General features: G+C 35.6%; 1 long non-coding RNA gene across 1 annotated transcript; it reads left to right on the top strand.

Annotated features, from left to right (window-relative positions):
* Window positions 1-31,688: 31,688 nt before the first annotated feature.
* LOC143693713 (uncharacterized) lies at window positions 31,689-38,109 on the top strand. Its single transcript, XR_013181651.1, has 4 exons — window positions 31,689-31,971; window positions 32,611-32,753; window positions 34,963-35,071; window positions 37,721-38,109. It is a non-coding gene; the product is annotated as an uncharacterized LOC143693713 (long non-coding RNA).
* The last annotated feature ends 33,980 nt before the right edge of the window (window positions 38,110-72,089 follow it).

Raw genomic sequence — 72,089 nt, 5'->3', positions numbered from 1 at the left:
AAATTGAATGTGGATTTTTAAAAAACCCAGACTGTCTCAGCTCTTTCCTTTATCCTAAAAAGGCAATCAAGATAGATGGAGAAAGTGAAGATGCCCTCAGCTTCTTTGCTTTCCCAATAGTATTTCCTTCGTTGTACCTTATTTGGTTCCAAAAGTTTGAATATGGATATTTTTTTTCTGGTGTCCTGTGCTATAGTTTTGATTCATTCTGCCCTGCTACTTATATTGTTATTATTATTATTTCTATTTTTTTTCCTTCCTCTTACCTTTTTTACTCCAAAAATATTTATTGACTTTGCTGAACATGAGAGCTATTTGGTTGCTAGCTGCTGTTTTCAATAGTGGTACCAGATAATTTTGTGAGAATGTCTCTCTGGCAGCGTAGCATTACAGATGAGAGGTATTACCTGAGGCATTACTGGTCCTCAGACTCTATTGCTGTGAAACATGCTAAGAAAACATGGCCTGAATCCTGAGACAATCATTTGGCATTTTGGGTGGAGAGGCCACTGGGAAGACTACATAGCTCCACTCTATTGCTTCTAAGCTAGGAACAAAATACTTAGTTCCTGTCAGATCTCCCCGAGGTGCTCATTACCACGCAAAGGAAAGGATGAAAATGATGTGCAGTTATTCTAGGAAAATAAAATATTATGCTCTTGATTGTAAAATATTAGACCTAGTTTGAAAAAGACCCCAAGCTAATCTTAAAATAAACCCCACAATCTTGGATAGCATTCCTGTGGGTGAATGTCTTATATAAGCTGTGTCCCCTCATCTTTTTCAAGTGTAGGTAACCCTTAGTGGGTTAATTTAAATTCTATTTCTTTGTCAATAATTAATATATTTTTCCCTATCTCTTATGCCTTCTGTTCTCCACATATGTACAACTGAAGCATCATTTTACCTGGGGAGTCTTCTAACAGTTCATCTGCTTTTATTAAAGCTGCACCCTCTTGGGGTTTTCTTTCTTCTGGACCAAGGTGCAAATGGAATATCTCCTGGTTTCCCTCATGTTTCTCATCACACCTTTTATTGCCATCTGTCTCTCCCTCTCCCCCTCTTATTTTAGAAACTTCATTTTAGTTTTTTGTCCAAGACTGATTGTCATAATTCTTCCTTTCTCCCTTCTCTTCAAGTAGCTGGATTACAGGAAGGAAGGAAGGAAATAAATCAAATTTATCTCTGGACTTTACAGTCCTGTGACAGTTTTTACTTATCACATTTTTTACTAGATCCATATTGCTTAATACCACAATATTTTCAAGACTCTTTAAGAAGAAATCAATACCCTATTCTTTAGGAGTATTCATTTTACAGGTATGTTTCCATATTGTGGAAATTCTGCATTTCTGTATACTTCTCAAGGCTAACTCTAAAACTGTAGAACTTGGAAATGTCCTTCAAAAATTTGACAAGACTTAGAAATCAATTTTTGTGATCTGGGTTCAGAGGCCAGATACATCTTGATTATATATAAGAATGCTAGGCCAGGTTATATAACACCTTGACAATTTTTTTTTTCTACTCCCCATGTAATTTCTTCTGCAGCCCAGGTTTATTCAACATACAGAGAATTACAGCATCCTCAGCTGGGGGTTGCTGAGAATGTTAGGGCATAACCAGATAAACCACATTCAATTTATTCATAACAAAGATGACACTGTTACTGCTCTGTGTGCTTTTTCTAGAATTCCTAACTTTATTTGCACTTTTGGAGATCTATGTAAAATGGTTGTTTTAGTCCAGTGTTTCTCTCCCATTCCCACTAGCCTTTCCCCTTCTCTTTTATGGTCTCTAAAATAACCTGCTTTAAAATCACTGCACTGGTTTGTAGGACATGACTTGTCAGCTGCCAACCAGGAATAACACTATTTTTGAGTATGTTGCTATTGCAGTATTGTTTATTTTGGATTTATGGCTATTTCTTCCCTGAAAACTTCAAAAGGTCAGCTTTGTCTTGGTGACAAACAGGGAAATTTTTGAAATCTCAGTCTGGAAAAGGTTTTCTGGCCCATTTCTATTTTTACATAATATTTCTTCCACTCTTAAGGTTTTGGAGTCAACTGATTTGAGATCAAAAGCTGAAATAACCCACTGACACAGCTACCTCTTCTGCTAAACTTACCAGATGTGAATCTGAAATGAGTACACAAAGACCCAAATTAAGCTCTGGACCCTAAATATCAGAGAGCAAAAAATCCTGTTGACAAATCTATATTATCCACTTGTCACCTTGTCTTTGTCAGAGGTCAGGTGATTAATCATGTAAAATCCAGGAGCCCACCAAAACATAAGGAAAAGCCCCAAATTGTCATAATAGTGGCTGAAAAAATTTTACTTGAACAGCTAAAACAAGAAAAGTGAGGACAAAACTGCATACATGTCAATGCATTTGGTATGAAAATATATGTGTAACAAAATCATTATGTTTGTATGTCAATTACAAAGGTACAGAAAGAAATAAATGACCTCTATTTTCTGTAGAATGTATATACGTAACAGTGAGAGTAAAATTCAAAGAAGCACTTAACAAGGACATTTCTCTTTAGGTTGGGAACTTTACCTATTTTACAGAAGTTCAGCTGTGAAGTTTAAAAAAATTTAGACATCTTTATGTGGGAACTCGTGCTTCAGCTTAACCCATGTATGATTATGATTCTAACATTTTGTCATCATCTGAATATCTGAATAAGGGGAAAGCATATTGCCTACTTGAAGCATTTGCTCTAATCTTTTGCCCTTGAAAGTCCCTGACTCCTCTAATTTCTGCTTAAGCTAACTAAAGCTAATATATCAAAGATGCTTATGATAGTGACTCATAGAGCAAGCTGCTGCTCATATTCATTACTTATCCTATCTCTAATAGCTATTTTCTGTTATAGTGAGTACTGTACCTGGGCATATGGGGACTGCTGACCAAGAAAAACAAATATAGTCATCCTTACAAAATGCGTATCTGGACTGCTGAGGTATGAATTCACTGCAGAATTAATTTTCCCATAATTTCAGAAAAGAAAATCAGTCCTTTCACCTGATTGTGAGAAATGGAGGGTCATATGGAAATTAGCAGTAGAAAAGTGGAACCTGTCTAGGTTCTGCATAAGTTCTTCACATTTGTACTAAAAGAACATGGAGAAGAGTGAATACCTTCACTCACTGTTCTTTACAAGTAAAACTTGCCTTCAACAGTTTCAGCCCATTGAGACCGGTGGAGAATCCTGTTGCAAGGAAGATTTACCCTCAGTGAAGGAAGATCATGTCAGGAAACACTTAAACAAACTGAGCACATGAGTCCACAGGACCTAATAGAATGCACTCATGAGACCTGAGGGAGCTGGCCACTGTCATTGCAAGATTATATCAACTATCAACTATCTTTGAAAGTTCAGAATAGCTGCACACTGGTCAGCATCAGCTGAGACTAGCTCAGCTGGTCAGAGTGTGATGCTGATAACATCAAGGCTGTGGATTCAATCCTTATGTGAGCCAGTCATTTTGGAGCTGAACTTGGTCCTTGTGGATCCCTTCCAACTCAAGACTATTTTCTCTGTGATCTTAGTCCTTGGGAAGGTTAGAGTGGAAATCTTCCTGGAAGCCATTTCCAAACTTATAAAAAGGAGATTGGGATTAGTCAGCATGAATTTACACAGTTACATGCTTAACCAGTCCAACAGCTTTCTATTATATAGTGATTATATAGTGACTATTATATAGTTCTATTATATACTGAATTATAAATTATATAGCTCTGTAGGCAAGGGCTGACACGAAGCTGACATTGTTTGTCTTGACTTTATCAAGGCTTTCATCATTGTCTCCCATAACATTCTTAAAAACAAAATGATGAAGTACAGACTAGAAAAATGGACAGAGATGGACTGAATCAGACAGGAAAAACAAAGCCAGATACCAAAGTATGTAAGACAGCAATCCAGGCCTTGAAACAAAGAAACTATTACTAAACTGTCAGGCTCAAAGGTTTTCAATCAACAGAACAAATTGCAGCTGGATAACACTCACTAGAGGTATAGCCCAGGGGTTTGTAGTGCAGAAATTCTGTCTGAATGGACACTAAGCTGACCAAGAGACACCAGTGTACCCTTGCATCAAAATTCAACAGCCTCTGGCTTCATTAAGAGAAATCTTTCCAGCAGGATGAAGGAAAAGATCATTCTCTCCACTTAGCCCTGGTGAGACATATCTGGAGAACTAGGCCAAATTTTGAGTTTCCCAGGAAAGGAAAGACATGGTATGAGTCCAGCAAAGGGTCACAAAAATTTAGATAATGGACCTTCTGTCACAAAACAAAACAGAGGGCTGGCTCTGTTCAGCATGAAGTTGAAAAGACTCGGGGGGGATTATGACAATGTGTAAAAATACCTGACCAGAGGAGGTAAAGAAGACAGAGCCAGATGATTAGTGATGCCCAGTGCCAAGAAAAGAGGCAATAGGCACTAATGGAAATAAAGTTACTTCTCCTTAACATTAGAAAAAATGTATTCTGTAAATCAAATTAGCATATGTTTACTGAAAACAAGGTCATATTCAGGTTTCCCTGAGAGGTTTCAAAGTCTGCATCCTTAGAGGTATTAAAACCTCAACTAAACATGGTCCTGGTGAACGTTTGAGAAGGGGATTGGCCTAGATAATCTTCAGAGCTTCCTTCCTATCACAGCTGTTTAGTGATACAACAACATCAATCTTAATACACAGGACCCTGACTCTTGTTAGTTCTTGTATGGGCACATACAGACACACACGTGAGCTTTGATCCCAGCTAGAAAAAACAGTTAAAATCTAAATTTTATTCAGTCTTAATTTTAAAAAGGATATTTTCTCAGGAGATATTTAGAATGCAGCACAAATAGTTTACAGTTTCTGGGATTAGATGAGCAAAATTGTGCAGGAATTCCATAGAAAAAATGCAGCAGATAGTGGTCTGTGGTGTTCTTTCTTCTTCCTAATTTGGTGTTAGACACTGCCTTAGAACTTTATCACATGTTAAGAGAGCTTTATCTTCTGTCTTCTTTAAGCCAACAGTACCAGCTTTCAGAGCTGCTGGAGCCAAAGACTATCTTCTTTTCCTACAGTGTCCTTCACCACTTCCCAGTGTTTAGAAACCTTTACATAACAAACTTCCAACTGCATAGAAAGGCTTTTACCACTCATTTATGTGCCATTCATATTTCTCCCTGCTTTTTTTTTTTTAATTTCCCTGAATGTTTATATACCCTATATATATAAAACATAATATATAATCAGTCTGTCTCCCCTTTCCTTTCCTTCACATACTCACACAAAGTCTTCCTTCCTTTTTGTGTGTTGGAAAGCCAAAAGTAATGTATTCCTCTGAACAGCTGGGGAACTTTCATGCTATATGCAAATCAGTTTAAAAAGTAACAAACCTCGGGAAAATGGGACAAAAACCTACAATAGCTCAAATTGTAGTTCCGATACAAATCTCTCACTGTTCAGAAAATTGTGTTCATTGTCTTTTATTTTTAGAAAATTCATTACAAGAACTTAAAAAGGAGATGTATTCTTCTGCATTGTAGCATATTCAGAAATTCCATTTTTATCTAGTAACTCTATTCATTTGGGAACATGCAGTGAACCAGCAGGACAAGGCTCATTTCAGAAACATGGCAAAGTAGGACAGTGTCCTACCAATGACAAAGAAAAAAATAAAAATAAATAAATTTAAAGAGGCATACTTCCAGTTTTCTATTGACTTGCGTTCTTGTTTTTATAATACTGTAAAAGATATCATTTTTAAATGAGCCCTGGCTAGCAAAATGAAACTGAACGTACAAATATTGCATATTAATGCACAAAGTTTTTTTCTCTTGTGGAAATACACATGGAGTATGGACTTTCTCCGTGCTGGAAAACAAACAAGAGGAAATAAATATTACATGTACAGCATGTTGGAATTATGAATTTAAATCCGTTCTCGTTATAGCATTGGAAATGTTGCAATTTCTCTGAGTTAATGCCAGTGTAATTTGAGTATGGATTACAATCATGACAGGTCAAAAAACTGAAGCCAATCTGCCAGAGAGTCATTGCTATTAAGTAAAGATTTTACTGGGCCCAATTAATTACTCTCAAAAATATTTGCATTTTCCAAAATATCCAGACACTAGGGAATGCTAAGATTTTCTTTTTTTTTTTTTTTTTTTTTTTTTTTGAAGAAAGACATGTTTGCCTCCTTCTCTTTTTTTCAGAAAGTCAGAAAGTAGCATAAGAATTCTGGAAGGGAAATCAAGATAATCTGTTCCAAGTGTTCACAGTCCAAACATATACCCAGGAGTGCAAATTACTTGGTGAGCTTTTTCTAATCATTAACATTTGCAAATATGACACTGCTCATAAGTGTAGCTCTGTTCTTCTAGACAGATTTTAAAAAATCAGCACCTATTTTGGTCACTGCCATAGCAGCCAGTTAAAAGTGGTGGCAAGAATTAAGAATTGAACATCAAACTTTTGAAATACAGTTAGTACTTGTTTAAAGAAATGTGTGTTTTAATGTTTGATAAAGAAACATATATATCCATGTCATTAGGTTTCTGCAGGGGGAGATTCTTCAGGTGTATAGGAATGAAGCAACCAGGTTCTTCCATCTAATTTAACTTGTAATGTGATCAGCTGTAGCTTGTTCAGGACTATAACCTTCCAAAAATCCAAAACCTTACCTGGTGATCCAGCCAAAATAATGGGGCAGAGAAGAACTGGGACACTGGTAGAAACTTATTTATTAAAATTGAAATAACTATTCGAAAATGTTAATCATTAGCACTTTTAATGAGTGCTGTGTTTTATACTGTACCAATAGTGTAATAAATATTCACTGGGCAGACTTAATCTGTGAGCTTTGCATAAAAATGATAGAGCATTTGGTTACAAAATTTAGGAACTGGACTTTTTTTTTTGTCAGAAGTCACAGAAGCTTCTGATTTCCATTATCTTTCTGCAAAGAGTTTTTACTCAGGTTTGTTTTTATTAATAGGTTAAATTTAATGATATTTAGTTTTAGTAGATGAGTTAAATGTATTTTCAAGAATTATATCTGCAGTGGTAACTTTTTATTGCTTTATGGTTTTACAATCACATTTCCTGTAACCTCTCTGTGTCTGAAATTCTTTTTAATACATAGTACCACTCATTTCTCTGTAAGACTGGCAATCTGACTTTCACAGATGCCAAATAGAGGTACAGGCCCTAACTTCATCAGTCTTATTCTCAAGCAGATAGACTTGACATTGACCTCATCAGCAAAGATATCAACACCTCACACCTGCAGGGTCACACATCTCATGCATTTAGGAAGTTGTCCTGGCTTAACACTGCTGATCTCCCACCTAAGATTTTTTCTTAGAGGTCAAGTCCTAAACTGAGACTTGTCATAGATTCACATCCTCTGTGGAGCAGACAGAGTACTATAACACGAGCACAAATTCAGGCAAGCACAAATGGCAGTGGGCTTTTTTTAAACAAAATTCAAGGCAGTGGCAGAATTTTCATGGTTTGCTCTGCAGTTTAGGGATAGCCTAGATTATGAAAGGCCTGGTTTATAGAAATCCTATTTAACCACCTTACTATCTTATATATTTTGGTAGCTGTGTTTGTTTTTCTGGTGATTTCTGAGGTGGACACTCAGCTGGACTCACTCCTTTCATGTTCAGCATTACACAAAAACAAATTAAGGACCTACCCACCCACAGCTTTGGGGTGTGTAGCAGATCTCAAGCATCAGACCTTGTTGATTAAGCAGCAAGAGAGGTGGTCCTTTAAAAATAAGCTGCTGGTGAGTGACAAACTACATGCTTATACCTTATATAATAGCAACTGTAATTAGTTAGAAGTAGAAACATTATACAATTCAGCAAAACATTTTGGGTTGGAATATAATAATATTTTGGCAAGAATCCATTTAAAATCAATGTAATTAAGTCCACTGTAATTATTGCAGTGGTGTTGCCCAAGCTCATGCCTAAGGACTTTTATAGTAGTAGTGCATGCTCAGTCACAGGGGAATTCATCTCATTTTGTTGAAAAATAAGTACTCAAGGTTCAAGATATTTACCCTTTGTGGAGAGAGGTTTAGAGAGGACAAGGCAAATCACCATTCATATATATATTTGCATAAGACCAATTGTCCTTTGAGAAATTCAAGTTTCTCCCCAAGAAAGGAAAAATTTGCCAAAAAGATCCTCAAACAGCTAGTTTAGTTGCAGACTACCAACTTGATGTCTATAAAAAGTAAAATGCATTTGGCAATAGCTGTTTGTACCCTAAGAGCTTATAACCTTTAAAAGGAACTTAAAAGCATTTAGAAGTAAGATTTAGGCTCCTGATTGCCACAAGTTTATAGTTTCTATTCATCATTGTACTTTGTGCATACCTTCAGTGGTCATGAAATGAATCACATTGGTCATGTGTTGAATGATCTTTCCCAGATCCAAAATTTTTGTTTTTAAATATTATTAAAATGTCACTTTTTGCATTGGTGTAGTCAATCTGAGAAGTAATGATGTTAATCATTAATTCGATTTTTTACTTCATTAAAATTTGATACATTAATATTGGTGGTTTTTTTTCACATGAGAATAAGAGGGCATAGTGTAGACAGAAATTAAATTATGGGGTACAACTGATAATGTATTAATCACTTTCTGAAGTTATATACTCACAGTACAGGTCTTAGACTGTTTATATTTTTACCAATGAGTTGCATAAGAAATGAAGACAATCAGAGAATCATAGAATGGTTCAGGTTGGAGGGTACCTTAAAGATCATCTATTTCCAAACCCTCTGACATGAGCAGGGACACTGTCCATTAGACCACGTTGCTCATCCAACCTGGTCTTGAGCTATTCCAAGGATCAGGCATCCAGAACTTTTCTGGCAACCTGTTCCAGTGACTTACTACCCTCACAGTAATCTTGTGGAAAAAATACCAGAAGGATTGGGGTTTTTTTATATTTTGTTCTTTTTATTTTAATTTGTTTCCCTTCAAACCACCATGACAAAAATTCAAAAGAATACATTAGGTTTATATTTCATGTTTCTGTACTTGCACTTCAAAGATATATTTTACAGAATAGATATTTAATTCATTTATTAAAACTAACTCTGCCACCTGCCCTTCACTGTGAAGCAGATCCTAGCTAATTTACTGTTGAGGTGGATTTTGTTTGCATGTATTTTTAAGTGGTTGTCATATTTCTGTATATCTAAATCATTCACAATTCATCCTAGTGAGAAGAGTGGAGGAACAGTGTAGCCAAGTTCCTGCTGAAAACTGCTGAGGAGGAGATGTATTGGATTGGGATGGCAGGGTTTTGCCAGCAAGGGACTACACTAGAGGCTTCTGTGAGAAGCTTTCCCTGTGTCCAATGAAACCACTGACAGCAGGCTTCCACACACTGGCCAAGGATGAGCCCACCAGTGGTGTGGCACTTTCTCTTTTAAGAAGGAAAAAAAGCTGCTGCAGAACAGCAAAGAGAGGACTGAGAATATGTGAGAGGAACAGCCTTGCAGACACCAAGGTCAGTGGAGGAGGTGAAGAAGGTGCCTGCAGCCTGTGGTGCAGCACGTGGTAAGACTGGCTGTCTCCTTGCAGCTCATGAAGGTCCATGGTGGCTAAGAGATCCACCTGCAGCCAGTGAGGCTGGAGGTGGATGCCCAAATGTGGCTGTGGCTCTGCTGGAAGCCTTTGCTGGAGCAGGCTCCTGGCAGGATATGTGGCTCCACGGAGAGAGGAACACACTGGAGCTGGTTTGCTGGCAGGACTTGTGACCCTGCAGGGGACCTGCACTGGAGCTGTCTGTTCCCGAGGGACTGCATTCCATGGGGCAAAGAACTGCAGCCTCTGTGAAGGACTCATGTTGGAAACTCATGGAAGACTGTGTCCTGTGGAAGGGAGCTCACACTGGAGCAGGGGAAGAATGTGAGGAGTCCTCTCATTGAAGGGGAAGAAGTAACAAGACAACATGTGATGAACTGACCCCAACACCCATTCTCCATCTCCCTGTGCCACTGGGGTGTGATGAGGGAGGGAAAATCAGAAGTAAAGGTAAGCCTGGGAAGAAGGGAGGGGCCAATGGAAGGTGCTTTGAGGTTTGATTTTATTTCTCTTTATCCTACTCTGACTTGCTTGGTCAAAAATTAAGCTAATTTCTGTGAGTCAAGTCTGTTCTACCCATAATTAGTGAGCAATCTCTTCCTGTCCTTATCATGATCCACAAGCCTTTCATTATATTTTCTCTTCTCTGACCAGCTGAGGAGGGGAGTGGTAGAGTGGCTTTGGTGGGCACCTGGTGTACAGCTGAGTGACCCTATTGCTGAAGAACAGAATACTATTGCTTGAGATGAGGTTTGAGGGTCTGTATGATGGGAAGAGTCTGGAGGCCATGATAAGAGAGTAAAGTCCTCTTTACGATGAATAAAACATTCAGACTGCCATTTACTTGGGGTAAAAATCACTCCTTGGGAATCAACAAAGTCTTCTGGCTCAACTATTTTGTTTTTACTGCATTTTGTTATTAAATGATTTTTTAAAATCAGATTCATTGTGTCTTGAGACCTTTCTGACCAATTCTTAGTTTTGTTTCCCATTTTGAACATAAAATACACAAGGTGCATGCAACAATCCGCTTTATAACAACAAAATCAGCAGAAAGCCTCCTGGATTTTCTGTTTCCAGATTAATCTTGGGATTTGGAAACAAATAATAATAAAAAAGGTGTTTTTATTTCCAGCAAAATGAATACCCATAAAAGATAGGTAAAAAAATCAAACTGCCCCTAAACAATGGGATGTTGACCATGTATCAGAAGTTCCACTAAAAGCTGAAAATGAAGTGGCTTGTCAATAAATACTAGCAATATACTGGTGGGAGCAATAATGAATTAATGTAGTAATTAATATGGAATTTGAGTTAACAGATGGAGGCACATATAGATAAATGTGCAACATAAGTAAAAGTGATAAATTGATTTTAATCAATATTCAGGAGTTTCATAAAGATTCAAGAAAGTGATAGAGCTTTTGGCTATCTGCTCAGTTCTGGCATGTTAATAAACAAACAAGATCTTTCTGTTTTAAATATGAAGAGGAGAAATTCATATGAATACTGGCATTGAATCCTGCTGATTCTTTTGATACTACAGCATTTAGAGTTAAGCCATCCTCCCTGCTGCTTTGCAATGCAAACTGAATGGGAAAATTAAGGGTAAATTACCACCAGCATGCATGATATTGTGGACAGTCTCAAAATCTGCTCCTGGATGCAAGATCAAAGCATTTTGCTTTCAGCAGATGTAATAGGAGGCCATTATAAACACTTGCCTAATGAACCATGTCCAGCTCCATGAACCATATCCAATTGTGCAAGTTTTGAAAATACTGTGCAGAACAGTCTGCCACAAATATATGCTGAAGATGGGATTTTTCTCCCAGTAATATTACTTTTTATATCTGGATTCCTCACCAGTCCAAAACTTGAGTTACTCCAGCAAACTTTGTAAAGACTGCTAGCTCTGAGTCTGGGGATACACCATGACATATGCACTGCTATGCTTGTGGAGGTCACTCTCTGAAATGCTGCTTTCTGGCTTCCCACACCTCCCCAAAGAATGGCACCTTCAGTTTATCAAAACAACAGTGAGGATGTGGGAGCCACTGTCTCATCCCTTGGTTGCTTTTTGCTGAACATTCTTCTTGCAATGCTATGAAATTACCTCCTTGCAGTACTCTGTCTCTACAGTAGGCACTTGTTTGAACTCCCCTTTTCTACACAGCAGATAAAATATGTTTGAAACATGCAGCTGTGCTTTCACTAGAAGCCTTTACACAGGTAACATGTGCAAGACTGTAAGGCATGGACTGTGCTGCTCTCTGAGTCTGTTTTAGACTTTTTTGGGTTTTTACCTCAGTGGGGGAGGCGGGAGGAGGGCACAGCAGAAGAGGTGCTGTTAATCAGTTTTTCTTCCCTAAGAAATATGATCAAAGTTCAGAGTTAATTTCTGCAAGCAGTTGAATGGGCAAGAGCAGTTGTTCTAAAAGGGGCCCACGTTTGCTCTCCTTGTACCAATTTCAGGTTCACTGCACAGTGACAGGTTCAAATCTGCATGAGAATGCGGCCTTGGCAGCTTGCTCCGGCCCATCAGGGCTACCGCCCCTGGCATCATCTCAGCTCTGCAACCAGGACATTCTTCTGGACTGGAAAATCTCTCCCTCCTGTTGAGTAGCAACTTCACAACAGCCCATGAATATAATTTCACCAGTCAATCTCCCCTGCAAATGTCATCCTGTGCTTCTGAGCTCCAAAGGTTTGCAATCCCTGAGAGGTGCGTCCGTCTGCCCGTAGCAACTGTGTGAGAGTTGCCAGTTTGGATAGAAGTCACCCTGCGAAGGGGACTCTGTTATACAACCTCACATTTTGCCACTGCTGAGCCACAGATAGCCAGAAGATGCTGACTGTGGACCTGTGCAATGCATCATCTTCTCCTCTTTGGGTTTAGTCAAGTAATTGTTCATTCCTGCAGTGAAGTTGGAGGCCCTATAAGTGCAGCCTCTTCAATTCCTGACATACTTGAGCATAAAGAATCAGATAAGTTCACCACAGTTTGATTTCAAGATAAGGCTGCCATTTTGTAGATATTTGTCATGTCATAGTTTTAATTTGAATAAAATTGAGCATTATTTCTCTATTTCATTACAGTTCAATGGTAGTTTCACACTAAGCCTCTGATTTGCAGTTTAGACATGCACAATTACTTAGCCCTGAAAAACAAAAACAGAAAAACACAAGGCCTATACATCCTACAGGAATGCAGAAGCAAAAAGTCTTTATGAGTTTTAAAGACAGATAAATGTTTCTGGTGGGGAGAGTTTTTTTATTGTCTGTTTGCCTCCTTAACTGTTAAGTTACTGAAGTTTTGAGAAATTGTGGTAAATTATTCAGAATAAGCATATTTTAAAAATACTCTGGTGGAGTGCAAAGGATTAGAAAGATAACAAGGTGCAATTATTCAGCCATCATTAGGGGGTGAAAATAAGAGGAAAGGGGGAAACTGATGGAGCTGTTTAAAGTTCTGGATTCTATAGTTCTTTCCTTGATGGTTTTCCTGATGAATTAAACTGTTTTTTCCTTTAAAACCTTGGTAAGAGGCATTTGATTTTATTTTAAATCTCATTTAATTCAATCTTAAAAGTATGACAAATGCCCAGATATTAAATGACCTCAAATAAAACCATGCAGGAAACTTATTATTGATCAAGAATCACTTGCAGAAATAATAGGCATTAATTTTTTAAAGTAATAAAATGCATCCCTCTTAGAAGATGAAGACTGAGCAGAACATAAAGGGTGAAATTGTCATGAAAATTCTTTTGTCGAGTCTGATCTTTCTGTAGAAAAAAAATTATATGATTCCTTTGTATTAAGTCCTTTCTTTTCCATACTTGCATTCAGAATTGGGAACATAGAATAGAATTTTGCTAATTCTCAGGACACGTGGGTTTTTTTTTAAATGAAATGCCTAATTATTTGCATGGGAAATATGGTTTGAGAGAATGTACAAAGTGATGAATACTTAGCAAATCATAGCTTTATAATGTCTTGGCTGCCATCCAGATATTTTTTAATGTTAACATCTTAAATTAAACAGTACTCTATTAAATTTAAGATAAGTCCGTGCCAGAACTTTTGACTTGAATGTCCTTCACATTTGGAGCTCCAGGAGGCTGAGTTTAATTTTCATACCCAAATGTGATATGACACAGTGAATTTGTGTGCACAGAACTCCTTACTTCTGTTTGGTACTGGAGATGCTCCATGAGTTTCTATGTTAAGACTGTAAAATGCATTTTGTATCTGGGTCGTGTCATCTTTTTACCTCCTTTTTTTGGAATATTTTCCATGCTGCAGTTTCAAAGGAGGGTGATCCAAGATAACATCAGAGGGTTGTTAAATAATGATGATCCTCTTTTCAGGTGGGAGCCCCTTTGGACAAAATGTTGACTTCTGTTCAGGACAAAGCAGTTTGTCAAGTCATACCTCCAGGGAGTCAGTAACTAAGCAACGGATCAACTGTTGGAAAACTTTGATCTCCTAATGATGCTCATTTGGGAACCTTCTGACAGGGAATTCTCGGAGGGCTGGTAAGTTATAATGAAGAATCTAGCATCAGAAATCTTAAAATAAATTCTGGCAGGAGAGACAAGGGGGAGGAAGGCTTTTTGAGGGTGTTTGGGTTTGGTTTTTTATTCCCTCCTTTTGGCTGTGTGCATTTTTATTTGTTTGACTGATGTTTTTGTTTGGTTGATTTTGGGTTTATTTTATATTAAAGGTGACATTTTCAATTGTAAGACTAGATAAGAAAGAAAAAAATCTAGTTGGACACACTGTAGATAGACTCCATTTATCATAAGAAATCCATGAGTAGGATCATGAATCCCTTGGGGCCTTGGGGAACCTGACTTGTACTTGGCCTAATATAATGCTTGAAGACTTGGTATGGAATTATAGGTTAAATATATATATATATATATATATTCTATAATTTGAGACATCAACTTAAATCCTTGTATATTTTTTTTTCCATCATGAATGTCCAAACGAAATCATTATTACCTATTTGGTTTTGATTTATTATATGTTTAGTAGACATTATTTTACTATATGTTTAACAGACATTATTAGATATTCGTTTTTGTTCTTAAATATAACTCATGCTCTTCATTGCTTGACAGCAAGCATTTAACAAAGCCTTTGTGGAAGACTTAAAATTTTCTCAGACTTTTATAGCATTTTTTTCTGGGGATGCTACATTTCTAAAAAAAGAATGAGAAATAAAACTGTTAAAACCACAAAAGACTTGAAAGAGGAAAATATAGTAGATGGGAATGGATTGACCTAGCAAAATGGTATTCTCAAGACACAGCTTTAAATGAATCTGAAATATTTCAAGTTTCCATATAGAACAAAGAGATGAAAATTGTGAGTGTTGAAAATTCCAAGTGATAATATTTGTCCTCAAATTTTTTTGTTATTTTTTGTAAATGTCAGTGACCTAATGGATATATTTACTCTGGAAGAACTCCTTCTTACCTGGATCATTAGAACTCCATAGCTGTAACAGCTCCACTATATTAGTCATGCAAATTGAAGATCTGTTGATCATTTCAATACGTTATGAAGAATATGGAAGCTAGAGAGAGAAATTTTGGAAATACAGGACTAAAAGAGACATTATGGCTGCAAAAATACTTCCTTTTTATTACCTAAATAGCCTTGAATCAAGAGAGTTCCTAGTCATGTTCACTGAAGGCTTTAGCAAACATGTTTAAAAATACATGAGAGGGACGCATAATAAGTAACGTTAGAGATATGAGTCTATGGAAGGTAATTCAAAAAGCTGATCTTTAAAACAGTAAGGCATATAGCATGACCTCTAGCTTACATAGGAAAGATTGTGTTAGCACATATGAAATAGCTTATGGGATTGCTTGTATATTTCTAAATATAGACTAATCTTGCTAAATTCAATGAATAATTTGCTATGTGGATTTCATCAGAAGCTGATGTTTATAGATACATCAGGTCTGAAAGGTCCATTAAAGAAATGAATCTCATCTTTTGTACAATATGAGTTGGAGAACTTTACCTAATACATTTTTCATTTGAGAATGGAATATTTTTACCAAGTTGTGCAGTCTTGATTTTAAATGATAGAGACTTCATCATGTCTTCTGATAGGTTATGCCAGTATTTAATTATCTTCCAGGTGGAAAAATAGAGATCTTTCCACTCAGTCTGATTGTGTGCAGTACAAAAATCTGGTCTTATTGTGCTCTTTTACTTCAAGAATATTTCAAGAATATTTTGAAAAATCTCTTTTACCTTAATGTTTCTTTTGAGGTAAACCTTTTTTGGGGGAAGTAAATAGAATATATTGATTTTTAAAATTTTTACACTTTAAGTCATGTTTTATTTGAGTTCTATATTTTTGTCAAGTTTTGTTGATTTTTATGTAATATTTGCTCTGAATATATTAATAATTTCTGCTTTTTGTTCTAGTTTTTCTCTTCTGAAATGAATTTTCAAGCCAAAAATAATGACTTGAATGTTTCTAATAATAGTCTCACTAATTTCATTTACAGAAGTAAATGAAAGAATTTTTACTATCTAACTGTGGAAGGTTTCATTTGCTTTGTAGCAAAACCTTTGGTTTGAAAGTATCTTGCCTATGGGCAATGAATCCTTTAAAGCAGTGTTTCCTTTTCTGCTTCAGATATATAACCATGGCTGCAAAAGAGTCTATTGTTCACAAAGCCTAAGGAATTCAGTTTGGCCTATCAAAATGGTCCAAATTCTTCATTACTTATCACTCTTTTCTCCTGTCATATATGTTGAGTAACAATACAGCCTATTATTCATCACTGGAGAGTAATGTGCAATTTGACAAGAGAAGGATAGCTGAAAAGTCACTTTCAGGAAGAGGCTTTTCGAGAACCTTTGCACTGATCTCTTAGAATTAAATATCTTTGGCAGATGATCAGATGAGCAGGTAATCAGAAAGCGTAGATTAAATAGAGAAAGATGGATTGTATTTCTTCTTAAATGTGTACAATGCAAGAAGGTCATATGGGATTGTTCTCTTTGCTCCTGAAGGAACAGAAGAATCATGTAGGAAGCAAAGAACACAGTGAGCCTAGGCTCTCTTGCATTATGTATTATTAAATGTCTCTGGGAAAAACAGAATAATTGTCAGTGAACAAAGGCTGCTCGTCCCTGTATGATGAGCTGCTTTAGGAAATGTTTCTGTGTCTCAGCTCAGCCTCAGACAGCTCTAGCTGGTGCAGTGAAACCTTGCTAATTTATTAGCTTTTCTGTTCAGAATTGAATAAACTGTAATATATAGTAAAACATTCTAATCTCAGCTGTGGCATTCTGCTCTTATATTGATGAAATAGTGCATGTTGAAAAACAGGAGATCATCCTGTTCCAATAAATACAAGGCCATGAGAAAGAAGAGGAGATGAGAAGTATCCAAGATATGCTATTCTACAATCTCGAGACCTCAGTCAGGAAATCCTTCCTGAATCTGTTGTGACACTTAAATTCTGCAATGTGGAAGACAAGTGTTCATGGAAAATAAGGGCCAAAAACATGGTCTTCTACAATGGAAATAATTGCAAAAGATTCCTTTCCCTGTGGCTTTTAAAGATGGAATCTATGTGCATATAAATTCCAAACAGATATGTTAATTCTCTTCGTTGATGTTATTGTGTGAGATGTTTGCTTCTGAATTTCCCCCAGTAATCAGGGGAGGTCACCAGGAGGAGACAGATTTAGGTGGCAGAATAGAAATAAAGCCATATCTGAACCCCAAATTGCTGCAGACAGCTTCTTCTCCATATCTCTGATGTATCAATACCATCGGTGTCGTCTCAATGGCACATTCAACACCAGGCCACTCCTGGGATCAGAAAAGGCAGAAGACCCAGGACAAAAAGTAGTTCTGAAAAGGCACATTAATCCTCCCAGGAAGGCAGCCCAATCCATCCATAGCTTTCCAGCTGTGACACAAGAGGAATGTCCAAGTGTCTGTTCTACAGCTGTTTCACTGTTTCATTGTGAGTAACATAACAAAAATTTATATGGATGTCTAGCAAAATGCCCTGTGGGATTTTTAATGGTTTGTTTCCCAATAGTTCTTCAGCTGTGACAGTGACTAACTGAATCTTGCAGAGGTATAGAATATGCTTGAAATACCTTTTACCTTAGAAAATATACTAAATTTCTTTATGAATTCAGAGTTCCACAACTGAACCACATTCTCTTCTAAATTTTGGTTACAGAAGATGCCCTTGCTTTCCTGTTGAATTTGGACTAGATACTGCTTACATCTTCAGTGGCACCCTGCTTTTTCATTGTTTTCTTTGTTGCGTTTACTCTTAGATTTGCTTGTTTTGCTGAAGAACTCCTCTGCATTTTTGTTTTATGCTGTAATTCTTCCTTACTTTATTGCTAACCCCAGCAGTACATGTAAAGGACTACTGCACAATGAATAATTAATATGACAAATTTAGCCTCTTCAAAAAGATTTCCATTAATGCCTTTGTTTCATAGAAGTATTTTTGGAACGTGGCTGAATTTTGCTCTATATTAATCATGCACCTATATGACAATTTGCTATTTGTAATTAGGACATGTGGGTTACTTGTGAGAGCCTGGCTAAGTTACATGTTATTGCCTCTGTTCTGCATTTTGCTGTACACACAAAACCTGGCATACAACTGCTTGTATGTATGTGTGTAGAGCCAAATTTCTGTGCTGGCAAAGTTCCATGGTTGCACCACCAGAGAATTAGGCCCTCTAAATTCAGTTTCTGTGACTCTTTGAAAAGAGTTTAACATTTACTCTCCAGTAATGTTTATTCCAGATCAGCAGGAGTGGAAAGAGACACAAGCAGAGCCAAAAACATTTGTCTAAAAATTTGGTTAAGTAGTCATGGACAATTGCTTGAAGTAATAACCCTGAGTACCATTTGTCATCACTGATCATTAGTAGTTTTATTAATAGAATTGTTACTGTTTCTTGTGTCCAGGATTTATTATGCAGTGAGGACTCTGAACTTTTATTGAAATACAATTTTACACATTACACAGTAATGTGTAAAATTGTATTTGAACCTGTATTTTTTGCTTTTCCTGGCATTCTCTTAAAGATAATGACTGGCTGTGGATATGTACTTGTGTTCAACAATAACTACTAAATCTTTCAGCTGTAACTAATTTTCTTTTAATAATAACACGTACCATTTTACATTGTCTTTTTTCATATTCAGCAGTCCTTTCATATACTAATTATTCCATTAAAAAAAATCTTACCAGATGGATCAATCATTGTCCCTACCTTTCAGGCAGGAATAAAAAGGAATCTTCAGACTAAGCTTTTAATTTTGGCTGCCCCACATTGCAGATTGTTTCATGAAATCTGGGTGACATTATGGGGTGCAAACCATTTATTTATCCCCAAATGGAATCTCTCCATACATACAATGTCCTCTGTGTTCTGTGACACTGAAGTGATGAGTGTGAGTCAGTTCAAAAAGGATTATTTGAGGCACTTGCCCTAAGGATCAGTAAAAGACAACAAAATTTAGATGTTTATAATTTCCCCTTCTGGGCTGAGTTTTTGGCTTTAATATACCTGCCCCATAAGGCTATCTGTCTATTTTATGTATTGATTGTTCTGTTGCATATACAAAAAATTACATAATGCATGTATGTATCAAAGAAATTTCAAGCATTGTACTGTATGGCATTTGCAAATAACACACGACATAGCAGGAGGCTACTCCGCTGGTCCGTTATATTGCTCTGCTTAAAGCACACAGCTGCTTCTAAATTCAGTGAATATTTATACTCAAATATTTTGATAGCAGCGATAACATATGCGCTAAAATGTACAGAACAGAATAAAAGATTGGCTAAGATTTCAAGTGACTAGTGGTTTCACACATGTCATCGGAGGATCTTGGTTCTCACTATGTGAAAGCTTAACATTTCCTAAAGAACTCCAGACCGAAGATACTTTAATAGAATCCACAGAATAAATCCACTTCTCTTAACCATGACTGCTAGTAATTTTAGAAATACATAGCCTTGAGCTACACTATTTATTTATTTATTCTGCCTATCTACCTGACTGGGATCCACAGATCCCATCCCGTCCACTGTAGTTTTTCTGGCTACTTTGATGCAGCCAGAGTAAGACATTTCAGCATCATTATTTGTTTATTGCTTCATACAAACAATTTTTATTAATTATATTTATTATTATAAAGAATATTTTTTTTCACTGTGGTAACAATAATCTCAGAATCAGTATTACCTCAGGCAATGTAACAGAATATAAAGTTATATTAGGTTATATAAAGTTATATAAATGCAAGAGTAAGGAAATTGGTTAGGACAATAAATGTTTACCTCAAGAGAAGTCCATGGACAGCTGATTGTCACCAACACTGGACCTGGAAGCAGCAGGAGCACATTAATGTGATATATGCACTCATTAGACTTATGTGCCAAAAAGTCAGGACTATCCTGTCTTGTGGACAAAGTATCCTGTCATGGCTGCCCCATGCCATGTGCACTCTTCCTGATTCTGGCCCAAATCTGTGGAAGGGAAAGGTACAACTCTTCCCTTGCAGTACAATGCCTGGACAATTTTCCATTTCACTGTGCTGACATACCCCCAAAAATGATATCTCCATGATCATAACCTTTGCTTGCTTACTATCAAAAGCTTCCAGAGGAATTCTGTCTGAAGTTCTCTCAGAAAAATTATGATCAGGACAACTATCACTAAGGAAGCCAACAAACAAGCACAAAATATGAAAAATACAGGAGAACTATCTCATAAGCATTGAAAGGGAAGACGAATGACCAGAACCAGCTGACTTGGAATGGCAGATAAATAGGGGTTACCCACACCTTTTGAACTGAGAGGGTGCTTTCTTCTTTGATGACCTTGAATTGAGAAATCAGCAAAAAAATCCTGACCATTACTCTGCTGGTAAAAGTGTATCAATATTTTATATCTTACTCTCCTCTGTTTTCTCTGTTCTTATATCTAACATATCTTCCTAATGCTTAAATGGGAATTGAACCATGCTCAAAGATGTGCAACAGATAAAAAGCAGTATTTTCAGCAGTAAGTGCTTATTCACATGTGAAGCCTCTCAATCTTTTGCTAACACTCTCAACTCAGTTATCTACACAATTCAACTTCTAGGTATATTCAAAACCTAGCAAGTTTTTCTGCTTTTAAAACATTCCATCCCTCCTTCTTTCCTAAACACATTCTAGCAATTTTTTTGTTTTATTTACCTTATATAATTGGAAAATTTGCACTATAAATAAAAAAAATAAATATTTCCCCTAACTGAATACAGTCTTTCTTTGGTTGATTGATTAGATAGTTGCTAGTTTGTTATGTTGGGGGTTTTCATAGTTACAGTAAAAACTATTCATGTCTCTAGTTCTGAATGCTATTTGGTAACATCATTATATATTTATGCTAAGTGATGTCTTGTCCCTTTGGTCAGTTTTTCCCCTCAAACCCTGAGTTCAGTATAAATGACAGAAATAATCTCCAGTTCCTATAAGTGTTGTCTATAAGTGGCTAGTTACTTGTTTTGAGATACTTTATATGTTTGGAGACAAGATATCATTTGTTGTCTCACAGCTAACAGGCTCTTTTAGTGGGACAGCAATACCTAGAACAAAAATTTGACCGAAATTGTCCTCAAGGCACTCACTAATCTTGTATGAACAGATAAATCATGGCCACTCTAACAATAAATACTGTGGTTGCATCCTGCTGTATCTGAGGTGCAATCTCCATCTGAAGTTTCTGAGCAGTTGGGATTTCCATAGCTTTTCTTTCCTTTGTGAAGTCTGAGAGCCTGTGCTTTCCCCTCTCTGCTGGTGCATTAATGGTGTCTTTATCTTCCTTGGCAGCCTAGCAACAGAATAACTTTGAGAAGAACCCTACATGGCTGTTAGATTTTTTTTTCTCCTGAGTGAAGTTCTTGAAGACCTTCACATGCATAAACACATGTATTTATGTGGATAGAATCCTCATATCCTTAGGATATCAAGCTACAAAGCACCTGTCCCTAGGAATTTAGCCCAAAGTTTTTACTTGTTTGGACAATTAAGGACATTAAGAAACTCTCTACTGAAATGAAATTCTTCAAAACATAATCATCAAAGAAAATCATCAGTGCTTTTTTTCATACTCCACACAGGTGACACTGTTTCTGAGGGTTTTACTCTGAACTAAGATGAACTACAGAATATTTGTATATACCTTCCTGTTTTGTATATATATTCCTTCTCTGCTGTTGGCAGAAGACACAGATACTAAGTCAAGTAATACCAGTAATCACAGTAATTGAACAGTTCAGTGGTCTGATAGACCAGTCTGTAGGTGGCTTGAGATGCTGCTAAGATTTTAAAGCATGTGAATAGTTTCATGAAATTATTTAAACACTACAGCTTTGCGCTTTTGCAGATTAATATTAATTCCTTGTGGAGGATGATACTGACAAGAGTTAGAAGTTCCAAAGAGGCAAAAAGCACACAACATTTTTTCCTCCAACTCCCGATCTGCATGTTTTAAAGGTCCAAATAGCTGGGAGTATATACTCAGTTGTTGAATTAAAATTATGTATTTATTGGTATAAAACATTGAAATTGTTAGTTGGACTAATTTAAAGGCACACAAAAAAATGCCTGAGGCTTCTTACCGAAGAGGTCCTATTATCTATAGGAATGTGCAATGCTGCACACATTGCTAAAAACTCAGCTCTGGAGCTTCAGAAAAGGTAATTGCAGATTGGCACTGGTTTGGTTTCCTAATTAGCAGAAGAAGGTCAGAAAAATGGTTTTTTGGTTTTTAGTTACTTTTTTAATAAGTAACTAAATATTGCAACAGAATGCAATATTTAGTTACTTATTACTTTAGGTTCTTCACAGTAACAAAAAATGTTATTCCTGCAAATTAGCCTATTCATTTTCATTTTTAGGGTTGCTATGCTGGAATTGGTCTGTGAATTCTGTGGTATTTATTCAAATATGAAATTATAGATGCCTGCTGAAAATCCATATATAAGATGCATATGAAAAAGCATGGCATCATCAGCTTTTATTTGCTCTTTGTTTGGGATGCTCTTTTGACAGACATTCATGCACTCCATGACTTCCAAAAATGGAAGGACAGAATCAAATATTTTCTTCATCCTGCATGTGTGCTTATTATTTTTGCTGCATGTAAGAAGGGGCAGAGTTACACTGCAGCCTACTTTCCCCCCTCATTTAAATTCTGTGGTTTCTATGGAAACAGTGAGTTCTATTGTTGTGGTTGTAACTTGGGGGATGGTAGTGCTACAGCATTTCATAAGAAGCAGTAGCACAAGTTCTCTGTGACTAGTTAGAAAAGTTGACTTGATCCATGATGCTTCTACTTGGGAATGTATTCTGTACCAATATCAGAAGTCATCTACTGACTTGATATTTAGCACCAAGATACACATTTTCTTAAAATGTTTTTTTTTTTCTACTTGGAATTACCTGAAAACTTCAAATATGTATTTCCACTATATAGACATTATATACAATATGTATTTGCTGTATATGCCTGCATTTAATGACCCAAACATTCATATCCATGATTCATTTAATCCATTGATCTATATTTGCCAGTTGCATTAATTCCTGCAGTATATCGTTGATTCGTGGAAGTGTAATTGGCATTTCTCAAGGATTTTTTGATTTTTTGGCCTGGACTTCCAGATATCTGCAAAAGCTGGAGGCTAATATTAAAAGTTGTATGTTGGTAAATCAGCACTAAATTGATAGCTATGACTGAATGCATGCAAAATAACATATCAGCTTACTCATTATGCTGTAAGTTAGAATTATTTCAATGTTTTAATGATTTCTCTATATTATTTCTCTCTGTAAAAAAAAAAACCAAAAAACAAAACAACACAAAAACAAAAAGAAAGATAATTCTAATGGGGAATACCTCTGTTTTCCAGTTGTCAAAGATTTTGTTCAGAATTTCTGGAAATAATTTCTGAACTATTTTTTAAAATCTCTTTTAGAAATCTTAAAAAAAAAATAAATGAAGAAGTCATAGGACCCTAAATTGTACGTAATGTAATATTTCCATTTTTGCAACAACCCTATCATCTTCATTTAAAATATAAAAATATAAAATTTATTTCTATTTACTGGACAAATAGTGCAAAGATACCATTGTTGTTGAACTGAAAGTTAGATTGGCTGCCACATTTCTAGAAGGACTTTGGTGTAAAAATCAAAGGACACTTTGAGAAGCTAGTACATTCTAGTGTCTTTCTAGATACAATTTTGGTTTTATCTTCCTTATATTTTAATGTTTCTTTTTTCAATACAGCATGAATCACTAATTAAAAATTAACATTTAAAAAATTGGCATTAGTGAGAAAATTTATTAAAAATAATGTATAATTATAAGCAGAGAGCTATAATGAAGTGGTAGATGAACCTGCGCTCCAACTTTTATTTAGAGAAGGTAGGAAAAGGATGTTGAATTAATGTCAATGCAGGTGCAACCAATAGAATCATGGGAGCAGTTGTCAATAGTTGTGCTCTAGGTCAATTTGTTACTCTGTAAACTACAAATTTTATTAATGTCTAAGAGATTATATTTGTAAAAAAAGATGTAATACATGCTTCTTCAAGAAAAAGAACTTTATTCTGGGAAATGATATCTGAAAATGTGATGGTATTGTAATGCAGCCAAAAAGATGAATATAATCCTGATGCATATAAAGATGACAGTAGGACAAGAGTGACTATATTCCTTCTGACCTTGATAACGGCACAAATGCTCCTGGATTTCTGTGTTTCTGCCTTATATTTATAAGGGAAATATATTGAAATATTGCATAATATTTAGAAAAGCACCATGATATATATTTATGCAGAAGGCCAGAAAATCTTTTGGTGAAAAAAAAGTATTTATTTTATGAAGAAAAATTGCCAAAGAATAATTTTAGCAAAATAAAAAATAATGATAGTAGTTTAGATATACCTATAAGGAAAAACAATGGTATAACAAGATCCCGGGTACTGGAAGCAGAAGCTAGGTGCATTCAGTACCAAGAAGCAAGGAAAATATTTTCTGAAGTAAAAATAATTAACCACTAAAAAAAGTTTTAATGGCCTGAGACAGATCATCAGATTATTCCCATCACTGAAAATATTTCTATGAAAGCAGAGAAGAATATTACCTTTTAAAAAAAAATATATAGGCTGTAGTTCAATTTAAAAGAGAAATTAATTCAGGAAATATCTTTATGAGGAAGAAATTATAAAGTTGTAATATATAACTTCAACAGTCTTTTTTCGGCTCTTAAAGGAATCTTGATTGTCTTCAAAGTCATTGCTTTATGCTTTTTCCTCTTCCATTTGCAATATTATTAGTGAGTATGTGTATGGTAGCTAGTGCAACCTGTCATGTGGGGCTCCATAAAGCTGCTTTCAACTTCTGGTAGGCAATTCAGTCTTTTAAATATTTGCAAATGTATTAAATTTTTCAGTGTTCTGTAGTCTGCCTTCAGAATATTTTATTGAGGGTACCACCATGTTCACCATTTCATGGAAATCCTTTGCAAATAATCTATAGGGTTCCTGTTTCTGTCATGTTTCTGTATTACCTCAAAAGATAATCTTGCTGTTTCAATACTAACCCTTCTCCTTCCGTCCTTTTCATCTTAAGGTTTTTAAATAGTGAAATCAAAACTTCATGGTGTGTAACTACTCAGAAATAGGCTCCATTAGATGAAATTTAAAGTTCTCATTTTCCAAGCTGGTGCTTTTATCTCTCCAATAGCTGGCGTTTACCAACAGTCCAAACCCATTCATATAACACTGTGGTCAGAAATCATCTTTAAGCTTTTGACAGATGAGCTGAACTCAAGATATACTCTTCTGATTTCCTTCTGCAGGCAATTTATATGTCATGGTTATCAGAAAGCTTGTGTATTACAGGAACCTTGGCTATGATGGAAGGCTTACTTGAAATTTTAGCAGAGTCATTAAAAGTGGCATTTGTGGAGTGGTTACAAGATTTCTTTAAAGGAGGACAGCTAAAAAAATATTTGGTATTTGAACAGCAGTCTGAAAAGTTTGAGCATCAAGACTGTCCAGGCACCTTTCCTAGGATTTCACGTTTTTTAGAAGAGAACTGTTTTATTAGATAGGCAATTGAATGAGCTATCATTTACCCACTCATAAGAAATATTCATGCAAGATACTTTCTAATATCTTTATAAACATTAAGGCTAATAACATTGTGAGAGGGAAAGAAAGCATTTCACTTTAATATAAACAAAATGTAAATCCAGTGTGAACAATGACAGCTGAGGAAAGTAAAAACATACAAGAACACCAACAGCATCTATCCCGTGTTATGTATTTAATGTCAGCATTCTATCATTTAACATAATCTGAGTGCAGCATATTCAGCTGGACTCCTTAGTTCCTACTAAAATCCCTTTTCAGCTCAGCCCTAGCATTCCATAGCGTGGATAAGCTTTTTAAATAAATATTTAAGTGCAGTTATATTATTCCTCTAATTTACTTTCTATGTGTGTGGTGTTATGAACTTTACTGTTAGAATTCCATTTGATGCAGGTAAGAATGTACTGAAACAAGATGAAAATATGCATCAGAACTCCAAATCACATATTAATAATGACAGTTCTTCTTTTCCTTACAGTGCAGACTATTCAAGGCAAAGGATGCTACTGCGAATCCTGCATTAAGAATTCTCTTCAGTAACTCAATGTTGCTATGCTGGTGTATCCTTTCCTTGGGAAGAACAAAGACAGAAGAGACTTCTGAAATTACTACTTGGTTAGAGCATAAGCCCAGTACTCAATTCTCCTATTAAGTCAGAGCTGTTCATAACAGTTTTCTTTCTCAGACTTCTGTTGAACTTAGTCCTATAAAAGCAATTCTTTAGGAAAATAACACATAAATGCAATTTTTTGCCTTGTAAGCTTCTTTCTTTCAGCACAGTTCATATACCTCATGCTCTCCTCTTATTAGTTTTAGAAACTGATATGTAATTTTGCTTCTTTGATGTGTATTTTCAGCCAGGTTGGAGATGATATGTTCTGTTGTGCTGTGTCCATATGAACAAATATGAACTATGCTGAGCTCTACAAACTTCATCAGCCTCATGGAAGCTCAAAGCAAAAAGTCAAATACAAGCATAGCTGGGTTTAGCAGTAAATGTTTGTCAGTTATGTTAAATTCATCATTTCACCCTTCAACTGTTCTTCCTTATTTAAAGCTTTGGTAGTTTAAAATCACATGTTCTATATTTATATATATTAACCAAAGATCCAGATGACCCACTTGTCATCTCCTCATTAACTGAATGTCTTCAAAATAGCCTTTACTTTGTACTAATCTGATATAATTAAGTTTACTTTCTGTGATAATCCATACATGCTCTATTGTTTCAAGAACTAGAAAGACAATCTCTCAGATAATACAAGTCATCACTGGAAAAGTTGCTTGAATGGAATCTACAAGAAAAGGGGTTGTGTAGGATAGTTGTGCACAAAGAATAGGTTTTGAAACACCATTTGAAGGCAGACGACATTTCTTAGTCTCAGTCTGGAACCAAGTGGAACCAACTGTGTTTGACACTTTCTGAAATGACATTCTGTGATGTTGTTACCTAGTGAAAAATGCATTCCATATAAGTGACAAATTCACCACTTCCAAATCCTCATAAATGACAAGATTTCTCAATGGAAAAAATCCTTAAGGCTTGTTTGATCTCCAGTTCCTTAGAATTTAGGGTCAAGCTAAGGTGCAAACATATTTGTTGATTTCCAACCTAAGAGAAATACAGGAACTTCTCAGGATGACTACTTCCTCTTGATTTGCAAATAGCCTGAGTTGAAAATAACAGACAATTAAAAACTATCCAAACAAATATCTAGCTAGAGAAATGTTGCTCTGTTCCAGAATATATTTTATTTGTGCATTAAGTGTTCATACTTCAGCGAAAAATGAAAATAATCCTGGAAGAATATATTTTAATTTACTGCAATCTCGCATTACATTCTTAAAAAAAAGGGGACTGGGTTTTAGAGCAAAATTATTCAAAATCACATATTTCTTTATGACCTAATGTGAGGAAAAATACAGCTTTTGCAGATGCATTCTGCAGCTCAAAAAAATTAAAACTCAACTTCAAAAAAATCAGATAAATATTCAGAAGAATTATACACCTGTACTTGCCATTTCATAGTCTTCTCCTTTATAGCCCATTGCTTTATAGCCCACAGCACTATCCTGTTTCATTCACACAGAGTCCAAGCCTCTAGTTCTGCAAAGATTAATGGATGTGTACACTCATTGTACTCTCCAAGGTGGTTCATTGATGCCAATGGAGCTGGTTGCAGCACAGAAAGTTAAGGCAGGCATTAGTCTTTTCAGGATCAGCCTCTAAGCCTATTATATCAGAGCACAAAATTAGGTTAGATTTCACTCTTAGTCAGGTTAGTGAAGCCCTGTTGCCTAAACCATTGTGATACAGCTGAAAATATAGTGGAATTCAGCACAAAGGATAAAGTACTTTAAAGGGAAAAGTGCACTGAGGCTTACAATGTTATTATGTAGCTTAGACAATTAAATCATCTAACTTTTGGTGAAAGTCATTACTCTTTTGAATGATCATGTGCCAGAACTAAATTTTAATGCCTTATGCTGTTGTATTGAAATGGTCTGAGTTGTTTCAGCCAAGAACATTCAGTTTATTTTCTTAGTTCTAACATTATCTGATACTGAAAAAATGACCTTTAAGTGGTCCCCAGTGCACTCATACACTTTGTTCTAGGAATACAGGGAATCTTGAGTATTGTCAGCTGAAACAGTTTTTTATATACTTTATTTTTAGCAACAGCTAAAGTTCATGCTGCTCTGACAGAGACTATTGAGATTATAGGAAGATCAAAAGCTGAGGCAGAGAAGACTTCAGGAGCAAATCAAAATTTGAAATCTGGCTTCATATATAAATTAAGCTGCCATTCAAGCTGCATTTATTTATACTACGGTTTGTAGAAGTAATTACTGCAAAAAGAATTTGCAAAATTCTTTGTAGTGCATCTTATCTCTGTGAAGTCTGAAGATGAAGAGAGGGGATAAGTTAACTTTAAATTTTTTTTAAAATAAAACTCTCAGGTTTGGAGAGTTTGGAGAAGGACGGTTTAAAGAGTTTGGAGGACAGTTTTCCCCTAGATGTTCAAAGTAAATATCTAAAATGTTCAAAGTAAAACTAGGAATGTGCTTGCTTGAATTAGTTTCTCTGCAAACTCTGATCTGGCATCTTCTCTAAAAACTTCCAGTGTTGCCTGGTGGTAAAGATGGTCCAAGCTGCTGCAGGCCTGGCTGGATCCCTGACCTTGCAGCTGTCCTGGGTATGTGTTTACTCATATCAAAGGCCAAGTTTTCCCAGATAAAACAGAGGCTGAAAATGTGGGGTTTTGTTTTTTGAACGTTTGAAAAAAACCCCTGGTGAAATATTTAGTGAACTTACACACTTTAAGACTCACCCAATGTCTTTGCAGCACTCCTCTGAATGGGGGTAGTGTTTTTCTTATTTAATGAAAAGGGAGTTGGTTCAGCCAATTCTTCCATTTAATTTTAGAGATATATCTCTTGTTCAGAAAAATCTGTGAGAATTTTTCTTTTAATTGATTTCAAAGGAAATGTAGATAGCCAAATCTAAAAGCAATATCTATCAGGAGATAGACTATCTATTGGCAGACATTAATTTTCAAACTGGGACTTGGCAAAGCAAGAAGTGTACTAGAGTACACTTGGGAAAAAAACCCCACTGTTTGTTGTTTATTTGCCATCACAAGGGAAATCTAAAGGAGATAAAAGAATCAGCTTTTCAGGGCTTTCTCATCCCTCACAAACCCTTCCTTCCTCTGTCTTCAGTTCCTTCTGTTTAGTTACCAAATAAAACCTTGTGTCAGTATTGTCTAGTTAATTTTTATTTCATAAAACAGATTTGATTTTTCTGTGCTTAAACAAAGGTTTTCCCTCTCACCCTGTGGACACCCAGAGACAGATTAGACTCCACACTGCTTGACCCATGCCATGGGCTGTCCCTGTTTTGCTCAATACTTGGATTTACAGTGAAATTCATGAGAAGATTTTAACTTCCACCTCACAACTCTGAAGCAGCTATTAGCCATGAAGAGGTATCTTGGGGCTGATCAACCCCTGCCGAAGAGGCAGCTCCTAGGAAGCAAAGATCTGATGAATCCTAATAGGCTGTTTTAAATGAAATAAATTTGGTTTATGTTAACTGAATCTAACCTTTCAGCTCAGTAGAACTCAATCCCAACTTTCTCTTTGTGTGTTCCGTGAACTATTATATTTTTATCTATTACCAGTGGAGAAACTATTAAATAATACTTGCAATGTCTTTATTCTTACGAGTTGAAAAGCACTGATTTCTTCATTTTTTTATCTTACCCTGTCTAGCTTTAAGATTTCTGTAAATGAGATTTCTTTTTTGTCTTGGAGATGGAAGAATAAGATGAAGAGCTATGGTTAATAGAAAATTATTCTTTTTTGCTGTGAACATCCATTGCCTTTTAGCCAACTAAGTTTTCACATAACAAAAAAGTAAAATGTTAGAGACAACATTTGTGAAAAAATAAATACTAAATATTCAAGTCTTTAATACCTTGCTATTAGTAGAGATTTCATTGAACTTTACTATTGAAGTTTATGTTTCTGTTTGTATGTTGCCCATATTTTCCCATTATCAGATATTTAAAGGATAACTTTTTATACTCTGAGGAGCATTAACTTCAAGTAAAGAGGCTAAAAATATTGTCAAGGTGATAGAAGGTGTCAAAATTTAATGAATGAAAAGCTATAATGAATATTAGAAGAGTATAAGACAGATGTAAACACATTTTTATAGTAATTTAAGGTATTTAAGACACAAAATATTCCTGTTCCTTTATCCAAACTCTAAAGGGAATATGTTGTGACTTATGTAATTGGGTAACAAATACCAGCACATATATAAGATATTTATATTGTCAAAGTTGGCATGTTTTCAGTACTTAATTTATGAAGTATGTGCACTGGGTTAAAACTGCTTATGTTTTCTCTCACTTCTGCTCAACACTAGGCAAACTTTTATGCATCTGTAATTATTTTGAGCTGTAATCAATCAATATAACTGCAGATTTTATTCAGTAACTGTTAAACGTAACCCCTCTCAGTTTTCATTTGAGACCCCACTTCCTTCTCCTCTTTCTCTCAGAGTGTCTGTTGACAATTATTGGTCTGTTGATGGGATATTTGGATCTGCTTCCATGCACGTTCTATGGAAATGCCTTTCTCAACTTTAAGTTCTGACAGATAAAAAAAAATCCTTTAAAACACGAGAAACATGGGTGTCAGATGCACAGGTGGCAGATGGCTCTTCGATAGGAGGTCAATGGTTAGAGGGAAAAACTATTTTTTACAAAACCACTTAGAATATAGCAATAGGACCAGTAGGCAGAACCCTCACTGCATCTTGTGGCAGCTGCTCTTTTCAGAGGGTAGTCATCAAAAGGATAACTTGGGGGGGGAAGAGCTGACAGTAACAGTAATGGTGTGTGGCTGGAGCACTCACCAAGATCCAAAAAAACCGAAACCCACAGCCCACTCCATGCTCGAGTGCATCAGTAGCTAAGGCAACACTTAAGTGCTGATGCAGCCCCTAAGTTAGTCTACCTTATTTAAGGTCACTTAGGTCTGGTTATTTAGCCTCAGACTTGATTGGTTCTAGTATATTTGTATATTTGACTTGTTAGGCAAACATAAAGTATGGATATGTGTCAGACACGCTGTCCTAGGGTGACGTTATGATGCTTGTATCCCCATTCATGTGTTCTGTGAATGTTGGATATTATGTTCTGTACCTTTAAGACTGGCTCTGAAGAGGGAAAGTTTTGTTTTTGTTTTCTTATCAGCCTGGCAGGACACAGTGACTGCAGCTTTTGCTTTTTCTGCTTTTGCTTTTCGCTTTGCTCTCTCTCGCTCTTGCTTGCTTTGCTTCTGCTTGCTTTGCTCATCAGCTAGTTTAGCTAAACTGTCCAATTTCTTCCTGGACTGTTTCTCCTTTCCTTTTTCTGAGCATTTCAAACCTGCTCCAGACTGGGACCTGGGAAACACCAAGATCCTGCACCTTGTGGCCTGCAGCAGCTGCCCCAGAGCCGGAGGGACTGAGAACAGAGTGACCACCCCCCAAGAGAGACTTTCTGAATTTGTCATCTTTTTCAGAGCGGTGTCATCCGGTATTGTTCATTTTGTGTGCTGGGGGGTGCTGTGCTTGTTAAATAAACAGGTTCTTTCCACTCCTCTCCGAGGAATCCTTCCCGAACTGGTTGGGGGGAGGGGCTGTGTGGGTTTGCTTTCTGGAGGGGCCCTCCATTAGAAATTCTCCTCCAAATCTGCCCTAAACCAGGACACACACATAAAATAGATCAAATATTTGGTCTACCAAGATTGATTTTTACCTGTAAAAAGATAGAGATCCTACAGTTAAAAAGCATATTTATTTTTACTTTTGATATTTATTCTTACACTCTGATGAAAGAATTGCCTGCATTCAGCCCTAGAGCAATAATGAAAAATAGCTCTTTATAGAAGAATTACCTACTGCTGATTTCAATCTTTAAATACACTGTATATACGAGCAAATAGATAAATAAGGGCATTTGATATTGAGACGTAGTGTGGAGAGTGATTGTTTCCTAATACTGATGTTTCTTAATTCCACAGTACTGTAGAAGTGTGTAAAAATTTGTAGATGGCACACTGCGGGAATTTTGATAGCAAAATAAGTTTTATTTGCTTGGTTTTGCATCTATAAAATTACTTATTATCTTATATAAAAGAAGCTTTTAAAGCTATTATAATGTTTATTATTTCAGAGTTTATTAAGATACACTGCTGGAAATAATGGCATTTCAGCTTATTGTTCACCATATTTTAAAATATGAATATTACAACAGTGCTGAACAATGATTTGCCCTGACCACACTAGAGACCACGAAAAATCCTGAATTAATTTTCAGTGAGTATTCCACCTAATGTCTGCTAAGTGCTTGTTGGATTTTCTTTTTCAATCTCATAAAGGTATATTAGTTAGTTGCTGAATTTTAATGCCTATTTTGTCAACTTTTCTAATTCTGTATACACTTACAGAAATACACAAAGTGATTTGTCAATTAACACATATCACGCTGTTATTGTTTTAATAAGCTTAAATCACCTGCAGAAGTGAAATATATGATTAGATTAAAAGTTATCCAACTTTTTTCCATGTTATCTCATTAGTATATTCTTCTGAAATAAATTTTATTTAATGGTTAAGTGAAATTGTGTTTGCCTATCCTGTAATCACAGTTTTTGTATGTGAAGAACATTAACAAACTAGATTAATTTAACACAAAGTACAACAAAAGTACTGTGCTGTCAAAGTGGTTCCACGCTTGTTGAGTCAAAGGAAAAATCTGCTATGCTCACAATGTTTGAGGCTTACTTTTTACATGACTGAAAATAATTGCTCTATTACATAGAGTCACCTTTGCTCTTATTTCTCATCATGTTTGGTGGGTTTTATTTTTCTTTTTTTCCCCTTCATCTAATGTAATTTCCAGCACTGACAGGAGATCATCTCTATTGATTGTTTAAAGAATAACACTTCCTGTTGAGTTGTTAAAAATGCCAAAGATTGTCTTTTGTTTTCGCTTTTGCATGAATACAAGCATAGGTGGAACAATAACTATTTATCATTCATAAGAAGTAGGAAAGAAAAAAGGGAAAAACCCTACAGTTTATATGATTTAGTCCCCAAATCTTCACTTCTGATTTTCAAGTCAATTCCATATATATAGCTTTCAATGAAACAGGAAACCTTCTTTCAGCCAGCATTCATTTATTTCACTATTAATTGCTGTTCACTTGAAACCCCATTGGTTAAAATGCTATGAAAATTGATTTGCCAGTTTGAAATACAGTAGGTTTAGTCCTATTCTGGTAACAAAGACATATTGTTTCACTATGTGACAGCAGAACAAAAATATAATCTCTTGGAAATTATATCACTGAGTGTTTGTAGCTGTCATTATAGCTTTAGTTATGCTACATTTTTGCTCTTTAAAAAAATCTGCATCTGATGTCTCCAATGCCAATGTCCTTAGAAACAGTGTAAATATTATCAAATAACAGTTTGAATAACTGCACTAAAAATATTTTATTAATTAAAAAAAAATATCCAGCATTCTGGGCTTTTTTTTTAGATTTTCTGTAAGGTGTTCTGTAAATGTCTTCTATCTTTAAATTATGTCAACTTCCAGGGCTGTTTCTAAATAAGTATTTTTCTTTCTTTAACAGCTCTGTCCCTCTGTTTTGTCCTTATTAAGCTTTACAAGGTCTTCAAGAGCATCATCCAACATGAGCACAATATTGCAGAAGTAAACATGTACCAAGACAGATGTTTTGCATATGACTTTTAATTAAGAAAATATTTGAGTGATTTTATGACCTCCTCAATGTCAAAAAAGAAAATTTTGCCTGAGGGTTAATTAACATCCTGCAGCCTTTATGACATTGCAGCTATTCATCACTGGATTCTTGCTAAAAGTAGGAACGAATTCATGTTTATGTTTATATTAACTTATTTTTATTAAATTTAAAAATCCCATGTATCATTCGCTACTAAGGTAATGCATACACAGTCATGGAAGGCACAAAAATACACTAAAGATAGAGTCACATAATGACTTTCACTCCATATTTTATTAACTCATAAGGGCCAGAGAATTCTTTTATTTTCCTGAAATAAATTTGTGGACATGTATATATGTTCCTTTGCAAGTAAAGTTAGGAATTTTTTTCTCAGTCACATACTCATTCATTATTCCTCACACAACATTTTCTCAAGATAATTTTGTAAAAGAGTGTGCTTTTATGCATATGCCAGAAAAAAAATTAAATGAAATTATTTATATATACGTAAAAAACAGCAATATGTATACAAGAGGATAATATATACATTCAGAGACAGCATTATTTTTTTAATTTATATATTTGTTATAAATAGTTTAAAAGCTTCTTTATCATAATTCAAAGAGATGCACATTGTTCATTCAACACTGAATAATATACATATGGAAACACAAAATAAGATGTATTAGTTACTTTAAAGTTTTATAATCTACTGTAACAAACATTCGGTAGCTTCTTTTTCTTTTAAATCTCCTTTCTTCCCAATTCTTTAGGCAGTGATTGCATCAAGATGGTTTGCTCCTGTTCATGTAAAGGGGGAATCACTGACATTATGATACCTAAATTGAGATTCAGATCTGGTCAAAGGGGTTCACATAAAAGGTAAATGACTGCCTGTCTTCTATAAATGCATGTAAGGTAGATGTCTGTCTGTGCAAGCCTGTTTTAATTCTTCTTAGGGTCAAGGGAGAGCTGATCAGCTCAGATCCCACAGTGAGCCAGGCAATCACAAACTACATGAACAGCCAGGACTGCCTCCCTTTCCTGGAGACAGCTACACTGAGATGTGCTGATCTTGAACTAAGTCTTACTTCAGCTATCTAAGAATAGGGTCCAGAGTCTTTAGAAGTCCTAGGTTAGGCCATGAAGCCTCCACCTGCTGCTTCAGAAGGTGGGGATCCTCCCATAGACCTGTGTTGTGCCCTCTAGCTCTGCGTAGGCACTCCAGAAGTGTTTCAAATGGTGCTGGATCCTGAGCAGGAATAAGGAGGCCCCACTCTTTTCCCAAACTGGAAAATTACCTGCTTGGTGTTTTGAACAAGTCCTTTATTTCTGAGATCTGAAATAAGACATTTATAAAACCAAGACCCAGTAAGGAAAAGCATTAGATAAATGTTATAAATTCTTTTATGTAAATCTCAAAGTACCGCTGCGTGGTAAGTTACTTTTAAGAATCTAGCCTTGGTTAGGACACTGGATTAGATGTCCATACAGCAACAGAATATTGTTATGTGGGAAACACCAAATGTATATTTTATATTTTAGAATTGCTAACTACATTATACCTATATAAATATTAAGAAATAGATTACTCAAAATTTTTAAATCCCAAGATAGGGAGCAACCTCAGTAAACCAGCTTGAAATCAAGACAATTTTAATTGACAAAAGTTGGGAGTGTTGCCTTGCATAGGTATCCAGTCAGCGAGGGGTGAATTGAGAGGCTCCATAGGCTCCAGGTTTTCTTTTAAAATTAGCATTTTTATAACTGTTCATAAAAAAGCTTAGTTAAAAAAATTGGTACGTGAACACTCTCACAACAGAAAGCGTTTGCATTCCTTCTTGAATCAGAATATTTGCTGCCTGTGGGGCAGGAGATAGGGCAGCATTTCATGCCATCATTTGGCCTCAGTATTGAGGCGGCCATCAGACTGAATAGTGCCTGACATTGCCTAGCAATGTTTATTGTGGTATTGATGCTCTCTAATGAAAAAGGGCTACAAGGTCAATTTATTTTATGCGGACCAGAAAACAGCTACTAAAGATAACTACTTTTGATCATGTACTCCAGATTTTATAGCTACCTACAAGCAGTCAATGAATCTGTATTCACGGCTCATAAAAAATAATATCATCCTTAACATAGCTGGAGAGGTCAGGTGAACCATACTTAAGAATGTTTCTCACACATATCTTCAAGAATGCTAATCACTCAACTCTGATTAAAATCAGAGAAGCTGCCCACTTTGGAAAAATTATATATCCTGAGAAGCTTTAAATATGCATGCAATATACTTGCACGAAGATGAACCATTGAAAACTGGAGGTGACACAAAAAACACTGTCCACACAGTTTTGACTTCTTGTCAGGTCTGTCATACAAATCTTACATTTTTAAAAAAAAAAATTTAAAAAACAACCTTTCAGGTTGTATGACTCCGCACCAAAAAATTAGAAAAGGTCAAAGCAAAAGATTCAAATTATGCTTACATTTAGGCATTTATTATCTCTTAATGCATTATTTTTTTAAGTAAATTTTGCCTTCATACACTTTATTTCAGTGAGGCGATGAGATGACCGCAGTTCTGGTGTGGGACATTGTTTTGTAAATGCTCATCATCCTCAACTTATTAAATGCTTATTTCCATGACTGTTTTTCAACTGAATGACATATTTCAGGGTGGCTCTGTGTTGGAGCCCTGAGAGCAGCAATAGATCCGAATGGCCCTGACCAGCCCCACTAAGTTCCTCACGGGCCCATTGGAAGTCTATTTCAGCTTAGCTCAGGACCTCCAATTCCTGCCTGAACTGCATTGAAAGGGCCTCCAGCTCTTGCTTCATCTTCCAGGTGGGTCTGGAATGTACACTGTGGTCATGTCTCCTGCCCTGTCTCTTGCTTCTCCTCACCAGGTGCCCTGGCCCTGGTTCATGGGTTGCAGTTGATGGACTCTGTTCCCAGCACCTGGCTCTGCCTGCCATGCTCACATCTTGTGGGTGGGTGCCCCACTGCTAAGGTCACAATCTATGTTAGGGTCACCCTCAGCTCCCCCTCCCTTGGTATTAGACAATAACATTTTTTCCTGGCTTCACCTTTTTCCTTGTAAGATATTACTTTTGAAATCACTAAAAGACCTAGGCCTATGGATATCATGAAGGGTTAACAAAGTGTTTTCTGAATACTTAAACAGTTATTCTAGGCTCACATTTCAGTGACATTTTTTTTTATTTCCAGGAGGTTGGAAACCACTACTGCTTCATATGCAGTAATAATCAAATGGGGGTAGAGGAACAGAAAATGTACACAGTTTTCTAGATAAAAAGATGAAAGCAGCCAGTAATCTTCCAAATGTACATTGTCTTCTAGTGTGAACTTCTGAGGCCCTTCAGCAGCTCTTTTTGCAAATTTTAAATTAAATCTTTAATTTAAAAGACTCTAGCCTTTTAAATTTCTGGCATTTACTCTACTGTAAAGAACACACACATTAAATCATAAGATCATAAGGCTGCCTAATGTTTTTTTTTTCCTACCTAGATGAACTAGAAAGCGGCAGACTTGCTGACATCAGTTTTCATGTTGCTCAACAGCTCTGACAAGCAGATGTGAAAATTCAAGTGTATCATGATTTACAAAGCCAGCCTCTGACTTGACTTTAGCAATGCAAAGGGGATGCCCGCCTCACAGATGCATCCTTTTCCTGCATAGCCAATGTCTCTGCACTCAGCTGTTTTAATGCAGTGCAAAAAGAAGAATCGTCCACTACACCCTGCAGTACAAGGTCCCCCGTCCATCCCCTGTACACTAAACTCAAGAGCCAGCAAAACATAAAATTTGAAAGTGGAATTAAAGGCTTGTATCCCCTCTTCTTAGAGATAAATGTTACCCAGTATGGGTGTTAATTCCTTTGAAAAGTCAAGCTGAAATTCAGCTGCTGTAACTGTATTCATCTCTTTGCAGTCTCAGCAACTTTGTCCTGTGTAAATAGTGTGATCTTAATAAATAAATACTGAAGCACAGCTGGTGTTGGCAAGATATCACTGTTGGGTTGCTGCAGCATGCTATCACCAGTGAACATTGCTAATTATTCTCAGATCTGGGAAATATTGGAGAAAGGAATGCAGAGGAGAGTCCACAGAGCCTGGAACAAAAACTAAGGGAGTTTTACCTCAGAACACAGCAAGGACATCCTAGCACCATGAAGGCAAGTGTTTCACCAAACTTAGCTCTGAATTATTCCCTTACCAAAACAAGATTTAATAGCCATGGTGGTATAAAGCTGTAGCTACACATTTGCTGCTTAAAATACATACAATTTTTGGTATAGAAGCTGGAGTACTTGAAAAAATCATGGAAGTTGAAGTACTTAATAAAAATCTAAAAAATAATCCAAAACCAAAACCAAAGAAAACGAGCCTGAAAAAGTCAAAACTGACTAAATTAGTGAGCTGGAAGATAAACAATTTTTGTTTTCTCTCCTGCCTTGCTGAAGTATGTAATAACCTATCTTTGAACATAGAAGTCCAAACTTTGGGTTAGCTGCCACAAAGAAGACGCAGATAGCTTTGAACATTTAGTCATATAAGAGAGAAGCAGTGTGTGAGCTGATATTTTTCTAGCAAAAAAAGAATTCTTTTATCTTAAATTTTTTAAAAAGAAGGCAAAGAGTTTGACCACTACATTTTGTATAGATTTTCCTTGTATTTTGTTTTCAGACTGTTGCTTGTCAGTACTTATGCTTTTGTTTTGTCTTGCAAGTGTGCTAGTGCCTGAGCTGAGCAGCAATTAGCTGAGGCAGAGTAAAGCCCAAGTTTCCTCACCTACTTTTGAATAAAAATTTATTCCAAAATTAGTGGGTAAAATTACTCAAGTATTAAAACTGTTGAGTGTATTTAGCAGACATGATCTTAACTGTGTGACTGACAGTTTTAGAAAGGATAAATTAAAATTGGATGTCTGATGGCAGTCTCCAAACACAACTTGCATATCAAAGTAACTTCAGCTTCAGCTGCTGTAGAAGGAAAATCATTTTCTGGCTATATCATTTTCTTATTATTTCAAAAGCATTTGAAACAAAACATAAAAAGATGCCAAACTTGGAGTTTCAATTATTTGAAATAACTTTCCTAGACCTTCGTAGCTTACTAACTTATAGGTCTTCAGAACTCAGATTCTAGAGACAATAGAGGAAAACTTGGGACAATAATGAGAACATGGAATAGAAAATTGAAAAGGTTCCAGAAGAGTAATACAGAGGATAAAGTCTAGGTGCTCAATCATGCAAGAATTAGAAGGACAAATTTTAGTTGAACAGGCAGGAAGTGTTTGGACCATTGCATTTATATGCAGGCTAGTGGGATGGGAATAGAAGAAGATAATGAAATAAAAAGAGAAGCGCCTCTTAAGTGCAATTGCAGCAGAACAGAAATGCAAAAGGAGGAACATTGAGCAAAGCATTCAAAACATGAGAACATATATATTAGACATCTGTACTTCCCTTTTTTAACTTTGAGATTATTATGCTACATTTAATAAAGAACACCTTAATTTGAACACTTGAGAGAAACTAAAAAACCAAATCTTGGGAACTTTGTTTATGTATATATGAAAACCTCTAGGGAGCTTGGTCCATAATAAAAGAAAATTAATTAAATTTTTCTGCTGTTTTTCTTTTTTTCCTTTTTCAAGAACTTATTTTAATATTTATGTCATGAAGAATACTATTGTAAAACATGATACAGAAGTGTGACTTCAGGTACTACATAATTCCCTTGCTTGCAGGCATGGAGCTTCTGGTTTTGAATATTCTTGTGACTGTTATAAATAAAAAGTTTTTACTAACTGCCTCTCCCCCACTGATACATGGAAGATCCCCTCAGGCTGCTAATGTGTTTGGAATAGTTAATGACTGAATGCCACTCAAAAACCAATCCCAAATCAGTGCTATTTCCTGTTTTACCATTAATCTTTTGGGTTGTTTGGGTTTGGGTTTTATTTTTTTTTCTTTTTTAAATGGTGTCTGAAGTGAAGTGATAGGACTGCAGTTTCAGTTCTCATTTGGTAATTGAACGTTTTTATTTACTGGTAGGCTGTCACTTTGAATGAGAACACAAACCAGCTAGGGAGTTACCTAGCCAATATAATGTGCATAGCAAGAAACTATAAAAATGTTACAGAATAGGCCCAGTGAAGAAAGGCTTCACTGTGATGCCAAAAGAGCTTAGTCAGAGGGGACAATTTTGTGAGGCAAAGAAAACTCAGGCATTTAAATGTTTTTCTCAGCTTTAGATGTGGATGAGAGCTTAAAAAAACTTTAATTTACAGCATGTTTAGCAAAGTTTTCTGAAAGCATGTGTGTAAACAGTATTCCAAAGTTTGCTATATTAGCAGTGGGATTTCAAGGGATATTTTAAATGTCATATGTCTTTCTCCAAATACACATTTGTGTATACTGTGTGTGATACTATGTATGATCTATTTGGTTTAGATTTGTCATGCGTTGCCCTTTGCAGCTACAAACCACTACCACAGCTGATTCTAAGCCAGAGCCTCAGCTGCGCCTTGGTAGACCAAGTTTCTGATGAAGACATGAAGCCATAACTTACAATATATCAAGAGAGATAAGTCACTAAACATATTACAGGGAACCTTGGAGATAAAAGGAAGAGCTGATCTTTAACACACGAGAAGCTAGAGTTGCTTAAGGATTCCAATCAAGAAGAGAAACGCTTCGAAATATGATTCTGGTCCAACTAGTGTGACAGAGAGAAGTCATTTAACTTTCCATTATATGTTACTTTTTCCAGTACTGAACTTGGAAATAGCACTTAAGTAACAGATTTTTGATTGGCATTTTTCTGAAATAAAATTCTTGGCATGTAGTTGTAGCCAGAAAAAAAAATTAAAAATTGAAGAAAAATGTAGAGCTTAGCATCACTGTGAAGGCAACTGGGAGAGCAGGTTAGAGATAGCTTTTTGCCACACAAGATTTTGATGAGCCTGCATCTTCAGCAGGGTAGGCCATTCTTGTCTCTGCATCTCAAGAAGAGCAAAATGGAGAAGGCTAAGAATAATTAAAATTATGGAGGAGATGGAACAGTTGACTTATGAGAAGAGAATAAAATAACAGTGATGCTCCACCTAGGAATGAGGTATGAAAAAAGTTTACAAAATAAAGATGGCAGACTTACACCATGGCACAAGAGCCTGCAGTAATAAAACTGGATGGCAGTTCAAGAAAACTGTAGAAGTTTAATTTAAAACAGATAAAGGAGCATATTTCTTCATGCTGATAGGAAATTTCTGGAATCCTTTGCCAGAAGCGGTTGTGATTGCAGATGATATAGACGCTTACAAAGAGGAAGTTGATAAATTTTTGGGCAGCAGGTCCATGAAAATACAACAAAAATGAGATGTAGGGCCATACCCTCTAGCATGCTTGTTGCAAGGATTATGCAGGGTGGGGGAGTAGGTACAGAATGTATGGCAGGGAGTAGCCAGGTTTATGTGCTTCCTTTAAACAGTTTCTCTCCCAGCTATCAGCTACAGTCTTTATTGGATTCAAGTCACACAACAGTCCAACAAAATCTTCAAGCCTTTTGAAGAAGAAGTGGGGGAAAGGAGCAGGGAGGAATCACATGACTGCATGTGCCAAGGAATGGAAAATATAAGGGAGTGTGAGATTCAAAGGATCAAAAAATGTAAAAACAGAGGGAAGTATGAGTGCAGGCACTGAACAAGCAATTTCACTGTTTCCTAATGGCATCCCAGGAGCCAGGGGACATTGCCTAACAGAGTAGAGTAGTGAGGTTGGATGTGTGCAACACTGTCTTCTCCAGCCTCTTTTCAGGAAGCTGTTTTGTGAAAGTGCTGTACTGTATTCAGGGCACTAGGATCCAGCTTTCTAGAGGAAAAGCTAATGACACTACACTGTAAAAAAGCTACAGCCTTTGGCACTAGCTGCATGGATACAGTCTGGATGCACTAGTGGTAGGTTCACAGGGTGGCAATAGTGCATGGGTGCTTTGCAGAAGGACAAACAGGAATATAACCAGGCACCACTGATGAGTGTTGTCCATTGTGGTGATCACCACCATGGTCACCCTCAAATGATGCTGACTGGTGTAAAATGTCTATTATACCTATCTACCTCTAGATCACCTTTAAAGTGATCTAGAGATTATAAGCAAGCATTTTTGTTAGCTGAAAGGTTCTTTTGTGTAATAAAGGGAAAAAGTAAAATATTTTTAGAGACTTTCATTGATTTTTTAATTTTTTTTTTTTAAAGCAAGGAGTTATAGGTGATGACATAGTAATTATCATAATTGACAGAAATTCTAATCTGAACATGAGAGAAGGGTTTTCTTTTTAGGATTCAGTACTGATTGAAGTTCTGAAGCTACTGCACTGCACCCAGCCTAAGCAGAATACTCCCAAAGCAAAGAGTATTTGCAATTATTGAAGAACACGCCGGTTTCTTTAACATATATATTTACAGATTTCAATGACAGCTATCCAGTGTCACAGTTGGTTCTTTACTCTTGTCTTAGATTTTTATGAGATCATGACAAAATGATGACAAATGACCTTCTACTATTATTTCCTTTTCTTGACAGCAGTGAGAAGTTATTTGTGCACTTATTTGTGTTATTTGGCTTCTCACCTTTCCTCTCTGCTTCACTCTCCAGAAACTGGAGGATTGTCTTTAGAAAAACAGGACATCTTATACAGATGTGAGATAAGTTGGGCTTTGAGATAATTCTGGATTTAGAGAAGGATGAGGCTATTTTGTATTTTAAGAATTGGTTTGTGGGATAAATATGTGGTTTAAAATTATACTATGTACATATAATGTTGTCCCAACTTGATATTATAGCTTAAAAAACCCCATATACATGTGTCTGAATTACAAAGATTTCTTGTTTTTGAGGAACTGTATTGATAACCTAGATAATTGCATGGGAGCCTGAAATGAGTCCTGATTTCAATATAATTATCCATCTACTCCTTCAATGCTTTTCTGTCATACACAATAGCTATGGGCCTCAGCTGTTTCAGACTATCTGCCACTGAGTTTAATTAAAATCCTCACTAACACAATGTGCATCAAGAAATTCAAAACTGTGCATTATCCTGGCTTGTGCAAATTCCCCTGGGGACCTGTCTTCATTCGCAAAGCTCCTTTAAAATACATGGTTATTCAAGGAAGAGGATAATAAAAAAAAACATTAGTGGTCAGAAAGTGAAGAATCAATGGTTACAGACAGAGAAGAATCTGGTATGTTTTCACTGTATTGCATAACTCTTCCTCTTTTCAGAATTTGTGTTGCCTTCCTTTGAGCTGGTAGCTATGTCAGTAACTTGACTACAATCTGACACTCTTGAGAGGTAATATCAGCTCTTCTGTTTTCCCAAACCTTCTGAGAAAGCTGACAGATAAAATGATGGATATCATATATAACAGTCCTTAGGCTCCTTTCACTGTAGAGTGTTTCAGATACAGAAGTTGGTGCAGTCTGTGGGTTTCACTTCATCAAGTCTGGTTGAAGGCAATTCTTTTCTTGGTATAGTTAAGAGCCATTGACACGGGCAATTCAGGCACAGACAGCAGTGCATTCCTGAATGTCTCCACTCTCTCATCAAGAAACCTCAAGTTATTGGAGGGGACAATTGCCTCCTGATGGGCATTGCAAAATTCTGCACGTGTACAGCTGCCAATACTATAGACAGGGATGTTAGTGATAAAGACAGATGTGAATAGGGCCTGCAATTTAGTCAGTGGCAAACCAACAAAAAACAACAGGATTTTCTGAGGGGAAAGGGAGAGAGAGAGAGAGATATAGCAAGCGAGAAAGTAGCTCTGGAAATCACTAAATGAAATTAGATTTAAAGAGAAATCTTGGAAATAAAATCACTTAGGTAGGGTAGTTAAACAGATTAATGGAAATGAATAGCATGGAACACAATTTCTTGAACTACCCTGTAGGTTACAAAACCTTTACTTAAAATGTAAGGTGATTTAACTTAATTTGACATTACACTTTCAGAGAGGAATAAATATAGAATTGGGTTAAAGTTTATGAGAACATAGCTAGTCTATGTAGTTTTACAACAATTTAATTAATTTAGATCAAGATATATTGAGCATACCTGATGGGCAGTGGCCTAAATGCAGATGTGGTCCACAGTATAACTCTACATGGAAAGGGAATAAGCTTTCCTAATATCTATGAAAAACAGTTTCATTCAAGTCTCAGCAGCAGCAGTAAATGCAATAGAAGTTAGCTTTTCTTTATAAATGATTACAGGCAGAAAGAAAGATAGGTATGGTAATAAATGAATTGAAGCTGTAATGGATACTGACAGCTTGGAATAAAAGCTAGAAAGGTGGCTGTGTGAAGTAACTAAGCCATGATTTCACATTCTGCAGATTTTATGCCAGGGCTTGTGTGACTTCTGAGATCTGTAAAATTTATCCTTACCACACCATTTTTCCCCCCTTCACTGAATTTAATCTTGCTATTCTCCTTATGCTGATTGACTGACATTAGCTATTCAGACAAAAATGAAGCTATTGGGTGAAAGAAGAGAGAACAAGAAATTCTTCAGGAATAATTTGGAACAGTTTCCAGCACTGATTGTTGTAGTTAGAGATGTACACATGCCCAGAGGGCCACAGGATTTGGGTGGAGACTGTCGCACTGAGTATAGTGCTGAGAGAAGAGAAAAAACTCTCTTTGGGGATACTTTGTTTTTTCTGCTCTACTTAAAAAAAAAGATCAAAACAAGCACTGAAATATTTATGTTTTTATCATTTATACACATACATACATAAATGTATATATAAATTATATGTAATACTACGGTATATATAATAATGTGGTACTTACTGATTAATAAAAAACAATGAAATTGAATTTTAGGTTGCATAAAAACTCCTTTCATACAAAACCTAACTAAAATTTAAGTGGCTTTCAAAATATCATATAATAAAGTGTCCGACAAAAAAATTTTAAGTGTCCAGTTATGTCAATTGTTCTTGAAGTGGTTTAATAAAGTTGAAAATAGTTCAACAACATTTTTGAAGACTTTTTATTCTGAAGTTTTCTAGTGATTTGTTAAGATTGTCTAGGGAGGATAGAGTAGAGGAAGATTGGGAAGAAGGGAAGAGATTCTATTTGAAAAATCTTCCTGATTCATGGTATTGACTTCTAATTAGAATGTTCATTCATAAACATAGAATAAAATAAAGTTCTATTTTGCTGTGTTCTGTGGTAGTGGTGAACATGCATTGTAATGTCTGTCAATTATATCCATTGATTTTTATCATTGTAAATTACCAATCAAAAGTTCATGACTTCCTTAAGCACATTGGTAATTTGTAAACATAGGGTTTTTAAAGAGGAAACAAACAATAAAATTAATATCTTTATTTTTGTTTTGGATTTTTTTATGGCAGTAGAATTGTGCTACTTAATTTTCACGCATTCCATAAAGTAAAGTGATATAATTTTTTTGCTGTGATTTGATGGACGTTTACAAATAGGTTGCTGGAACTCAGAAAAACTACCTGATAATTCAATACTCGAATATTTCAAGTCATAAGGGGAAAATGTTTTTCTTGGTACAACTGCTAATTAAATCCAAGCAACTGAATAGTCATAAAAATTACAGCTGAAAATAATTCATCCCATAGTTTTGAAACAACTTACAGGCAACGTTAATACATTCATTATTTCTCTAGTCCAGAATTAACATTTTATTTAATTAAAGTTTATTACAAACTAAATATTGTTTTCCACACAGCTTTTACATAACATAAAATATTGTCTCATACAAAGAAAAGTGGCTTTTGTTATGAATTATGTCTTTGGCTTTCTGTAGGCATCAAATCATTATCTACAAAATAGTCTTCTCCATTTGTACTTGTCAGAAACCTGTGCATGTAAAATCAATCAAGATTCCTATCACTCTGCCCTGAATCATGTCTTTATTAGATTACTTTGGAGCTGGATGAGTCACACTGCAAGACAATCACTGCAAGGTGGGAGAGCTGCACGCCATGACATTGGCTGGATGCCCTCTTCAGGGCTGCTCTCACTTCTCCTTTCTCCAGCAGTTGGTATTGGCTACTTCAGGTGTTGCTGTCCTCTAGACAGAGCACCAAACCTACTGTATGGATTTCAATATGGCAAAATAGTCTCTTTTTCTTGTCTTTTCACGTACTTACAATGTCACAAAGAGATTACTGCCCGTAGGTGTAGGTTTCTTGATTTCTCTTTCGAGTGACTTCTAAAAGTCTTTGTAGCTTTGGAGCTTTGTATCTCACAACTTGATAAGCTTAGATGTTAATATTTGAAAACTGTGAGCTGTACAAAAGGTTTTGTAAGACCTAGTTGTGAGATGACTCAAACTGAGCCAGACTACAAATAAAAACCAGCCTGTATGGAATTGCAGCCATTGAATTAGGCGGAGATCAAATTCCAGCTATATTATATTGAATTAATGCAAAGTTTTAGACATTCCAGGATAAGTGGAACTAATCCTTCCCCTAGAAAATATTTACCGTATTTGATACTTTTTATGCAGTACTTTTTAAGAAGAGAAAAAAGGCAAAATAGGGGTATTCACAAGAACAGAATTTAAATGTTCTGAGTTTCTATCACAAGAGCATTTAGAATTGAGAAGTCCAATATTCAGAGCATGCCATCCTTTTAAGTTATAAACCAACTAACTAATGTATTTTAATAGTGTTTTTTAAAGATTACTGGCCGTGTTCCCAGATTTCGCTATGGTAAGCGAGCTGCTGATCTTTCACAGTCATCAAATACATGTCATAAAATATTTCTGTCAGTGCTGTAGACTTTACATGTTCTGATTGTATGAATGTGAGGATGTCTGGTGTATTTAGCTTAAAGCCTTGTTTGCATAACATGAATTTATATGCCTCCTATTCATGTCTATTTTGTCTCACTCTTCATAACTGCTTTATTTTGTAATTTTTCTTCAGGAAGGAATTTTTAGGGCTTGAGATGCTCCCTTTAGTTAAACCAGAGCTTGCTTTAGATAAATAGGATTTACTTTTCCTTTCAAACTTAATTACTTTTCAGAATCATGATCAATTTCCTGCCTTGCTTGCTTGAGGGGAGTGCCACGGTAGGAGACCCTTATGCATTTGCTTTGTAATAAGCCTTTATTCATGCACTTGAGGCTATACAATCAGCTCACTCCAGAGCGTGTGCCTGTGTGTGTGGCTGCTGCCACAGGCCTGCAGATTGGAATGCTGGTGATGGGGCACCAAAAGTGCTGAGGAATGGGTCTGTGTGGAGAAAAACAATAATCTGGCTGTGACTGTCCATGGGTCTTATGATAAAAAATTAAGCTACCTCTGATGGTCTCTTTCTATTTTTTGTTACTTTTAGTAGAGATTTCCCGCATAATACCCTACCTAAAAAATTTCATTTTAGGATTCTCTTTTTTACTTGATTTAAAAATGATGTGTAACAAGAGTATTTTTTTTTAATATCATAAAAAGACCTACTAATTCAAGATCCTGATAGCTCAAATGAGGAGTTTTCTTGTTGAAATAATTAGTTTTATGTTTCAACTTGCTTGGCATTTTTTTCTGTTTAAAAAAAAAGTCAATTTTAAAGCAGGAATTTAGTTGCTAGGGAATAAAAGTTTATGGAAAGCTACAAATATTATCTATAGTTTTGCTATGACAGTAATATTTCACATGAGCAAAAATCCAGTTATATTCACATTAATAGAAACCCCCTTCTTTTCCCAGTGACTTTTTCTTTTTTCCCAGGACCTGAGTGAAAACTTATTTGAGGCACTAAATAAGGGTGAGGGAGCACTAAAAATATTACATCCTACTGGAAAACAATTTAGTTTGCACACTACTTCTTAAAAGTCAGCTTCTTTACAATTTTACTTGCTATCTAGAGTTATTTTAATGGTTGGACTTCTTCAAATGGACCATAACTTAATCATTTAGGAGAAGGAATAGTCTTCTCCTCTTCACTCAAGTGTCATTTAATAGAAATGGATAAAACAGGGAGGCCCACATTCAAAGGTCTCTCCTCATAGAGACCTTTCTGGTAGAAAGATAGAAACATTTCTAGTCCTTAATAAAATATGGTATCTTGTATACTTATTTACTTAAATGTTAGAATCATGGAATGGTTTGGGTTGAAATGAACTTTAAATATCCTTTATTTCCAACTCCTTCTGCCATGGGCAGGGACAAATTCTGCTAGACCAGATTGCTGAGAGCCCAATCCAGCCTGGACTTGAACATTCCACAGGTGTGGCATTTACATGGGCAGCATGTTGCAGTGCCTCACTACCCTCATAGTGAAAGAGTTGAAGTAAAAGTAAAAATTTGTAAAACAGAATAAATGATCCTTCAGTGCTTCTTTTCACCCTATGTGAAAACTATCTTCTGTAATTTTGGTTGCTTGTCCTCATAGTGGAAGAGTAGCATAATAATTTATCTTTGCCTTATTGCAATCTCAAAAAAATGATATTGACTAAATTCTAGTATTGTGCAAACCAAATATTTAAAAAAAAACAATATTGGTTTAAAATAAGTTTCCCTTGGGATTTCCATCTGAAGGACTGTAGTGTCTTAACTATTGGTTGCCAAAAGGTCTAGTTTTGAACACTTCCTGTTATCTGTCTTGAATCAGTTCTTCAATCAAAATCTTCAGAACAGGTCTTCAAAAAAAAGAGAGATGGAAAGAGGACATTTATTAACTCTAAATGTTTTTGGTTTTTTTTTTCCTCTTGATCCACTTACACTTCTCAAAACTTTTAAAGCTGAAGTTTTTATCCAACAATAGGTCTTCTATCATTTCCCTTCTACTAACTAAGTGTGCTGTGACAGGAAGCTTTCCTGTTGACTTGGTCTAAATTTAAATTAGTATGTGCCTTAAACCACAGGACACACTGTCTCTAAAGATTTGAAAATTCAGTCCAGGAATAGGGTGGCACATCTGTGAAACTGGATGAGCTGTTTTGTTCTCCAGAGAAGGGTGGGGGCTGCATAACAACTTTACTAATTGTCCCTTGAAAATCATGACAACTTCCAAAGAGCGAGCATTTCTCCAGGAGGACTATACAAAAATAAAAATTAAAGATAAAATTCACTGAGTGGCACAACTTGTCCATTTATTTCGAGTGCCTGCTAATCTTCATATACTTTTAAAGATTAGAGAGGTCCATTCAAAATATCTTTTTGTTAGTCATTTACAGTAACTCCTACCTATTTTCCAGATTTACTAAAGTTTAGGATGGGCCTTACAGTTTTTAACCTATTAGTCTCTATTTTCATTACAGTTGTGTATGCAAAATCTGTTATCTGTTACTAAGACTCTTGTTCTAAAGCAAGGGATCCTGGTTCTTGTGTACAAAACAAGTGGATTTTAGTCCAACAGAAACATATCAACTATTACCATTTATAAATGATGTTTTTTTTTTTCATTTAGATATAAAGCATAGTAAGGATACCCTTCATTTGGTTAAGAGTAAGTAGCTCTTTTTTACTTTAAGGCAAACTTAAGTATTTACTTAAAACTAATTACTATAAAACAGATCAAGGGAATTTTTTCATGCAGGTCCTTAAAATATGTTTCCTGGGTATAGCTACATTAATATTTATATTTGATAAATTTATGCAACTTCACAGGGACAACTATTCCTTTCTGGTGGCATGGTTCAAAAAGTTTTTCATGAAAATAATAGCTACAGAGAGTAGTTCTAAAATATGATAATGAAATAATGGTGGAGATGTCATATTCACAGTAACAACAGGAGAATGAACCAAAAACTACAAGATGGAATGATATACAAACAAATTATTGTGATATGGACAGGGAACAGGAATTTGTTTTGCATTGTTTTGCCTTTGTTTCTGCCTATGACTGGGACCTCTTTTAATGCAATTTTTTAAAATTTCTGTTAATGTAAGTCAGGTAGAGTATGAAACAATACTGAAAATCAGTTCCAAGAAGAATTAGCTCCCAGTGTTACTGGGAATCCATCCATGACATTTAGCTCAAATTCCCATCCAGGAACAAAAAAAACTAAAAACCAAACAAACAGAAAAAAAAAAAAGGAGAAAAGAAAGAAAAGGAAAAAAGAAAAAGAAGGAAAAATGTATTTCCAGCATTTCCAAGAGAAAGAGCTCTAAGTGCTCTTGCTTTCCATTTTCAGCATTTTCAGTCAATTTTCAATCATTTAAACTACTGTCTTGGTTCTTGCTATATTTTGAAAAGGAGTTAATTGAACTCGTATAAATGAAATTCCCTGACTGCAGCAGTGCCTCAAGCTAGCTATGACAGGAAGACTTAGATCATGAGAATGGGAAGCAAATTTCTAAATCAGTATTTCTGATTTTGATACCCTCTCTTATTGCAAATATGTGGAGGTAGTAGAAAAAAAACTTTAAACCAAACTGAACTCCTTAGAATTTCCAGCAAGCAATAATTTTTTATTTTTGCAGAGTAGTCATTTTTATTTGCCACGAGTGATTTCCTTTTTCCCTTCTGTGAATTAGTAGACAAAGTATAAAGACAGGAGAAAACAGATATCTTTATTGTTTCACCCCCATCACTGCAGCATGGGAATTCATCAATATCCCATTTCCTCATGTAGGGATATTGTAGGTTTAACTTTATTTCTCACATTATAATTACATAAAGATCTTTTATAATTTTGTTCTTAAGTAGGGTATCACCTTATCCTGTGGTATATAACAGGAGGCTAAAGTGAGATCGTGAAGGAGAGCTATTTCTTTGGGCTCTGTCAGTCGGTCCAGAATTCTGTCCAAAAAATTGGTTTAGTGAGAAGGACAGGAAAAAATATGGAGGTCATTATTTTTCCAAAAGTGCTGAAAGGGTTGGCAAACTGAAGAATTATGCATTAGGATGTTCCATGCATATTTGCATTTGAGTTTTGATAATTTTGGCAAATGTGTTTTTATTAAATGCTATAATATAATGGAAGAAACTTCTTGATGAGTGTTTCTAATGCTTTGTTTTTATCATATAGTAGGAATGTGAGCAACTTATATTTCTTCTGTGCTTATCTAAATTCTGAAGTGTAGTGCTACCAAAGTCCATAGATTTCTTCATCAGCATTTCTGTAATAAGAATATTTGACAAAAGTCATTCTCCATTTTAAACTTTTTCAGTTGTGAGAAAAATAATTCAATATTGTGTACAAATGTAACTTTAGTTAAACCATATGTCTAAAGTATTTTTCTCAGTAAGACCTGAACTTTTACTTATGAATAATGAAGAAGACAAAAACACACTTTTGCAGATTAATGAAAGGCAGATATATATGTGAAAAATAGGACAAACTTGCACCTCTTTTAAACAGTAAAGAAAATACCTTTGAAATTCCAATTCAAAAGTATCTATTGACAATTTTCAGTGTTCTCAAATTTTTGTCCATGAAATCACACATGATATTCCTTATTTTTCAGTATTTCTATTTCTGAGTAGTCCAAGTGACATATCTAAATTCTGATGTAATTTCTCATGCTGAAAACCTCATGCTTATGTTTCAGGACTGGACATACGGGGAAAAAATAACAAAACACAATGAACACCATGTCTGGAATTCATCCGGGTGAACTCAAATGTTCAAAAGTTCTTAAAAGTTTGAATCTTAGCTAATCATCAGAGTTAATGGAAAGGAACGGGAACCTTTTCAACTTTTACCTATTTTAGGATGAGATTAATCATTCTCCTGAAATTCACACATTTCTGCACACAGAATATAAAAGCTGTGTCAGATGGCTAATACTAAGACATCTAACTTTTGGACAACTGAAGATTAGGCATGATGAAATGCATCTATAATTGGCTGGAGTGGGAATTGTTTGGAACTTAGGAGGTAAAATATGTTCAATTTTCAGTCTCCCTATGGGCCACTGTGGGATAGAATGGCAAAATCTCTCCCTCCAGTAAATTGATCAGACTGATAAAGAATGCTAAATTTAGCCTTTACAGAAATGACAAAAAGGAAACCGAAGGATTGAGCCACTGACTTCTCTGAACTGCTAAAAAGGATTTGATTTGAGTGTGTCTTCCAATCACTGCTGTTTGCAGCAACAGAAATCTGCATGAAAGAAATTCTCCATGCCCAGTCATATGCTTCATAAGCCAGGAAATTACATCTGATGGTGTTCCAGAGAAGTATTTCCAATACAGTGGAGGTGTGCTGTACTTTTCTACTCAGATTTGAACCCACTGATTGGTCAGATTTTGCATGTGTATACATATATACATATAAAACCTGTACATATGCATGTATAAACTGTATTGTCTCTGAATTTTGGACAATATTCCAAGATTAATGTGTAACTTTACAGTGGGTTAAATTGCTGATGGCCATTATACTAAAGTTGGCCATTATACTAAAGATAAAATTTGCCATTTAAGTTCAGAGTGTTAGTCTTGCCGAAAGAATAACATACCATTGAAAAGAGGCAAATGTATCTGTATGATGTTCAGGACCCCAGCTAGGAATTTCAAATGATGCTCCAGACTCTTGTTCCATGTCGAGATGTAGACCAGTTCCCACAGGTATCTCTTACAGTGTTAAGTGGGCTTTGATGTTCCCTGTAGTGAGGTTAAGATGTTTCAAAAGAAAAATTGTCATGTTTGAATGCCAAATTGTCAACATGTTGAATGCCATTTCAGTTTAAGTACAAATTAAAATTGTGAGTGTGTCTATTTTGGTAAATCAGAAGTTGCATTTATTTCTTGCCCATTTTGTCATTTGAATAATTCCTACAGCCAGTCTTCTGTTGGAAAAAAAACTCTGCATTTTTCATCTTCTTGAGAAATTCTGAGGCATGCACATGCTCTGGCTGCCAAAAGAGAACAGCCTTAATTGACCTTTGGAAAAAGCAATATGAAATTGGTTGCAAATTTAAACACTTGAGTGTTAGAAAGCAATGGTTTATGGAAAATGCCTGTGAAGAGAGGAAAACCCTGGTCTATGACAATGGACAGGAAGGAAAAGGCACAGTCTCTTCTGGAGGTCCAAGCTGCACTGTGGGCAGGGCACAAACATACATTATATGGGAAACACCCTACCTTAAAAAAATTAAATTATATCTGTCTTCTGTTTCTGTGTCTGTCTATGTAAACAACCAGTTATGGTACAGGGTGAAACAACAACAATATAATCTACACCGGTCTTGACAGAGAGATTTTCCTTTTTTATTTTTGGCCTTTATTATATGCCCCAATTCTTTGCATGCTGTGTGGCATGCTGTTGTCTGTTTAAGGACAGGCAACAGACATATGGGTTGTCAGCAATAAAATATTTTGTGGAGAGGATACAGCTGTTTCTAGTTTAATATCTGACATCTGAAAGTGTCTGTATCACACAGAAAAGGCAAAAGAGAGAAACATTATCTCTGGGAAGCATACCAACACTGTTTCTAGCAAATCATTTCTGCATCTAGACGTGTGCTATAAACTGATAAACACCCTTTTCTTATTGTCCCGAACAGGCTACTTATTCTATTTCAATCTTTTCCAGCAGTCTGACTGCTTGATTTCATCCTTTATAACTAAACTTAGCACTGATTGACCCAAGAAATCAAAGAGATGCCTAAGGTACTCATGTGAAATATATATTTTGTATAATCTAATTCTACCTCTGTGATATTTTCCAACCTTATGTCCTTCTCTTGAAGGGACTTATTGTGCTTCAGATCTGGGATCTTCCCATCAGCAACTGATATATTATAAAGGACATCTGTCGTTCTCTTGATCTTAACCACTGCTAGTGGCTGCTAGCCAAACAGACATCAAAACCAGCAATTTTTCATTACCTCATTATTATCTCAGAAAGCTGGAAGTCCTGCTCAAAGGCATGAATTTAAAAGATGTGAACAAAATCATAAATGGAGCATTTCTCATTGCAGAATATTTTATGGCTGCCATATTTGCAGATAATTCCGTTGTCTAGAATTAGGTTGGGCTGAGTCAGTAAAGGTCTTATAATCCTAAAATCTGCAGAGACCTGCCCATATCTGAGGACTGCAGAACAGTCTGTAAGATTTTTCAGCTGTATAGGAAGAGTCAGGTGCCTCAGGGTGAGATAAAAGGAGCTGCAAATCTGATTTCAGACCTAGCCTAGAAATCCACAGGATGGACACTGGTTAAAAATCCACCCAGAGCAGCACCCTTGGCACTTCCTTTAGGGATTAGGGGCAATGTTGCTATCAGGCAATTGTTCAGACATTACAACAATCTCCCATGATAGAGAAGACCTATTTTATAAGACTTGCTCAGCCATGGAGAGCACAAACAAATTTCCCCCATGTTACAGGAATGCACTGTTCTTTTGAGGTAAAGGTACAATATGAGCTGGAAAAGCAAGTGCTCTCCCTACAGAAACTGGATGGGTCTCTCCCTGAATGCAGGTGCTGATGGTGAGCCATTACTTGCTGAGGGTAAGGTGATGCCAGTAGTGCAGACACAAAAGTTTGAGTGCCTTCCTCACCTCCCATCACTACAACTGTGACCTGGGCTCACCCACCTTGGTGTGACCTACCTGTAGTTTGGAGGTCTGTGCACTTGTTTGTGCTTGTTTGATGGCTGTAGAAGTTATATCATAGAACCATAGAATGGTTTGGGTGTGAAAGGACCTTAAAGATCCTTTTAAGGGGATCATTTAGTTCAAACCCCCCTGCAATGAGCAAGGATGCCACCTTCTAGATCAAGTTGCTCAAAGCCCCATCCCACTGGCTTCGAGCATTTCAGGGAGGAGGCTTTTACAGCTTCTTACAGCTCCTTTGGCCAACCTGTTCCATTGCCTCTCCAACCTGTAAACCTACTGTCCTTCAGTTTAAAACCATTGTCCCTTGTCCTATCACCTTGTAAAGAGACCCTGTCCTTTACTTCTCCTTCACCAGTGAAACCCACTATTTTAAAATTAGATGAAAACTACAGGTTCAGGTGAGCTGACTGGCCCCACTAATGATGCCTCCTGACAGCTTAGGTGGCAGAACTTGCATGTCCTGGCCCCTAAACAGGAGGTGGCTGTCTCTCTGAGAAGCCCTGCTCTGTCAAGAACCAAGGCTGCTGTGGGATGGACATCTGCTTCGTCTGTGACAAATGCCTAGAAAGAAGGTGTCTCTGAGCATGGATTTTTCTGAGGTGAGAGAAGAGGTCTTATATTGTTATTGCCTCTTCAGATCTGGGCTCTAAGATTTCCATCAGCTACTTATATTTCTCCATTAGCAAACATCTTTAAGAATGTTATTGTTTAAAAATTATTTTGAAAATCTGCCACATTTTACTTGGCCTTTTACCATACATATTATTTTTCTTTTTTTGCTTTTATTTTTCCATCTTTGAATAGTTTCTTTAGCAAAATTTGCATTTTATGGCACAAGATATCAGCAGTGTGTTGCATTCCAATCAAATTTGTCATGCTGTATTTACAGTGGGCTGGTAAAATTAAAACACCCCCTGATCTCCCTTTACATAATCACAGAGATATTACTATAAAAATGCTTAGACTGATACAACTGATTTAAGTACATTGGAATTACATCAGCTTTAGTGGTGTCAAACTGCACCTACACAGATGCGTAATTCTTCCAGTGGAAACTCACAGGAGGTACTGATTCAGTATGTGCTGAATGCTATAAATAGATAACATCCAGTTTGTATACAGCCCTCAGTGAAGAGAGAAGGACCTATACAGTATTTGAAAGCAGCAAGATGCAATATCTCAGAGTTTATTTGACTCACCTCCCTTGGGTAACTGCCAGTTTTAAAAATTAACAAAGAAAATGCTTTGGGTTTACATGTTTAACTCTGAAAGCCTGTATATTTCATATCTGCTTGGGGAGTATAATATTAATGAGAAAATGAACTCAGATTTCTCTTTTGAGGCTTAATGATACTGGTGATGGATGCTTTACTGGAAAGAGAAATATATAACAGCAGTGACCTGAATATTCAATATCGGGTCAATACGTTTTCTTTGTCAAAGATAAAATATTAGTTTTAATTCTAATGGAGCATGCTGCAATGCAGTTAATAACATTTAATTATTTGAGATTTGCCAAGTGGGTGACAAACTCCTTCTCTGCTTGCACTGCCAGTCAAACTTTCTGTTCCCATAAGGCTTTCATGGATTGATAGGCCTTAAAATCTGTGTACTACATCTTTTCTTCTCATCTCACAGCTGATGCAGTTGCCAATAATTTGTGTTTGTCTCCAGTATGCATGTTGAGAAAAGATAGACTCCCACCAGCCATTTCTTGTTGACCTTGGCCAATCTCTCCCATTCTCATGCTGAAGATCATTTCTCCCTCTGTAGGGCCCACACAGGGACTAGGCAGGAAATAGGGACATTGGTATTATTTGTCCTCATTTTTCAAACCTGCATAATTTTACAGATTCTTTAGTGAAGAATGTGATCTACCAGCTGTTTTATAGGAGGTGACAGCAAACAGCAGCACAGGAATGGTGAAAAGCTATTCACAAATGAAAGATAGGAGGAATAACAAAAGTGAGATGAAAAGTGTTTTTTCTAAAGAAAATACAGCATAGATGGACACCTTTGCATATCCAAGGCTTCTCCTGAAGAAGAAAATGTGAAAATTGAGTTATTCTCATCCTTAACTGCTCCTCAGGTTAATTACTGCCACTGTTAAAGGAGGTTGCCTTTAACACAGAGTAGCATTTCTGTTGTCTTTAGAGTACAGGGATACTATAGACTAACAGAAATTAATAGTTTTTAAATATTCTTTGATTGTCTCTAGCCCAGTGGGAGGACATACCATATGAGAGTTTAGACAGGGTAACACAGTTGTTGAGCTATTGCTCTTTTTCTAGTCAGAATGTGTCTCTGCACATTTCAAGCACTTTCAAGCTGCTATGTCAGAAACAGTGACCTATACTTTTATTTTATCCTGGGTTTTATACTTTCCTTTTTATTATATTTACACCAATGTTTATAATGTGCATTTCATTCATAAAAGTTTAATATTGGTGTTTTAAAAGCCTTCAGCTTCACATAACCAATTACTATGTTGTGATAAAAGTAAAATACAAACACAAGAGAGGCAGTGGAAGATATTGCTGTAATGTGCCCCAAGTAATGAATAGGCACTTGAAATAACTGAAAACAAAAAGTACATAGATAAGCATAGGCATCCAGTGGTAATTCACTGTGAGATACCAGTGAAAAATCATCGAGAAAATGAATAATTATAGATTTGATGGATATTTGGATGGTGGCAGCAGAAGCAGTAAAGGTACTGGAGAGAGGGTTTATTTCCTATTAAACAGGTGCCTATCTGGACTCCTTTGCTGGTGGTCTTGGTTTTGATCCTATTGAAACTTTTCATTTTGACTTTGATTTTTTCTTCAAATTATATTGATTTTGCCTAGTCTAATATAAATCATGATTTATGTTCATTATTGAGTAAAGACTTATCTGTATTGATGTATGCTAGACTGGCCACTATTAAATAAATTCTGCAGATACATAGATAATTGCTTCTGTTTAAGAATGCTACTCTGCCTTTTATTCTCATGTTAAATCTGTGGACTTCATTGTAGTTGAAAATAAATAGACACTTTGAAATGTTCTAATTTTCATTTGGAAGAAGACTTATGTTTTCCTATTGAGCATTAAATAAATTACCAAATGAAAAGGACAGGAAAATAACAACACTTTTCATATCACTTTGAGATTTCACTACTGTGTTGCAAGTCTTTCACAGGAACAAATTAACATATTTTCATGCTATTAGAAATAATTTTGTAATTTAAATACACTCAGTTAAACCTATGCAGGTCAGTAAACCTGGAGACTTCTTTAAATCTTTAACATTTTGTTATTGCAGTTATAATCTTCTTGTTAAATAGGAATATTTCATTTTACATGAATTTTGGAGTGCAGTAAATAGCCTGAAAAAGAATGTCATAAATCAAATTATTAGGTGGAAATTAAAGTCAGCATTTACAGAAATAAAGGAACTTCTCTGATTCTCATCTGACATACTCTCCAATTTTCATGTTCATTCTTCAAAGAACAGTCACTAGGTTTCACTTAAAAATGTAATTTCTTTTATATTGACAGCATGGTTCTTACCCTAATGCTATTTTCAGTAACATCTGAGTCATCTTAACAGGAAATATTTAAAAAGTGCACCAGAAACAGAGATCCAACTATTTCTAGGAGTTACCAGAAAAGCTGTATAATTATACAAAATGAACAATATTATTTTCTGTTTTCCCTTTCTGCTGTTTCCCACAAGAACCACACAATGTGGATCAATCAAGTATATTTAGGGGAAAAAATGTGTCATTCCCACTGCTGTATTCCTCCTCTACACCCTGCAGTTTATAATCTTTCTAGGCACTATTCTCCAAACTACTATATCAAATGACTAGCACAGGATGAGTCTGATTATTTATCATTCATCACTGCACCTAGAGATTGCTGTGATTAACTCCTGGTCATGCCTGTGCTTGTAGGAGCTGTATGATGTTTTTGAAGATCTGTCCATGTTTCCTCATTCTTACTCAATGCCAGCTCTGGTCTCAATCTCAATTTTATCCTCATTTATGTCTTTCACAGCAAAGGAATTGGAGGACGTAGGCATAGATAAGGAATTTTAAATCCTTGCTGTGGGTCGCTGACAGAAGGGTTTCCAGAAGAGTGGATGTGTTTCCTCTTCCCTCCACCCACTTAAAAAATTCAGCAAGATTTGTAACCACTTGAGCCCTTTGCCTGTTGGTGAAAAAATTATATTCCATCTCTAGTAGCTTTCAAAGCATCCAATTTGCACAAAAGAGAAGTACTGAATAGATGTGGAAAAGGATTGCTCTCAGAGTAACTCATTCTAATGCTAGGAAGGTTGCTTACTAAACATATTGTAAATTGATTAACTATCAGAATGATCCACATAAATATCCTCCACTAGTTTGAAAATTAAATGTGCTTGACCATTGATCTGCCAAAAGTAGTTTAGCTCTAAAATATGATGCTAGGAAGTGCATGACTTAATTTCTATGATTTGTGTATTCTTATTTATTTACATATTGTAGCAATTTATCATAGAAAAACCATATGGCAGCCATAAACTTGAGCAGATTATGTTCAAGAATTTTCAACTCCAAACTGAAACAAAATAAATTTCTATTTCATGCAGATGTATTCTCCTGGTTGTTAAGTTGTTTTCTAGGAAATGCATGCTGGATCTTCCACAAAACGTATGATTTTTTCCTCTCATTAGATGTATTGGTGAACTAAATAGACACATTTTTATGCTGCTGTTGAAAAATACTTTTTCACTTCTCTCTATAAAGTTCAATTGATAACTGAGATAAAGCATAACATCTCCTCAAACAATGTATTTTGGCTTTATGAATTTATTTCGAGTGTGCACTTTCTGTTGAGCTATAGGACACTAACAGCTGCCAATAAAATTATATCTATGGAAAAGTAAAAATATCCTTTTTTCTTATTCCCTTGTATTTTTATTAATTTTGCTAATTTGATTTTATACTGGTACATCTATTGTTGTCACTTTTGCAAAACAACTGTAGAAATTTCATAGACTCTTTCCACACTTTAAAAATTGAGTTTGTCTTTTAGCCACCAAGTAACCTTTTTCATATGAGCTTGCTCTTATAAGGTCTGCCAAAACTCTTACCACAGATAAATCTTTTATATTTTTCCAGGTCCTGAATATCATCCTTTTAGCAATCATTAAGCTTTTATATATCCATTTTGATGATGCTTTAGGGATGCCTTTAATTCCCAAAATGTCAGACCGAATGCAAACGGAAAGTTCTGAGCATATTTTGCTTCCAATCATTTGACACTATGGACTTAAATAATTTACTTTTTCATTCTGAGGAGATGGCCTCTGCTAGAAGTTAAGCGTGTTAGCTTTTTAATGTTTTCTCCATCATATATACTTATCCAGTTTGAGAAGAAAATCCCATTGCAACTTCCAGATGTCAGTAACTCCCTAGAAGAGAAACAATACTGGTGCAACAATGGCATGAAATTTACACTGGATTATCTCCATGAATGGCATTAGATTTGGATGGACAATTTAAGTGAAAGTTCAGAAATGCAATGGAACATGCATTTATTTTTTACTTTCTTTTACTGTAGTTTTGTAATAAAGGAAAGGAAGAATCTTCTTGCACAGAACTTCTAATGGCCCAGGAGGAAAAATGTGAATTATACTTACTTTATATAGAAAGCAAATCAGGAATAAACTACCTTGTCCTGTGAAAAAGCCCATAGTATTTTTAACAAGCACAAAGGATATTTTTTATAAAGTATTATAAACTCAGTACAAAATGCCACACGCAAACCAGTATTTGATATACTGTAAGGTACTGCTGCCCATATATTGATGAGAAATATGCTGATGTGGCACAATGCATACACTTTGCCTGGGATTCATCTGACTTCAATGTCTTCAGTGGGGATACAGTAAATCTATTTAAGGGGCCCACTGCAATACTGTATCTCACTAGCACATGTCTAAACCAAATCATTCAATCAATCACACACACCCCAGCTGAATCTTACCTGGTTCTACTAGTGCTATAACTTACAGTAACTTCATCTGTCCTCCAGCTCCCAAGAACAAAAATAACTATTTGGGAAAGCTTAAAAAATAGCAAAGTAGAAATAGTGAATGACCAGGGAAAACTTCATAATTAGGAAGGTGTGAAGCACAAGGCATAATGGAGTTGGGCATCAGGAAGGACATAAATCTGATTTAAATCTTTTACTAGACAAAATACTAAGCTTGTGCAGAAAAGTTCCAGACTTACTAGGAAGTGGGTCTCTAATTTATGAGACTGATGTGTACCTGAGGACAAATAAGTAACAGTGAGCTGTCAAGCAGTTAACACAGATAAGGTCTTAAAATTCAAGAGAATCATCAGCCCTCAAAATTTAGTTATTGTATTGCAATGTAAATTCTCGTTATGTAAGACTGAACAAGTATCTCTGTCTTCCTTACAAACACTTTAAATGTTACTGACTGGAAGATAACATGTATAAATTTCCCCTTTGAGTCCAGCTCCCCTAAACTTTATACTGCTGAAATGCAAACCTGAATTCTATGCTGAAAGAATCCAAATTCCTTATACACCCAACTTAAAAACCATTTCAAAATCCCCGTGAAGCACTATCCAAGTGGTCTACAGTACTTGAAGAATAATTTTCTCATAAAAGCATGCAAACAAACATTGCAAGTACAAGTGTCATGAAAGTCTGCACACGCAATAAGAGTTTTTTTGGAAAGGTATGGGACTATCTGAATGTTTATTGATAAATCATAAATTAATAGGGGTGTTAATACTATGTCTTTCATATGCTGATATCTCCACATGTACTAGTAGTCATGTAGCTAACACAAATTACAAGTTTCTCTGCACAAAAGGATCAGGGAGCTGAAGATATTCTCATGAAAACCAGTGGGAATATTTTGTGTTTTGAAGAACAGAAAGGCTGTAGGACTGCAGAGTGTGTTGACATACAATCTAAAAATAAAGGGCCCTATTTTTTCTAGTCTAATTACAAGATGTACTCATCAAATGTACTGAAAATCAGAAATTTAGAGAGAGGAACAATAAAAAACTTACAGATGTGGGATTTGAAGTACAAGTATAGATAGCACCTTCACAGAAATCACTCTGTTGACACTTAAACAATTTGCTAGCCAGGCTTGTGGGGGTTTCTGACCTCACAGGTTTCAACATGAGGGGAAGAAAACAAAGAAGCTGACAGATGGGATATTTTACATCTGTAAGGTGATGTATCATTAAATCTTAGTCAATTAAAAGTTATTCTGTTGGAAGGAAGATATGACTAGAAAGATTTCGGCATTCAATATGATAATGTTTTTTCAATGACAAAAGGAACTAAGCTTTGTATGGCATACTGTGCTCAGAAAATTTGTGGGCAAAATAAAATGTGAATTTTTTTTCCAATAATTCACTCAAGAAAATAAAGATGCTAAATTATGACATGTCATGTATGTCTTTATCTCTTGACATTAAATGAATGGGTTCTGTAAATGGAAAAAAGTGCTTAGTTTTGAAAACGCAGGGTCCAATTCACAAAAGCCTTTAATATCATTTGTGTAAGTGCATTTAATCTGCTGAGAAAGTGTACTGAAAGTGATTGTAGTCACAGTCCTGCTGCTTATGTACTGCTTTCTAGGACTCCATTCAAAAGAGTAGGCACAGCCTTGTTTATTCCATCTAGTGCCACATGAAATTTAATGGGGTATGCTCCCTGTTTCTGAAGACTGCAGGTCTCTGCTCACTTCACTGTCGTATTTGCTTCTCCTGTGACATGTCTTAGTCAAAATAAGGCCTTTGGTAAGCAATCTTCAGGTAACTAAATGGAGTTCTGTGTCTCTACAGCAATTCCAGGGACTGAGAATTAGTCTTGTATAATGACAACTATAATAATCCTAGAGATTTAGCTGCAGACTGTCAGATCCAGATGTGGGTGTACTCAAGTTGCATAACAGTTATTCTGTCTCCCTAAAGGAAAAGAATTATGGTTTATTTTAACCGGAATTTCTGTTTCAGAACTGTGCTTCATTACAAAACTAGTAAACTCCATGCATTTCAGGTCAACATGGATTTCCAAAAGCATGTTGACATTGTACTTCAAAGGAGCCAGCCTGGACTCAGAATTTGGCCTAGGTAAATTGAATTTTCAAGTGATTGTTCCATTTCTGAATCAGCACAGCTAGAAAGAGCTGCAGTTTGGGGGTTATTTGTAAAGGGCAAGCTTGTTTCTAAATACATGTAAGGAATGAGCCACTGTATTTGATGAGAGGTGGCTGGTAGACTTACAGTTGTTTTCTGACTGGCATAGAAGTAAATAAATTTTTTACTGTATGTGTAAATCTTGCCTTGTCATGAATGAAGGTATTTTGTATTAATTTACAGCAGTTCTAGGAAAATACAAGCTTGGTATTTTGTTTTGACTTGGTAGCAATATTTTAACAATCTGATTTTTGCTTGAAGTATTAAAAATTACAAAGGGAAGTAGAAAAATCAAATAATTAATTCTGGCTGATTTTACTTATATATTTATCTATTACTTTTGATCCTTTTTTTCTAATAATGAACCTGGAACCTAGCCATAATGGCGGTTTCTATATTAGTCAGATAAGAAGTGTTAAAGGACATTTCTAGGAACTGAAACTTGGCTATCTACACTATCAAATTTTAGAAAAGTCCTTGAAAGTTTTGTGATCTATAAAACCAGAACTCTGAAACAATTACTTTTTTTTTTTTTTTTAACAAGAGAATATTCAATAGAAAAGCTTTTGAGGTTTTTTTTAAGTCTGAAAGTTCATCAGGTGCTTGGCAGATACTGGCCTCAGTGACACTGAATATTCTCAAGCAATTTGCTAGCACCAAAATTGGCAAAATTAGCCAATTTGCAGTGCTAGCAAAATTAGCCAAAAATGCAGTGTAATTACTTTTTTACCACCAATAATTATTTGTTTTCTTTTCAGTTTTAAAGTAATTGCCTTTTAAAATTTATGTTTCAGCATGATAAAAATAGTGACAATCATGAGGCCTGTTATTCTGTTTGGTTTTTTCTGTATTTTAGACCTTTATGCAATTTTAAAGCTGGTTGACCAAAACCAACCATAAGATAGGGACTCCTCACCTCCCTATGCAGGAGAATAATATTGTTTCCATTATTGATTTTTATTACTCTTGTTAGATTTGAAAATATTTAATTTTAAAAGACACTGTGTTTTTCAAAAATTTCCTTTCATATCAGCACACTTACTACACATTACACTAACATTACACTGTTCCCTAAGACCACTTGCTCCTCCTACTAACATCTTTGGGCCAGATCTTTCCCAGAAGGCATTTCAGAAATTCAACTAAATTACATTTAAGAATTTCTTTTCCATTAGTGTTTCAATTCTTTTGACTAAAATGAGGCTTAAGAATCATGATTCCCATTTACAGATGCTTTGCTGATTTCTATTGTATTATGCCCATTTGTGTGTTTTACAAGTCTCTTTAAATGTGTTTTCAGCTAATTTACCTAATACTAAAGTCATGTTCACTGATCTATAATTTTTAGATTCACCCCTAACACATCATTTAAGATGGCTACAGTACTGGCTATCCTCCAGTCTATTTGCACAATAGTGGAGATTAATGAGAAACTCTATTTTTTGTTTGTGATTCAGTCACTTTGATAGGGATTTTCAGAGGTCGCTAATGTAGTTAGGTTCCAAAATCCCATTAACATTTAGTGAAAAATGTGCATTGTACTCCCAGAGCTTTGAAAAGCTCTTAATTTTCAGCCATAAGCACTCCTCAGTGAATGCTCTTTCATCCTAGTCACACAGTGATATGAATCCTCAGTTTAGCATAACACCTTCCTTTCTAATACAGCATCACTTTGGCTACACTAGAAATGAAGTTTAATGCAAAAATCATTAATTCATTTTTACATGAATTATAAAATGGTAATAATAATTGTGTCAGTTTGGCGATATCCTGAACCAGCCATTGACTTAAAGCCTTCAATTTCTTGCCCATTGCTCAGTTTTGTTCAGCATATCTGCAAATGTCATTAAATTTGTAATCTTTTGCGTATTCCTCTTCCTTGTCTTTCAAGAACTTTCCTCTGTCCTTTGCTGCCTGGTTTTCCCTGCTTGGTTGTTACCATAGGATGCCAACGTTACCTGCAGGTACCAGAGCAGCTCCAGCCTGTTGATTCACAATGCTTGCTTTGGATTCAATGCTGCTTTACATTCATTCCTGAAGTTTCTAAGGACAGACCTGGAAACCTGCAGTTCCTATTGCCCTGTAGCTTTTTCAAAGCTTACTGATAGATGTTGGAGTTCACTTATGTACAACATCTTTTCTAAAGTAGCCAAAAGATACTTGAACTGTGTTGCTTCACATTGTAAGTCTGTATTGAAGAAGGATGTACAGCAGTAGAAGGTAGTTTATAAACTTCCTTTTACAGTCTAGGATAAAACAAAAACAAAAAAAAAGGAAAAAATTCTTTAAAAACCAAACAAACAATAAAGCAAAACAAACAAATGATAAAGTGAAACAAACACTCAAAACCACTCAAAACAAAACAAACACCAAACAAACAAACTTTCACCTGAAGAGTACCTTGCTCCTTCTGATAACTAAAAAATCCTGTGGAGAATTTCTGTTACACAGACAATTGTATGTGAGTGCTACAGGTATAAGATACAGAAATTGCTGGCCAAGACACACGAGTAGAGTGGCTATTAAAGTTCATGCTGACATTCCTAAGACCACATGAGAAAATCTTAGGCTTGCATCTTGCAATCAGCACAACACCAGAAGATAAAATTTGGCATTAAATACTATTATCATTTGTAATTTATAAATCACATGGAAACATAACTGAGATATCAGGCTGAATAGTAAGAAATAAATTTGGAAAAGTATATCTTTATTTTTGACAGATTCTAAACTGTGCTGTCTAGAGGCAGGAAGAACCGTCACTAGCAAAACATACTATTCAAAATAATATTCAAAGCACAGATGATGTCCTTGCATATAGAATTATATAACTATATGCTAGTTACATAGAAAAAAACCCCATTAGAATGACTATATTCCATCAGCAAATTTTCAGCTTCTTGTACTCCAAAAATCTTAACTTGCAGTGTTTGCTAGTTTAGTAAATTATTACTATATTCTATCTAGATAGACTAGTGTATTTTTTTTGTCTTCCAATTTATATCCAGTTTGGTTTGATGGGAGGAAGGAACATGAGGAATTTTTTACTTTTGATTAGGTGTAAAGAACAAGTTTTCTTGAATGATAAGGAAGCTACCAATTTTCTGCCAGAATCCTTGTAGGAAAGAACCAACTGAATTAAGACCAAAAAAATTTGATGTCTAAATGTTTAACATGGAATGTTGGAAAAAAAATCTCAGAGACTTCAGAGCATCTGTAAATATATGTTCTTGACCAAAATTTGTGCTTTTAATATCTTTGTGTTCTTGTTTAATACTGTAGTCAGAAGTGACCCTGCAGATATTGGCTTCAGTACAAATCGGGGAAAAATCCCTCAAGAAAATAACTTCCTGGGATTCTTAATATAGTATGATTGGAAGGAACTACAACTACTGTAATTTCTCGTCTTTCACACAAAATTTCTGGGCAGCATTTATAAATATTACATGTTAGAAAACTAAAATCTTCTGAAATTAAGAAAAATAATTTATGTTGAATTTAATAGAAACAGGACTGGCATCAAAATAAAGCTGGAGAACACAGAAGATCAAAAATGTGCCTTGATGATGAAAATTTTTGTGGAGTTGGGTTTTTTTTTTTAAATTTGCCCATTTTTTAACTCAAAAACATTTGCATATGGTAAAATTGGATTTGAAACACCAAGGGACAGTAGTGGTCAACTTGAAGTGATTTGATAATTAATCTAAAACACTTGTTCATCTTAATTTGTTTTACAAATCTTGACACAAAACTGTGATCTATCATTTAGTCATTATGTATTATAACTGCTTTTCTCAAGATTCATGTGATTTCTACACAGTGAAAGATCTAAATTCTACAGAACACCTTCTATTAAAGTAAATGAGGCTTCTAATAGAGTGTTATGGATTTAGAGATGTGAGATGCAAAAGGAATCTTTGTTTCCTAATTTTTTAATTTATATTTGTTCTGCTCCAACAGGAGCACATTTTAATTTTATGCTAAAGAAAAGAGATACTAAAAACCAACAACTGTGTGCATTCATTACTGCTGAAATGAAGGCTTAAGTAGGGACAAAGCAGTAAAATGAAATTGAATGTTAAAATTGTATTTCTCTGCATCAGCTTCCTAGTTTCTATTTTAAATATTGGTTGCAGAAGCCAAAGCAAATATACATCTGTTTTGCATTGCAAACTGACTTGACACATTGAACAGAGTATTTAATCTGTTTTGGACACACAAAATGCAAATCACCATAATACCTAGGTGCTGTTGTAATGCCTAAGAATATTGAAGATTTGCTCTATGATGTTTAACCTACTGTGTATTGAATTCATGTTGTAATGTTATTCCAATGAATACCAGATTTTGTCATAGACAAAAGCTTCAGCCCTATGATTGCTATGTCTTGCACCTACACAGCCCTTCAAGTCTGTAATTACATATGCAAGTGCATTATTAATGGCAAGAATTATCTCCCTGCATTGGACATGCAAATAGCATATCATCATGCTAGTTGCTCAGTTCCATCCAGCATGCCAGCAAATGTCATTAAATTTTATTCTTTTGCATATTCGTCTTCCAGAGGAAGTGATCAGACAAAATGTAAAGATTTATATAATTTTTCTCCTCTCTTTCTTAGTCTGCAGGCCTGCAAAACCAGAGAAATCCAGGGATTATATGGCAGACACAAGGAAGTATCATTTTGAAAAAAACCAAATTTTCTCTCCAGCTGACAATATTTGTAAACTTTTTTTTACTATTTTACTCTGGAGATTTCTTTTCCTTCCTTCCTTCCTTCCTTCCTTCCTTCCTTCCTTCCTTCCTTCCTTCCTTCCTTCCTTCCTTCCTTCCTTCCTTCCTTCCTTTCCTTTCCTTTCCTTTCCTTTCCTTCCTTCCCTCTTCATCCTATCAGGGAAATGCAAGGTCAGTTCATAGTTGCTGCCCTATGAGAATCTTCTCAAGAAATATTTCTTCTAGTACAGTTGAGGACAAAGTGCTGCTGAAATCTTTTTATCACACATTTTTATTTCGTTTCTTACCACTTTCTGTTTATGCAGCTTAGGAACACAAAAGCAAAAGGGACTCTCTGGGCTGGTGATTCCAGAAATCCAGCTGGTAAACAAGCAATCTCAGCAATACTATCCATCTTATGCTATTTGGCTCTTGTCTTTCTCTCTGATACCTCTTTTTCATTTTCCCTACAAGCCTCTTAGTAAAATAAGCACCTCCTTCCATTGTTCTATATTGCTTTCTTTTTCTTCCGTTATATTAGAGGCTTTGGAATCTGTTTCTGCTATTTTGCTGCCTCTTTTTTCTTTCCTTCCAAGTCCTATTCTACTATAAACAGCCTTGTGAGGTAATTAAAACTTTCTGTATTGTAGAGTCCTGACAAACGATAGGTTTAGGTGGTTCATCTTAAGTTTTATTCACTTTTAGACGTTTTTGCCTTATTTAATAGCAATGACAGGCAAAAGGCTAATTTTAAAGGCGGATTTTTGCCTTGGTAGTTGAACTCTAAAAAAGAAACACAAAATTTAAAGGGTAAGTTTCTGTGCTCACTGTATCTCTGTGAGGTTAGAGGAGGTGTAATCAGCTGACAGAGATCAGGCTGGACTCAGAATTGAATGGAGGTCTCTCCTTTCTGCCCATCATCATGAGTACAAATAAATGGAAGAGGGAAACTGAGCTGATACTACAGCTGTGGGTGAATGACATGACTGGATCCCTGACAAAGCTCTGGCTCACAGTAAAGCTAACTGAGCAGGATGTGGATGTGACATGTGAAACCAGTAGACAGGACACATAAAAAATGACAGAGAAACTTCAAAGTTACTCAAAGAGCTGGCTTTTGGGAAAAGAGTCTTGTGAGGGTGACAGTACTATATAAGGCTGAGATCACTTAGGTAAACAAACACTCAGGTACCAGAAACAACAATAGATGCAGCAAAAGTGTGATCAGTTGGAAGAAAAAAAAGTTTTGTTTATTTACAAGAAGGCTTAGGTGAAGAAAAGACAGTTGAGAGATAGGTCAAGAAACAGGAGGAGGGGTAAATAATGAATAATGTGATCAGTGCTTGAAGGGTACATATGAGCAGCCTTCAGCTTGATTATTGCAATCTAATCAGGACACTAAACCCCTCTATTCTGACAATACCACAGGGGTCAAACCTTCTTTAGAACCTCTTTTAGTGGTGCTGGTTTCCCTGGCTAGAAGGAAATCAATGAAGCAGTGGATCAAGCACCCTGGTGCCGTGCTGGTACCCATTCTGGGCCTGTGAGCATGGAAAGATACCTTCTCTCCCAAAGAGCCAAATTAGGTGATTTACTTCACAGCTCTGCTATAAACATCCTATCTGACTTTTAATATACTGTTATCTGGACTGCTCTCTTTCTCATGCTTCTTCTATTTTGTTTCAGGCAACAGTGCTTCAGTGCATGAATTGATCTCTAAGTATGCAGTCATATTGGTTATTTATCACCAGTGCCTCACCAAGCTTATTTCATGAGTTTATTTGACATGTGTATCGATACATTAGATCCTCACTTATGTCTGCAAATCTCTGCCACTCCAGATCTTGATCTCAGGTCACCTTTTCAAAATCATTGCTCTAGATATTCTTTTTCAGTTATTATTTGCCAAAATCTAGCAAACAAATTGTCTTCTACAAAACAGGAAAATAAAAACCTATGATTAGGAATTATTCAGTATCTCAATATTTGAGTCATCATCTTATTTTTCTTGAAGGCAAATGTCCTTGATAAAAATGTTGTTTTCCTGACTTTGGAAATCATGGCTATAAAAGATGTTTCAAGTTAGTCACCCGAAGTGGAGGTACTTAATCATTAGTTACTTTGTTCTATAATTCAGCTCAGTTTCCTAAACAGTACACAAGAAAGAAATAAAAGGGTTTAATCCACTCTGTTGGTCTCAGCTATATTCTCTTTAAAGTGTAAACAACATTAAAAAATAATTGAGCATATACTTGTAAGTAGCATAAAAAGTTATGACCATGATTCTGAATGCTATACAGAGTTAATTTATTGTGGAAGCCTTGTGACCTTTTTTTTATTCCCGCTTTCTATTTGTGAGATAATTGAGCTTGGTCTAGAATTCAAATCAAAAATTAATTTATGCTTTAAAATTCAATATTTTTAGTGGAATGAAAAGAACCATTCCAGGATCTCAGTCACCAGAAGAGAGTAAATTTGGGTACTAGTGGTGTCATTTGATCTATACAGATATCTGTCTTATTTAGATTAGCTGTTCAGAGGTAATGAAGAAGATCATTAAAATTGTCTGATCTTCTCCATAAGCTTTTTATGGCTCTGATTAAGTTACTTGGGAGCATTATGCTATGCTTGAGGGGGTAAATTGACTCATTTTTGCAATAGTCTTATTAATTAAGTCTGCTAGAAATCTTGGAGTTCTTTACTGTATCCAGATTGTTTGTAAATAATTTATTTCAATGTGTATATATGTTCAATGTAAACTTTGTTTCCTTTTCCCTCTTTAATCCTAAAATATACTTTGCTTCTAGGAAATAAAAAGCAAAATTTAAAAGCCCAGATTTCTGATTCAATAAATTGTTTGGATAAGTTTATGCAAACTACCCTTCTTCAGCTGGTTATATTTGGAACACTAATTTGAAACATCTTGGAGGAAATCTGTGGATATTTCCTCTTTGCAGAGAGTCAGATTCAGAAATCTTTAAGCTTAGGTATTTTAACTACTTTTTGACATATTTGATACATGTACATTTGCAAATTGTCATGAAAATGAAAGCTTAAAGCTGAAGTGTCTCCAATGTATTTTATTTTAACTTTTTTTGTCCAAAATTCTACTTAAACTGAAAACTTTTAGGAGATAAAGTAACTTCAGAATTAATTAAATTTCTCACTAAACTGAAGGAGAAACTAAGCACAGATTTGATTAAAGTCTATGGGTCTGTGTGCTTGTTTAGGTTAAGGAAAGGCTAAATTCAAGTCTCTAGTTCTGTCTGGAAATCCACACTGTAGTCCTGAACACTTGGTCCTGGTTTGTCTGTGGAGAAGCAAGCCATTATGAATATTTTTCATTTGAAGTTTTTGTATGTATAAGTAATAATTATAGTGGGATCCTTACTGAATCTAACTCTCACAGATCATTGTGCTTTTGTGCAATGGACAAGGTTTTTTGCTAATTAGGGCAAAGTCTTGGGTTTTATTAAGTTTGAGGGAGATTTTTTCTTAACCTGAAAACATCCATAGATGGGAAAGGCTGTATTCTAGTAAACTGTAATGACAATATGTTAATCTTTATAATGAAACAGAATAATGTGTGGGTGAAGTTCTTTTCAAATTATTTTCCTCCATGTCACATTGGGATCTATTTGGGGAAAAATGAATGAAATCCATTAATGGAAAATGCACTTTAAAATAAGGGTTAATATTCTATATAAAATAAAGATGACCAAATAAGGAAAAATGCATGGTTAGATGTGAGAGTGTGTAGATAAGAATAATATTAAAAAATATATTTACATAGTTAATAATTGTATCATTGATAGATAACTCTTAGAGAAAATTGCTGTGATTCCATTCCCATGAGATGTTAAACTTATGTGCCTCCTGTATACAGCTGAGGTGATATAAAATGTTAGGCAGGTGTCTTAGCCAGAATGTAAAACCCTAAGCTTCTAATAGTAGTTTTAATATTTTTCCCTATTTTTTCAAAGAAATTAGCATTAACAACCCTACTTTTGACTTCTCTGAAATTGGAAAAAGGTGTAGTCCTCTCAGGAAATTATCAATTAAAATTTAAACCTTGTTAAAAAGGAGGAATGAATCAGGCATTACTCCAGCATCGGGTACTGGTCAAAGATCTCTGCACCTATTCAGAGGTGATTCGTTCAGTAGCACAGTCAGTGTTATTTTTATTGAGTTCTTGGTATAATTACAGCCTGAAACATTTGATTTAGGGAGGCTTGGGGTTTTGTTTTGTTTTGTTTTGCTTTGGTTTTGGTTTTGTTGGCTTTTTTGTTGTTGTTGTTGTTTACTGCTATAAGTGTAAAGTGTTTCAAGAGAATTTTCAGAAAAGTTTGGGACTTGAGGACTTAGAAGTTCTTTGTATA

The sequence above is a fragment of the Agelaius phoeniceus genome, chromosome 3 (genome assembly GCF_051311805.1).
Source record: "Agelaius phoeniceus isolate bAgePho1 chromosome 3, bAgePho1.hap1, whole genome shotgun sequence".
In the NCBI taxonomy this organism is placed as follows: Eukaryota; Metazoa; Chordata; class Aves; order Passeriformes; family Icteridae; genus Agelaius; species Agelaius phoeniceus.
This window is presented reverse-complemented; position numbering and strand designations above follow the sequence as displayed.